The sequence below is a fragment of the Diospyros lotus genome, chromosome 7 (assembly GCF_014633365.1).
Source record: "Diospyros lotus cultivar Yz01 chromosome 7, ASM1463336v1, whole genome shotgun sequence".
NCBI lineage: Eukaryota > Viridiplantae > Streptophyta > Magnoliopsida > Ericales > Ebenaceae > Diospyros > Diospyros lotus.
The window spans coordinates 5,210,905-5,282,993 of NC_068344.1; the positions used below are offsets into that span (position 1 = coordinate 5,210,905).

At 37.8% G+C, this 72,089-nt stretch overlaps 2 protein-coding genes across 3 annotated transcripts; both read right to left on the reverse strand.

Annotated features, from left to right (window-relative positions):
- Positions 1–10,650: 10,650 nt before the first annotated feature.
- On the reverse strand, positions 10,651–13,755 carry LOC127806395 (uncharacterized). The gene is made up of 3 exons (XM_052343648.1): positions 12,427–13,755; positions 10,717–11,977; positions 10,651–10,675 (listed from the first exon to the last, which is right to left on the reverse strand). Exons 2-3 carry the CDS (start codon positions 11,970–11,972, stop codon positions 10,651–10,653), a joined length of 1,281 nt encoding a protein of 426 aa, XP_052199608.1. The 5' UTR covers positions 11,973–11,977; positions 12,427–13,755.
- An 11,631-nt stretch (positions 13,756–25,386) lies between these two features.
- Positions 25,387–49,931, reverse strand: LOC127806385 (ubiquitin receptor RAD23c-like). 2 transcript variants are annotated; one of them, XM_052343632.1, is made up of 12 exons: positions 49,706–49,931; positions 47,461–47,622; positions 31,936–31,989; positions 30,780–30,844; positions 30,623–30,691; positions 30,319–30,496; positions 29,985–30,128; positions 29,843–29,911; positions 29,659–29,706; positions 29,437–29,546; positions 29,272–29,350; positions 25,387–25,689 (listed from the first exon to the last, which is right to left on the reverse strand). In XM_052343632.1, exons 1-12 carry the CDS (start codon positions 49,769–49,771, stop codon positions 25,573–25,575), a joined length of 1,161 nt encoding a protein of 386 aa, XP_052199592.1. In that variant the 5' UTR covers positions 49,772–49,931; the 3' UTR covers positions 25,387–25,572. The 2 variants fall into 2 exon arrangements, with proteins under 2 accessions (XP_052199592.1, XP_052199593.1); XM_052343633.1 differs by having other exon boundaries at positions 30,623–30,670; positions 49,706–49,930.
- Between the last annotated feature and the right edge of the window lie 22,158 nt (positions 49,932–72,089).

A 72,089-nucleotide genomic window follows, 5' to 3' on the forward strand; every position in this document is an offset into this window, starting at 1 on the left:
TATTTATTTTCATTTCATTATATTATTACTACTATTGTCAATACCTACCATGCCACTTGGTACGTACCATATTGATCATATGTTAACAACCCCTAAGCAATTTTTTTCTCTAGGTAATCAAAATTTTTATTTTACTTTTCATAGTTTATCTCTAATTCACCTTAGGGGGCATTTGATACAAGAGAAATTTTAAAATTCTTGGGAATGTTAGGTTGAGAATTTATATTCCTATGTTTGGTACAATTTTTTCATAAAAAGAATCATCGGAAATAGGATTTTCGGGAATGATTTTTAAGTAACTTTTCTACAAAAAGATTTTCATGGGGGGTTTGAAAATCCAAGTTTCCTATAGACTTGAGAATGTTTTTAACAAAGAAAAAGACTAAAACACCCCTTACCCTTTTATAACCCCATACAAACATATTATATATATATTATATATATGTAATATATTTATATATTATATATTAAATATAAAAATATATATTATAATATATTTATATTATTTATACATGCATATATATATATACATAATGTGTAAAAAAATGACACTTGTTTGACTTTTTAAAGATGTTGTGGGTCTCAATATTTTATATAGTAGAAGTAATTTATTATTTTTAAAGAAAAAATTAAATAAGGGTCATTTTGAAAAAAGAACATGAATTCCCAAAAATGTTACATTTAAACCAAATATAGGAATGTAAAATTCTCAAAAAAGAATACTCAATATTCCTGATAATCACTACAAGAAAAATGTATTTTAGTGACGGAATTATTCCGTCGGTATTTAACGACGAAATTTTTGTCACTAATTTTTTAAAATATTTTTAAAATTTAGTGATGAAAACACATCACTAAATTTAGCGACAGAAATTTTGTGGCTAAAAAAAAATATTAAATAAAAAACATTAAAATTTAGCGACGGGACCAACCCTGTTGCTAAAAAATAAAAAATAAATAAAAAACTTAAATAAAATAATTCAAATTTAGCGACAAAGTTTTGCCAGTAGCTAAAACATAAAAAGTTAAATTAAAAAAATTAAAATTTAGCGACGGGACCAATCCTGTTGCTAAAAAATAAATAAATAAAATTTAGCGACGGGCAAAACCCAGTCGCTAAAAAATAAAAAAATAATAATTAATTAATTAAAATTTAGCGACGGGGTCAATCCCATTGCTAAAAAGTAAAACAATAAATAAAAAAAATTTAGCGACGAGCAAAGCCCCGTAGCTAAAAAATTAAAAAAATAAATTAATTAATTAAAATTTAGCGACGGGCAAAATCCCGTCACTAAAAAGCAAAAAATAAAAAAATTAATTAATTAAAATTTAGTGATGGGCAAAGCTTCGTCGCTAAAAAATTAAAAAAAAATTAATTAATTAAAATTTAGCGACTGGCAAAACTCCATCGCTAAAAAATAAAAAATTAATTAAAATTTAGTGACAATGTTAGCCCATCACTAAAAAATAAAAAAATAAATAAATTAATTAAAGTTTAGCGATGGGTTAATCCCGTAGCTAAAAAATAAAAAAATAAGAAAATACAAAAATAAATTAAAAAAATTAAAATTTAGCAAAGGCAAAGCCCAGTCGCTAAAAAATTAAAAAAATAAATAAGTTAATTAAAATTTAGCCACGAGCAAAATCCCGTCCCTAAAAAATAAAAAATAAATAAATTAATTAATTAAAATTTAACAAAAGGGCCAACCCGTCGCTAAAAAATAAAAATAAATAAATAATTAATTAAAATTTAGCGATGGGGTCAATCCCGTAGCTAAAAAATAAAAAAAACAAAAATTTAGCGACACGCAAAGTCTCGTAGCTAAAAAATTAAAAAAATAAATTAATTAATTAAAATTTAGCGACGGGCAAAATCCCGTCTCTAAAAAATAAAAAATAAAAAATAAAAAAATTAATTTATTAAAATTTAGCGACTCGATCAACCCGTTGCTAAAAAATAAAAAAAATTAATTAGTTAGTTAAAATTTAGCAACAGGATCAATCCCGTCGCTAAAAAATAAAAAAAATAAATAAAAAAAATTAAAATTTAGCGACGGGCAAAGCCCCATCGCTAAAAAATTAAAAAAATAAATTAATTAATTAAAATTTAGCGATAGACAAAACTCTGTCACTAAAAAATAAAAAATTAATTAATTAAAATTTTGCGACGGTGTCAGCCCGTCACTAAAAAGTAAAAAAATAAATTAATTAATTAAAATTTAGCGATGGGGTCAATCCCGTCGCTAAAAAATAAAAAAATAAATAAAAAAATTAAAATTTAGCGATGGGCAAAGCCTCGTCTCTAAAAAATTAAAAAATAAATAAGTTAATTAAAATTTAGCCACGGGAAAAATCTCGTAGCTAAAAAAAAAAATTAATTAATTAAAATTTAGCGACGGGTTGACCCGTCGCTAAAAAATAAATAAAATAAAAATATTAAAATTTAGCGACGGGACAACTTGTCGCTAAAAATAAAAAAAAATAAATTAAAAAGATTAAAATTTAGCGACAGGCGAGTCAACCCCGTCGCTAAAAAATAAATAATATTAAATAAAAAAATTGAAATTTAGTGACGGTTGGTTCTGTGGGTAAAAAATAAAAATAAATAAATAAATAAAATCAAAATATAGCGATGGGTCACCCGTCACTAAAAAAATAAAAAAATAAAATAAAAAATAAAAAATTGATGAAAAAATTTACATTTAAACATATCATAATAATTTTTACTAACATTAATATTAGTAAAAATTAAATTTATAATTTTTAAATATATTACAAATTAAAATTAAAATAAAAACATATTTTTTCACTGCTAATATAATAATTAATAACTTTTTATTTGAATTAATAATGAAATAAAATTAAAATTAATATTCATTTCCCTTTACTAACATTAATATTAAAATTAATATTTTTAAATAAGTTTAAGAAATTTTGGTGTATAAATATAATTCTAAAATATTTGAAAGAGAATACTATAAATATATTTTATGTATAATAATAAATAAGAAGGCTTCCAGATTGATGGTTCGCGCGCGAAACTTGGTTATGCGAGGTTGGGGGTTCGAATCCGGTAGAAAGCTTAAGAATAATAACTGGGGGAGTAATATCCCAGCGTTACCACGTGGTGCACATAGAGCTCATTAAATTTTGAAATTTGGAGTTGAATTATCGACGGGGACCTGTCACTAAAAATAAAAAAATTAAATTTAGTGACGGGCTCACACCCGTCGCTAAAAAATAAAAATAAAATTAAATAAAAAAATTTAAATTTAGTGACGGCCTCACACCCGTCGCTAAAAAATAGAAAAAATTAAATAAAAAATTAAAATTTAGCGATGGGATCAACCCGTCGCTAAAAAATAAAAATATTAAATAAAAAATTAAATTTAGCGATCGGCTCACACCCTTAGCTAAAAAATAAAAATAAATCAAACAAAAAAAATTTAAATTTAGCGACGGCCTCACACCTGTTGCTAAAAAATAAAAAAATTAAATTTTAGTGATGGGATCAACCCTGTCGCTAAAAAATAAAAAAATTAAATAAAAAAAATTTAAATTTAGCGACGGGCTCACACCGTCGCTAAAAAATAAAAAAATTAAATAAAAAAATTCAAATTTAGCTATAGGTCAACCCCGTCACTAATTCTATCACTAAAAAATACCCATCGTTAATTCCGTCTCTAAATTTCAACGACACCCTTTTTAGCGACGGAATTTGATGTTTTAGCGATAGAATTTTTCGTCGCTAAAACATTGATTTTTTGTAGTGAATGTTTAAATCTAACAAAATATAGAATTACATAAATTTTAAGAATCAAAGATTTCCAAGAGCATTCCCAATAATCATGAATCCCAAGAATTTAAAAATTTCTCCCGTATCAAACGTTCTTTTATAGTTAAGACAATACATAAAAACTCTAAACCCTTCATCAGTTGCAAAATTGTGCAAAAAATGAAAATATTACGTATATTATCTAGGAAAAATTGTTGGTTTGTTTAAATTATATATGTTTATGTTTATGAAATTTATAATATATAACTTAAAAAATAGAAAATTAAATTTTCTATTTTATAGTAAGAGTTTAATTATTTAACAAAAACTGTTTTCTACCGGTAAATAGCTCATAAATAGTTTATAAATGAAAATTTCATTTGAAATTGAAATATTGTTTTTTACTACTATTAATATTCCCACAATAAAACTCATTGCTCTTTGAAGCATTATTTAAGAGAGAATTAATTATGAAATACGAAATATTTTATTTTCTTTTGAAAAAATAAGTCTTGTTCAGTTTCATCATTCTCATTTTACTAGATCACTCGTGTCTATATCAATTAAAAAATGAAAGGGTATTTGTAACGGTCCACCTCCTGGAGCCTCCTCGTGCACAGAGAGAATCCGTGAGAGGGTCATTATTAAAATGATATCGAACAATGACGCACCTACAACACACACATAATCCTTTTAGAAATCATAATTTTTCTTTATTATAACATCTCATCATGATCCTTACAAACCATTCATCACTTTGGCCCACCTGGGCTTACATAACATACGACAAACTCCGAAAACATAAACATTAACCTTATCAAAGACACGATGACACCCAGGATCTAGTTTTGGGAAAGTTCTGCACTTGCTACCATGACTCGACAGCTTGGACCCAAACCCCGCGGAACGTACCTGGAATGATGTAAAACAACATGAGTCGCAAGACTTAGCAAGCTCATGAAAGAAATGTTACAGGTTTAGGATATGACTCTTCCCATGACACCCCATGCAACTCATGCCAATGCAACCACACCATGCCAATGCAACCACACCACGACCTCGCCCACGTCGTGCGTCCATGATACCTATACAACCAGAATTAATTAGAACGCATTTCGTAATAACAGACACGTCCTAACACTCTAACTCTACCTAACAGCCTTGGTGTACAGTTACTTGTCCCCCAAATAGACTTAATGACGCTCTGATACCAACATTGTAAGCACCCCCGCCCGGATATCCCAACCACCCGGTCTATCCGAACGAGTGCGCTCACAGAAGGGAAGAGGAATAGACAAAAGACAGAAATGCCCTGGCATGCATAAATAAGAAATTTAACAGCGGAAGCAAAACGGTAAACATGCATGCCCACAAGCACCCCGCTGATACAGCGGTCATGAAGTATATAAAAATACATACAGACCCTGTGCCAACAATAGGAGGTACACATGACAACCTGGCACAGTCAAAAATAAAAGACAGCGACTCTAGCAAAACATCATAGATGACGGGGGCAGCTAACTGTACACCTTACCAACGCGGCCGGCTGCTAAATGGAACGATCCTCGCCCTCGGCCTTTGCTTTACCCTTACCTGGAATGATGGAAAGCAAGGTGAGTCGCAAGACTCAGCAAGTTTATAAGAAATGAAAGGCTATAAATAAAAGAAGAGACCATCCCAAACACAGCCCCACAAGTACACACAAGTCATGAGACGCTACAACACAACAGTGCAGTATAGTGAAAGCACATACCGGTCCTTGGGGCCCACACAAGACACCTGGCACCCAAGTCCCATACCAACCTGCCGCTGCCCTGGAAGGCAACAATATCCTCAACAAACCTGTGCGCACTGTCCCGGGGCGGTACTCCCGTCACCCGTATCCACGTCGGTACTCCCGACAACCGAGCCATAGGCTCCCTCGGAACGGTACTCCCGTCCGAGAACTAAATACTATCAGTAGCCATGCAATGCACATAAAATGCAATGGCGTAGTGAGCATCAACGTGATACCAGGCGCCCATACATCCAAGCATCAGGCCATGCTCCGCCCATATAGTAAGCCACACACGATGCATATGCCCGTGCTGGATGCATCATAATCAAGCTAAAATGCCCGTGACCAAGCATAACCAAATCATGTTAATCCCAACATGCAGCCCGTACCCATGTGCACATCAAGCCATGCAACGAGAATAAAATATAAGCAGGCATGCTATAATCACATAACGGCTAAGCAAGTTAGCAGTGCTTGGCACCGGTCAACGGTTAGTGGGTAGGAGAGACTCGCCGGCGGCCTAAGGTAGTCCGTACGACAGTCACTCCGTCACCGAACCATCGATCCTAGCCCCCACTGCACAACCGCTCCAGCCAGAAAATAACCAAAAAATCCAATTAATACCCGAACCGCTAAGAACCTAGTCCTGGGTGAGTACGGCATCATTCCCAACAGGCAGGGGGGTGGCACAAACCCCCGTAGTCAACCAACAAATAAAACCCACGAGATCCATTTAATAAATTAAATCTTAAACTAACCGTTTAAAACTTCATATTTAATTAATAGCCGAAACAAACGAAGGAAGGCCCAATAAATCGCCAACGAAAGAAACGACGAGATAGGTAAGAAGAACTTGCCTTATCAGAGATATCCTTAGGCTCGTTGGGTCCAAAAGTAGTAAAAATTATACAAACTGCAATATCCCAATTATTTGCCAAAATTAATAAAATTGGACGCAAAACGAAATTCTGACCGTACAGAATATTAATTACTAGCTGCTCTACATACCTGGATAATTAAAATGCAAATTAAACCTGATTTAACCAAGTTTTCAGCCTTAAAATCGCCAAATTTCCCAGCTCTTGCTCGCGGAAATTCCCCAAGATTTGCTCACTGTTTGAGCAAAAGAAGTGCCTGAATTCGGGCTTTAAAAGAGGCAAAAAGCGACGGCTGAGGCGCGGCCACGTGGCAGCGCGCGGGTGGCTGCTGGAGGCCACCGCCATAGACGAAACGGCGTCGTTTTTGGACGCCTGGCTGAATTAAAATTGGCCGAATTTCACTGCCTCGCGCCTGCTCGCCCGCGGATTCGATCCCGCGCCTTGCCCACGGCTGCCCTCGCGCGCGACCGCTCGCGCCCGCGCCTGCCCTTACCCCTATAGTGCATTATGATATATTTAAGGTGATTTTGAGCCCTTTTCTGCAACACACGCCAGCACCCGAAACTTTCCGTTAATTGCACTAACGCCCACTTAATTAATTACATTAACTCCCGAAATTTCTGAAAATCCCATTATTGAATTTCTTTTAATTTTCCTATAATTCCAGAAATTCCTAAAACAAATTAATTAATTATTTTAATTTCTTATTTCCTTAAAATCACATAAGTAAATTTTATTAAATCACAACAAATTATTTTAATATTTCTTTTAATTTAAATTACCCCAAAATTAAATTAAATTGGCATTTACGGGGCGTTACAAATCCTCCCCCCCTTAAAAGAATTTCGTCCCCGAAATTCGTACCTGGCTAGGCAAACAACTGAGGATGAAGTCGCCTCATGTCCTCCTCTAGCTCCCAAGTAGCCTCCTCAGGGGTATGTCGCTGCCACTGGACCTTCACGTAGGGAATCGTACGGTTACGGAGCACTTTCTCTTTCTGATCCACAATGCTAGCAGGCAACTCGGTATATGACGCATCCTCTTGTACTACGAGCGGATGGTAATCGATAACATGTCCGGGATCTGCCACATACTTGCGAAGCATAGAAACATGAAAGACATCATGTACATGGGCTAACTGAGGGGGTAAAGCTAACCGGTATGCCAACGATCCGACTCGCTCCAATATCTCGAACGGTCCCACATAGCGAGGACTCAACTTGCCAGATACTCCGAAGCGTCGAACACCCCTCATCGGCATAACTCGAAGGAAAACATGATCACCCACATCAAACTCCAAATCTCGGCGTCGTCTATCAGCATAACTCTTCTGACGATCCTGAGCTGCCTTCATCCTAGCCCGAATCAACTGGATCTTTTCTGTCGTCTGCTCCACCAACTCCGGTCCAAGTAACGCTCGCTCCCCAGTCTCGGTCCAGCAAAGCGGTGACCTACACGGCCGCCCATATAATGCCTCAAATGGTGCCATCCCAATGCTGGCCTGGAAGCTATTATTGTAAGCAAACTCCACCAACGACAAATGGTCATCCCAGCTCCCATGAAAGTCCAGTACACAGGCGCGGAGCATATCCTCCAAAGTCCGAATGGTCCGCTCCGACTGCCCGTCAGTCTGAGGATGGAAGGCTGTACTGAAAGTCAGCTGGGTCCCCATAGCACTCTGCAACGCCTCCCAAAATCGTGAGGTAAACCGAGGATCCCTGTCTGACACAATACTAGCTGGGACTCCATGCAGTCTCACCACCTCATCAATGTATAGCTTGGCCAGTCGATGAATAGGATAGGTCTTCTTGACAGGTAAGAAGTGCGCTGATTTAGTCAACCGATCGATAATCACCCATATCGAATCATACCCCCGGCTGGATCGTGGCAATCCTGAGACAAAATCCATAGCTATGCGTTCCCACTTCCACTCCGGCACGGATAAAGGTCGTAACAATCCTGCAGGCCTCTGGTGCTCAGCCTTAACCTGCTGGCACACTAAACATCGCGATACAAATTCTGCTACGCTCCTCTTCATGCCGCTCCACCAATACTGACGTCGTAAGCCCTGGTACATCTTCGTCGCTCCAGGATGGATAGTATAGGGAGAACGATGAGCTTCCTCTAGGATCCTCTGCCTGATATCACTGTCACTCGGCACACAGATCCGTCCACGAAACAATAGCAAACCATCGTCCCTCTGACTGTACCCCAATGACCCAAATCTCTCCATATCAGCCATAATCTCGCCAAGCTCCACATCCTGTCGCTGTCGATCGCGAATCTGACCCTCCAGATCCGAATGGATACTCATGGCAGCGCAATAAAGTGTAGGATTGTCTGGTGCCACAGAAATAGTAAGATCGCTCATCTGCTCCAGTAAGAACCACTCCTACACCATCATAGCTGCAACTGATGCTCCACGACGACTCAACGCATCTGCAACTACATTGGCTTTACCTGGATGATAGAGGATCTCGCAATCATAATCTTTAAGCAGCTCTAACCAACGGCGTTGTCTCATATTGAGTTCCTTTTGCGAAAATAAATACTTGAGACTCTTGTGATCTGTATATATCTGGACTCTCTCACCATAAAGATAATGCCTCCAAATCTTCAAGGCAAACACGACAGCCGCCAACTCCAGATCATGTGTGGGATAATTCTCTTCGTGCCTCTTCAACTGTCTGGATGCATAAGCATTCACTCGGCCGTCCTGCATCAAAACACATCCCAACCCTGCATACGAGGCATCACTATATACAGTAAATAACTCACCACACCTGGGTATCGTCAGTACTGGCGCCGAAGTCAAACGCCGCTTTAACTCCTGGAATGATCTCTCGCAAGACTCATCCCAAATAAATCTGGTGCCCTTCCTTGTCAGCTTCGTCAGGGGAGATGCAAGCCGTGCAAAACCCTCTATGAACCGTCGATAATATCCGGCAAGGCCAAGAAAACTCCGAATCTCTGTCACTGTCATCGGTCTCGGCCAATCCATCACGGCTCTAGTCTTCTCTGGGTCTACTGAGATACCCTCTCCTGAGACCACGTGTCCCAAGAATACCACTCGGGTCTGCCAAAACTCACATTTCGAAAACTTGGCATATAACTGCTCATCTCTGAGCTTCTGCAGAACCACGCTCAGATGTGCCTCGTGTGTCTCAGGGCTCGGTGAGTAAATTAGGATGTCGTCAATGAAAACTATGACAAAAGAATCCAAATATTCCTTGAATACCCTATTCATCAGATCCATGAACACTGCAGGTGCATTGGTCAGCCCAAACGGCATGACCACAAACTCATAATGGCCGTAACGTGTACGAAATGCGGTCTTTGCAATATCCTCATCTCTGACTCGCACCTGATGATAACCTGACCGCAAATCTATCTTGGAAAACATCGATGCACCACGCAACTGATCCAGTAAATCATCCACACGGGGTAGGGGGTACTTGTTCTTGATTGTTACCTGATTAAGCTGTCGGTAATCTATACAAAGTCGCATAGACCCGTCCTTCTTGCGCACAAATAATACTGGGGCCCCCCATGGCGATGTGCTCGGCCGAATAAAACCTTTCTCCAAAAGATCTTGCAATTGCACCTTGAGTTCTTTCAGTTCATTGGCAGCCATACGGTAAGGAGTCTTGGAAATAGGCTGCGTACCTGGCATCAGATCGACTGCAAAATCAATCTCCCGGTGCGGTGGTAGTCCCGGCAACTCATCTGGGAACACATCTGGAAAGTCTCGCACCACAGGATAGGCAGCCAACTCCTTCTTCTCCCCCGCTATCACGGTCACGAACGCAAAGTAGGCTTCACACCCACGTCGAATAAGTCTCTCGGCGTGCATAACCGATATCATCGGCGTAGTCACCACTGGTTTCACACCCCGGTATGTAACAACTGGTCTCCCCGGATGCTCAAATGAAATTACCTTCCGACGACAATCAACCCGAGCATAGTGCCGAGAGAGCCAATCCATACCCAACAGTAAGTCAAAATCCTGGATCGCCAAAACAACAAGATCCCCCACAAATACCTGGTCGTAAATCCCTATCTCGCAATCCCTGACCATCTCACTCCCCAACAACACCGTCCCTCCCGGTGTCGAAATAGATAAATCATATGGTAAGGGGTTACACGGGACTGGGATCTTATGCAACAAATGGGGTGCTATGAAAGAGTGGGTGGAACCTGTATCAAATAGGGCACGTACGTCATGGCCATAGAGAGTAAGTATACCTTGCACTATATCACTGCTCTCAGCTGCCTCGGTCGCTGACACTGCAAATGCCTGTCCCTGCATCTGAACTCTCTCTGTAGGTCCCGGGCGCTGTGCTGCTGGAAGAGGTAATGGCGCTCTTGAACCCTGCGCCCTAGGTGCAGACTGTCTCTGAACTGGTCTGGGCCCCACACCTCCAGTCCGTGGCCCTCCACTCTGTGCTGGCTGGGTGCACCTGTTCGCTCGGTGGCCCCTCTGTCCACAGCGAAAACAAATAATCTCCTGCCCTGTGGCCGGTGTAGCTGGTGGGGCTGGTGTAGTCGGTCTAGGCGCCTGTGGACAGTCTCTCTTCAAATGCCCCGGCTGACCACAGCGATAACATACATCTCGACGTACCTCCCGACACTGCCCCTGGTGTCTCTGCCCGCACTGCCGGCACTGTGGAAACCCCGAACTCTGGCTGCCTGCATCCCACTTCCTCTTCTTACTGCTGCTCCCTGCACCCTTCAAGACTAACTGCTCTGCTCGGGCCTCCAATCGATCCCTCTCCACCGCGTGGGCTCGCTGAACAGCCGTAGGGAAGTCAGGGGCCTCAATACCAGCCATGGCATGACGGATCTCTGGTCGTAACCCCCTCTGAAACTTGCTAACTCGACGCGACTCAGGGGTCACTAACTCAGGAGCATAACGAGATAATGCCACGAACTCAGTCTCATACTGCGTAACTGTCTTACTGCCCTGTTGTAACTCAATGAACTCAAACACCTTCTGCTCTCTGATCCAAGCTGGTACATAGGTCTCATTGAACGCCTCGACGAACTGTGCCCATGTCGGACCTCCATCGCCATATCTCTGTCTGGTGGTCTCCCACCACCGCTCGGCGTCACCTCGTAACAAGAAAGTCCCCAGTCGAACTCTGTGGGCCTCTGCACAGTCTATGGATCTCAAATGCTTCTCCACCGCTAGTAACCAATCCTCAGCCACCGTCGCATCAGCGCCTCCACTAAACTCTGGTGGTCGCAGGGCCATAAAATCTCTAAGCACTGTAGCACCTGAACCGTCCCCTGTTCCCGACGTACCTGAATGCGACGCCTGGGCCGTAGCGGTCCTATCATCATGTCTGCGCTCCTGTCGCAACTGAGATGCTGCCAGTACATCTACGGCTCGTAAAATACCCGCTAATGTCTCCTGCATATCTGGTGGTCCTGGCTGTCTCTGCTCTCCCGCACCTGTAGCCTGAACCTCCGGAGTAGGGACAAGGTGTCCTCTACCTCGTGCCGACGGTCTACCACGACCTCGCCCACGTCGTGCGTCCATGATACCTATACAACCAGAATTAATTAGAACGCATTTCGTAATAACAGACACGTCCTAACACTCTAACTCTACCTAACAGCCTTGGTGTACAGTTACTTGTCCCCCAAATAGACTTAATGACGCTCTGATACCAACATTGTAAGCACCCCCGCCCGGATATCCCAACCACCCGGTCTATCCGAACGAGTGCGCTCACAGAAGGGAAGAGGAATAGACAAAAGACAGAAATGCCCTGGCATGCATAAATAAGAAATTTAACAGCGGAAGCAAAACGGTAAACATGCATGCCCACAAGCACCCCGCTGATACAGCGGTCATGAAGTATATAAAAATACATACAGACCCTGTGCCAACAATAGGAGGTACACATGACAACCTGGCACAGTCAAAAATAAAAGACAGCGACTCTAGCAAAACATCATAGATGACGGGGGCAGCTAACTGTACACCTTACCAACGCGGCCGGCTGCTAAATGGAACGATCCTCGCCCTCGGCCTTTGCTTTACCCTTACCTGGAATGATGGAAAGCAAGGTGAGTCGCAAGACTCAGCAAGTTTATAAGAAATGAAAGGCTATAAATAAAAGAAGAGACCATCCCAAACACAGCCCCACAAGTACACACAAGTCATGAGACGCTACAACACAACAGTGCAGTATAGTGAAAGCACATACCGGTCCTTGGGGCCCACACAAGACACCTGGCACCCAAGTCCCATACCAACCTGCCGCTGCCCTGGAAGGCAACAATATCCTCAACAAACCTGTGCGCACTGTCCCGGGGCGGTACTCCCGTCACCCGTATCCACGTCGGTACTCCCGACAACCGAGCCATAGGCTCCCTCGGAACGGTACTCCCGTCCGAGAACTAAATACTATCAGTAGCCATGCAATGCACATAAAATGCAATGGCGTAGTGAGCATCAACGTGATACCAGGCGCCCATACATCCAAGCATCAGGCCATGCTCCGCCCATATAGTAAGCCACACACGATGCATATGCCCGTGCTGGATGCATCATAATCAAGCTAAAATGCCCGTGACCAAGCATAACCAAATCATGTTAATCCCAACATGCAGCCCGTATCCATGTGCACATCAAGCCATGCAACGAGAATAAAATATAAGCAGGCATGCTATAATCACATAACGGCTAAGCAAGTTAGCAGTGCTTGGCACCGGTCAACGGTTAGTGGGTAGGAGAGACTCGCCGGCGGCCTAAGGTAGTCCGTACGACAGTCACTCCGTCACCGAACCATCGATCCTAGCCCCCACTGCACAACCGCTCCAGCCAGAAAATAACCAAAAAATCCAATTAATACCCGAACCGCTAAGAACCTAGTCCTGGGTGAGTACGGCATCATTCCCAACAGGCAGGGGGGTGGCACAAACCCCCGTAGTCAACCAACAAATAAAACCCACGAGATCCATTTAATAAATTAAATCTTAAACTAACCGTTTAAAACTTCATATTTAATTAATAGCCGAAACAAACGAAGGAAGGCCCAATAAATCGCCAACGAAAGAAACGACGAGATAGGTAAGAAGAACTTGCCTTATCAGAGATATCCTTAGGCTCGTTGGGTCCAAAAGTAGTAAAAATTATACAAACTGCAATATCCCAATTATTTGCCAAAATTAATAAAATTGGACGCAAAACGAAATTCTGACCGTACAGAATATTAATTACTAGCTGCTCTACATACCTGGATAATTAAAATGCAAATTAAACCTGATTTAACCAAGTTTTCAGCCTTAAAATCGCCAAATTTCCCAGCTCTTGCTCGCGGAAATTCCCCAAGATTTGCTCACTGTTTGAGCAAAAGAAGTGCCTGAATTCGGGCTTTAAAAGAGGCAAAAAGCGACGGCTGAGGCGCGGCCACGTGGCAGCGCGCGGGTGGCTGCTGGAGGCCACCGCCATAGACGAAACGGCGTCGTTTTTGGACGCCTGGCTGAATTAAAATTGGCCGAATTTCACTGCCTCGCGCCTGCTCGCCCGCGGATTCGATCCCGCGCCTTGCCCACGGCTGCCCTCGCGCGCGACCGCTCGCGCCCGCGCCTGCCCTTACCCCTATAGTGCATTATGATATATTTAAGGTGATTTTGAGCCCTTTTCTGCAACACACGCCAGCACCCGAAACTTTCCGTTAATTGCACTAACGCCCACTTAATTAATTACATTAACTCCCGAAATTTCTGAAAATCCCATTATTGAATTTCTTTTAATTTTCCTATAATTCCAGAAATTCCTAAAACAAATTAATTAATTATTTTAATTTCTTATTTCCTTAAAATCACATAAGTAAATTTTATTAAATCACAACAAATTATTTTAATATTTCTTTTAATTTAAATTACCCCAAAATTAAATTAAATTGGCATTTACGGGGCGTTACACTTGCTATGCCTCACATAGGAATACACACATGCAGCATGCTCTAAATGCATATGTTCACCTAGGATACCCAAATTGGCTCTTAGACCAACCGGGTCGTGCAAATGCTCATACATCCCATCACACACAAAGCATGTCCCCACGTGAATGCAACCCGGCCCCTTGTGGCACACACATCATGAAATGCACAAACCAAGGCGGGAATCTGGAGTACCAGCTCTTCTGGCCGTCTAGCGCTTATCGTAACAACCGATGACTGGCACCCATACATCCAGCCATCAACTGCCACGACCCACGGTCAACAGTCAGTGGCTTTGTACCCATACCCTTAGACACACTTATCGACACCATTAACTTTTATAGCCTATAAACTTAACATTACACAACATTTCTCCAAAACTCTTCATGTACATAACCACATAATATCATGATATCATTATCATTCTTCCTCATTCATAAAAACCATCTCAACATACATAATAGACTCTTTAGCACATTCTTCTAATTCTGACCATAACCAATTTCTCTAGGAACCTAACCCCAATGGGTTCGGCATCATTCCCAAGGGAGGTGGAGCGATACGAAGCTCTGTGACGGTCGATATAAAAGATGTCATGACATCTTTACTTAGCTTATCCCATTAACAATAAACTCATTAATAAAATAAAAGTCATAAAATTGTTACTACGCGGATTATTATTATTTGTGCGTAGAACCGAGTCATGGTGAGAGAGGGTTTAGAGTATAAGAAACCTCGAAGACTTTCGCGGGAAATAAATAACGCGAGAGGAGGGTTAGGAGCTTGCCTTCCAGTAATGGATTCCAACTTCCTTGCTCAACCGCTGCAAAATAATAACTTTTTACTAATACTTCAAAGCCACAGTCCAGATACTAAATTTATCTGTCTAAAAATTAAATCCACCGCACAGTGTCTAATATACTTATTTCCTACTTACCTGATTATACGAACGCTAATTAAAATCCAAACTTCTTCACCCCAAATTTCTCCACTTCTTCGCTGCTGCTTGTTGCTCTTCTTCTTCAATCTTCTCCTCCAATTTGCTCCCTTAATTTCTCTCTTTTAACTGGTTTGGCTTGCTGCCCACGTCGTGCGGCCTCCTCTATTACCTTCTCTCCTCTTAACATAAATATATTTATATACATGGATAGCGATTAGAAGACTTGACAAACGCGAGGGAGGAGCAGACAAATAGAATTGTAATTTTATTTGCACCACAAATTAATTTTTAGCAATATGGAGGTTAGATTTCCAATTAAAGTTCCGTAGGAGTATCATGACACCTGCGTGCTTCTATCCAATCCATTTGACCACATTTACAATTTTCCCACACCCAATATGGCTATCCCTTTTTCCAAGATCATCTTTTCCCATACTTGACAATAATTTGCCTTGACTTGCCTTACATTTAATTTTATTATAATATCCACTAATTCAAGTTATCACACACATCTTATATATATATATATATATGTAACTATAAAGCGAACTCGGCAGCCACTGCTTCACCATTTTATTTTCTTAATTTTTGACTTTTCTACAAACATATCCCTTCCTCAATTGCCATCATTATTCACAATTAATTTCTCTGATTTCTTCTTCTCCAACGCTAATCCAAGCTTTCACGTTTATGGCTGGAATTACATTAAAATTGGAGAATAATTGCTTGGCCCAAAATCACATTGAAATTGGTGAGAAGGTAAGACTATATTAACATATATATATATATATATGCATTATGCCATTGATATAATATATGATAAAATTATATATGTATATAATTTACTCATTCATTATGAGAACAAATCACGCACAGCAACATGCTCCAATTTACAATCTCTTTTTATTTTATTTTATTTAATTATTTAGTTATTTTATTTTATATATATACATATTAATTAATTTTTTTATAATATTTAATTTACTTTAAACACTTAATAATTTAAGTCCTAAAAATTCTACAAATTTCCGATCACTTCCTCATTTAGAAATACAATAAATTTAATATCCTCTCTTAAATTTTTTTAACTCACAAGTATTCTATATATCACCAATTGCTCTAAACGTTGGAATTAATAGTTAATATTTATTTTCAAAATTTTGGATGTTATAGTATTACAAAATTTTATTTAGACCTTTCAGCTTGATTATTGATATAGATGTGTTATTTCTTGAAATCTCACTTCTGATTCAAGATTGTTTTGAGATTTGGTAGATGAGATTTTTTTTTCTTTAAAACAAACAATACATCGTTTTCTTCCCAAATAAAGACAAGAGAGAAAAATATATTGGTTAATGATTATGAACCTCTAATTCTTCATTGGAATGGAATCCAAATGCCTATGCCCTTCAAAGATTTATAGACAGAGACATAGATTCGTGGAATAGATATATAGATCTAAAGAATCAAGAGAAAATGAAAGAATCAGACAAAAACATTTTTTAGTTTTTTAGGTTTAATTTCATAATTAAAAATATTCTAACATTTTATATTTCAAAATTTTGTATCATTAGAAAATTTAGAAAAAATTAAAAAAAATGATATTTTCTAATTCATAGTATAAAGTTAAAAAATTAAAATATAAGATTTAATTATTTAATAATTTTTTAAAATAAAAAACATTTTCTATACCTGAATAATCCTAAGAGATTATTAAGTTCCTTTTCCTACATATATAGAAAAAATGTAAATATTGATATATAATTCTGTATTTACCATGAGATATTGATCATCATAGGAAGAACTCTTAGAGACAATTCTTATTTATTTTCATTTCATTATACTATTACTATTATTGTCAATACCTGACCATGCCACTTGGTACGTACCATATTGATCATATGGTAGCAACCTCTAAGCAATTCTTTTCTCTAGGTGATCAAAATTTTTATTTTACTTTTCATTGTTTATCTCTAGTTCACCCTCAGTTAAGACAATATTTAAAAACTCTAAACCCTTCATCGGTTGCAAAATTGTGCAAAAAATGAAAATATTACATATATTATCTATTAGGCAAAATTGTTGGTTTGTTTAAATTATATATGTTTATGTTAGGAGGTTATGATATTTTTTGTTGAAAATTTTATTATATATTTTACAATTATTTATATATATATATATATGTGACATTAATTTATAGAAATTATTTAGGGGTATGAAATAATATATTTAATTTTCTTTTGGAATGTCCCGAAAGGAAAGAGGCGTTGAGTCATTGGAATGGGGGGTTAGGTGACGGGCGGCCTTTGGGGAAGGGCAGTGCAATTGCGTGATGGGATTGTTGACGAAAGGTTTGGGGGTTTGGGATATGACGAAATGGGTGGGGCAGTGATAAATGGATAATCATTCCAATTGCGTGAAGCCTTGGGTTAGGGATTGGGATGACCCAACTTTCTCAGTTCTGGTCTCCCCTCCACTTCACTTCACAAGTGAATCACTACTTTTGCATCATTGATATATTTTTGAGATGTTTGTCTTGCATAATATTTGATATTCGGGTTCTCGATTATGTTAGAAAAGATAAATCGCAGATTAAATTTTTAATTCTTACACAAAACAATGATCAAATTCGCAACTCATCAAATTAACACCGATATATTATTTATTTGATCGCTCTATTTATATCGTGAGAGTCCTTCATCCATTCATTCTTATTTCCTTGCTTTTTAAGGCTTCACTTAATAATAATTTCATGCCCCCCCTCTCTCTCTCTCTCTATATATATATAGCATGGGGGCGGAGCCAGCATAGGCCGAGTGCAGGCCATGGCCCTCACTGGGCCTTGGCCCGCCATTAATTTTTGGCCCGCACTGAGGCTGCCCAAAGTCTGCAAACCCTCCTATGCCCCACCTTCATTTTCTCTTTCACTCAAGCGCTAGCCCTCAGCCGCCGCCCACCCCCTGCACCCTACCCTTTGCTCTTGCCTCTGTCTGGCTCGGTGGCTCCGTCACTCACCGGCGCCTCCTCGGCCTCGTTCTCACCGCCTCGATTGTTCGTCCTCACCGGCTTTCCCTCAGACCTTGGTCTCTCGCAGTCTCGCTCATGTTCTCGCTTGCTGCTGCCTCTCTGAGCTCTCTCGCATTGTTACTCGCCGGCTCGCCCCTTCTCCGGGTTCCGACCCTTCGTCGCTCGCTGTCGCCTGCTTGACCGTCTCTTCGCATCATCGATGACGATTTCGAATAGGTTGGGTTTGGGTTGGTGTCGAATGAATCTGGGGGAGCAGAAGAGTCCAAAGGCGGTGGATATGAGGTAGAAGAGGAAGGGAATGGTGAGGAAGAAGGCATCGATGATGAGGCGTTTGTCGCGGTGGTAGGTAAAGGACGAGGGTTTGGGCAAGAGATGATGGTGGAGTGAACGAGGGTGGGGCGGAACCCTAGATTGGAGATTGGATAGGTCCATGGCTATAGTAATTATTACTTGTTATATTAAATTTAATTATCATTTGTTTTATGGAGAGATTTTTAAAATTAAAATCTTTGTTAGATTTTAATAAAAAAATAAATAAATTATATTAATTTTTAATATATTTATATTATTATTATTATTTTAATAAATTTCGCGCTCACTCAAAATATTTTCTGCTCCGCCCCTGAATTGCATGCGTCTGGTTTTGAAATCGAAATGAGATTCATTGATGGCCACAAAGTGGAAAGATGAAAGGGAGAGGACGGAGACAAGACATGAGATTTCTATCCTCTCCCCAGGTTCGGACTCTGTCCCTGTCCTTGTCCTCCTTACCATCCAATAATTGATCCACTTTTTCTCAAATACCCTTAATAACACCCCTTTCTACCTTTTAAGCCCCTTTGAATTCCCATACCACCCTACTTTGTTAATCAAAATTTAAATTAAAAAAAATAAATATAAAAATATTTTAATTTTTTTATTATATTTATTAAATTTATTTAATATTCCTTAAAGAAAAAGTCACGTCATTTTTTATTTGAATTTTTTAGATAAATTTATCTTTTATCTTCTTTAAATAAATTTATCTTGATCTTTACAGATAAAAAAAAAAATTATGCATGTGTTCTTCAGTACATCTCAAAAAATTTAACAAATAATTTGATAAAAATTTAAAAATACTTAACCTTATTTTGATCATTTTATATCTTGGTCAAAAAATATTCTAATATTATATTGATATAACATTATTTTAATTATTTTAACAAACGCTACCTTAGTAAAAATATCGAAGTGGTATTGTTTTTCCATTTTTGAAATGTTTTCTATCTTAAAATGTCAAGAAATATTCAAAAAATATTTTGCAAGTATTTTTTGTAATTTTAAAAACATTTCAGACCCATTTTGCATTATCGAAAAACTATTGGAAATGCTTTTCTATTTCGTGACCACGTTATAGATTAAATTTTTGTCTCTTTTGTCCTGACAATCACATTAGAGACAGAAAGTACTTGTGTCTATATTTACATAAATGAATGATAAAATTTATATTTATATTTAATTAAATAATTATTTTTATATTAAAATTATATTTACAAAAAATCCTTATATTTTTTATTTACATATTTTTTCATATTTTTTATTTTTTTTAAATATTATTTTTTATTTTTATTTCATATCGTTTTCGTCTTACCTTGCTATCACATTTTTTATGTGTATCACACTCAAGACCTTTATTTTATTCATTAATTAATACAATTATTAGTTTAGACAAAAGACCCCTTTCAACGTCATTGTCTCTTTATTTTCATCCCATTCCTGTCAACTAATTTATTTAATTATTTATTTCTACATTTTATGTAATATTTTAAGTACTCAAAGAATACATACTACTATATTGAGTATACGTAAAGAAGAAAATAATATTAATTGAATACTTTTTAAGTTAAATATGAATAAAAAACTCTCAGGTTAAGTGTGTTTGAGATAGGGTAGCTCAAGAATAGGTGACTCTTGAGAAATTTGTGTATACCCATTAAGATAAGTTGTTTCGATACTTCCTATCACGATACGAAATGTTACATTTTACCATTCATTATTAATTCATGTATTGTTAAAAATTTTAATATGACAAAAATATTTTTATATTTTATCTCATTATCACTTTCTTTTTCTCATATGAAAAACTATTTATAATTCAATTGTTTGACGATCTATTTTTCTTTGATTTGGTGATGATTTAATTATCGTCAAACCAAAAAGAGAGAAAAAGATTAAACTTTTGGATTCTAACTAATTTGCCAGATAGAGAGAGGGGCTAAGAGGAAAAGAGAGAAATAAGATGACATTTTCATTACATTAACTATTTTAACAATAATAAGAAAAAAAAATATATAGATAACCTTAAGGGGTGGGCCCACCCCATATCACTGTGGGCTTGATGTGATGGGCCTATAGGCCCACCGAGATCAATTTTCTCTCCTTCTCAACTTTTTTTTTTCTTTTTAAATTCGTTACATCATCTACACTTTATATTAAAAAGATTTAACAGCATTTGCAATAATTATTGAATATTTAACACATCCATCCTCTTCTGTTCGAGTTAAGGGTATGTTTGATATTGTTGTATTATAAAAATAATATTTAATAAATTAATAAAATGTCATATTTATTAATATCAGAATTAAATAATATGTATTTGATTAACATTTTATTTTTGGATTGTAGACACGTAAAATGACTAAAAGAGATATAAATATTTTGAATAAGCACTTTAAATAAACATTTAAGCTAAGACTCTATTTGTTTTTGATAGACTTTGAAAATATTTTACATCAAAATATATAAAGATTACATAAAAACATTTGTATTTTTATTTCATTTCATTTCTTTTGTAAATTTCGGGGAAGGGAAAAAATAAAAATTACTACATAATATGTTATTGTTTTTAAATAAAATAAATTAATAAAAAAGTGAATATGGAAAATTAAAAGTGAAATCTATATATATGTATATATTAAAATAATTTAATTTCTTTTTCTACAAGGAGGTGAACTTTAAAACAAATAATTTTTAACTAAACACTATTTCTCTAAAATTTTGAATAAAAAGTAATTTGTATTTAAAAAACACAACAATACCAAACATGTCCTAACACTATTTTTGATGAAGAGTTGTATTAATGCCTCTATATTAAAAGTATTAAAGACAATTGCTCGATTCAAAGATTATGTTCTAGCGATTGGACCTATCATCGGTTGGTGGAGAGAGAGAGAGAGAGAGATTCACGCTAGCCTCTATCTTTGCAACTCAATTTTCTGCAACAAGGCGTGTCTTTTATGGGGTAAAAGATACCCAAAATCACTAAACTTTGTACTTATTTCTAATTTAGTCACTAACTTTTATCACAAGCTTGGAGGTGACCCACATGTTGACCATGCAATGAAAGCGAATAGAAGGTCACCACTTGCCCTCAATTCGTTTTCTTATTTTCCTTTTGCAAATTAACCCTTGTCGTCATCTGGATTTCCTAGGAGAAGGCCTTATCATGGGCGATCACTAACCGGCTCATGTGGATTCTCTCCATGTCGACCTCTAAATCGATCCATTTCCGAGCGATCTTTAAGGTCTGGAGGGAGCTTATAGGCTTCCCGATGACTTTGACAACTTTTGTTCGAGGATGGCCGCCAGCCACTAGCCTTCGAACTCTCGGCAGTAGCAATGAGTGAAGACGTCAAAGCTGATGACGAAAGCCCCATGCATGCCAGTACTGATCAGAAATTGTCCTATGCGTTTGCCGATCTAGCGAGAGTTGTCATTCACTTTATCTGCTTCGCTAAGGGCTGTCCAACAACGGTTGGGAACCAACTAGACATGATTAAGAAGAAGGCACATGAGCGTCCGAATTTGTGAGTCGCGGAGGGAACCCAAAAATGGGCATAATCATGAATGATCCAATTCGATGGAGAGGACTCAATGAAGCAAATGAACTAAGGCTCGAGCAGGTCGAATGTGGCTTTCAGGTAGTGGGACTCGTCGAATCCAACATCGATGATGGCCTCAATGTTCTCGAGCGATTGGAAGAGATTGATAGAAAACAGGGAATCGAGAGCAGAAGGAAGAGAGAGAGAAAAGGAAGACTGATGTGGCAACAGGAGACCACGCAATATGTGTCGTACATTCATTAAATGATTTAACCCAGTTAGCAAGTGTGCGGGTAAATTACACTAAAGGTCACAAAACTTTGGTTTCCTTTTCAATTTGATCACTAAACTTTAATTCCTTTCAAAGTGATAACAAAACTTTAAAATATTTTGTAATGTGGTCACTAAAGTGATTTTTTAATAATTCTTAACCGAAATTGCTGACGTAGAGATGATGTGGGGCTGACGTGGCGATAATGTGGCCATTGCCACATCAGCAATTTTGGTAAGAAATTGTCAAAAAATCACTTTAGTAACCATATTGTTAAATATTTTAAAGGTTTGTAATCACTTTGCAAAGAATTGAAGTTTAGTGATCAAATTACAAAAGACACTAAAATTTTGCGATCTTTAATGTGATATACCCGCAAGTGTGCCAACAAAGCAATGCTAATGTGTACTAGCTCACTACCTCTGATGAGAAAATTGTCAGAAAATTTAAAATGTGATTATATTATAACAAAAATTAAAATTAAGTGATATATTATAACAAATTAAAGTTTGGTCACCAAAATAAAAGAAAGGTACGGTTGACCCTTTTGCAATCTCGCTCTCCATATCAGCGAGGCAAGGCACGTTTTCTACGTGTTTTTCATTGGATCGTCACAAGTGGCTCAACTTTGCAATAGACCTTCCTTGCAATAATGGTGGCTTGCTGGTGGAGTCTTTTGCTTTATTCAATGGCAGTTGACGTGGTGGATGACAAGGAGTCCTTTGCCTTTTTGAATGATGGTCGGTCGGCACTGGCAGCGATGAGTGAAGAAACAATTCTAAATCTAAAATTTAGCCCATGGAGTGTCTAATTTGGTGGCGATAAGTTTATGAGAAATTTTATTTGTACCTCTGAATTTTACTCTTCACAACTGCATTTTAGTATGACTAAAATAATATTAAACAAAAATCTATTTTTACCATCTGTTTGCAATCACGCCTCTTCTCCTCTCATCGTTGGTTCTCCCCATCCTCTTCTCCATTCATCATTGCCAGAGATGATAAGCGGCCACATTCCTCACGATCACCGACGCTCGTTTGCTATTGTCGTCTTCTTCTTGCCATGGCCATCATTTTCTCCACGTGAGTCGTTGGTGAAGAAGACTATCGGAGAAGACACACATATATATACACACACATAAACACACATAAATATACACAGACACACACACACACAATTGGAGAATTAGAGATTACCGGGAAACGATCAAAGAAGAGGATTAGCCATAATGACTATGCCAGATAGCAGGGTGTTCATAGCCAAACCCTCCTGTTTGGGGGCGTTGAAATGCCCCTAAACCCATGGACTTGGGGCTATTTAAAGTCCCTCAAATCCCTGGATTGGAGGGCATTGCTAATTGTGTGTTTGGTTGTGGTTTTGGATGGTAGATTGGATAGCAAAGTGCAGTTCCTTCTGGTGAACATTTTTTCGATTGTTTTTGCAAAGAATGAAGGTGACACTGCTAGACAACGTCACAACCGTCACTGGTGTGGTGGCAAAGATAAAAAGCACCGTTGGGCAGTGCTGTCGTCATTGCTAAAGATGGCAATGGTGGTTGAAGAGGGCGTTATTGGGTCGTCGCCATTGAAGGTGATATTGACTGTGAAGCACTCATAACCTATGACCACCTAAACCCTCGAATTCAAGGATGCCTTAGACACCCCCAAACCTCGAGGCTCAAGGTGGTCCAGTTGATAGGCAGTTGTCGACAACCTAGATAAATGCAGTCGCCCATCAATGATGGGTGGCCACACCGAATCAAGTCGCCATCATCCCCAACCACCTCGAACCCCATTCCGATGTGATAGGTGGTCACCTCGCCGCCTCGTCTTGCCATTTCTAGTGAGTCGATCGTCGCTACATCCCCGTCACCTTGTTGACCGTCGCACAGAAAGAAGATGCAACGACGGTTGACATGCAATGGTGAGGCATGAAGGGTAAAAATAAATTTTCATTTGAAGTTATTTTAATCATATTGAATGTTATCAGACATTGACTCTGAAGAGCAAAGCATGAGTATTGCAAATACAATTTTCCTAAATCTATGGACAGAACTCATCGTACCGTAGGCTAAGAAGCTATTTTTTATTTTATTTTATATTTTAGTTACTATAATTTTAATTTAAGTACCACCGCTCATGTAGATGTGTCTTTGTAAAAAAAAAAAAAAACTATTTCGAAACCACAAGAAACTTCTGTGCAAATAACTTAAACCATAAAGAATCTAAATGAGATTTACCCCCTAATCATCTCATCTGAAAATGCTGTGTTTGACCAGTGACTGAAAAACGTGCTTTCTTTAAAGAAAAAAATACCAAAAAAATATTTAAAAGTGTTTATTTAGTTAATAAACGTAACATTTCAAAAGTATTGATGGTGATTTTGTCTAAAAATAATTATACCGTTCGCTGCTGCTGCTGCTTTAGGCTTTAGCTTCAAAAAATAGAAACTCTGCTTCTGTTTGTCCTACAACATAAAAATAGTTTTTGCTGTCGCTAAAAACACATTCATAATTTTGTCATAAAAAGACATAAACCCTTTTCCACCTTCTCAGCCCCCCAGGCACAAACAGGCTCTGATGTCACAAACAAAGATATTCTGCTTCTCATGGTATCCTGAATCCAGTATTGTATCGAGTCTGAGGGAGCAATTCTTAACGTTCAACAGAGAGGACTAATGTTACCATTTGTGTAGAGCAATTTCAACTCCGAATCATGCTCTGAAATTCACCAAATAAGCTCAGCATGCATTCAATGCAACAATCAGATTATAACAGTATTGCATGACTTTTTTTTTTTTTTCTTTTTTTAATGGCCATATGCCTGAAAACTGTAACAAGTCTACGGCTATTCAAATATACTTTCACAAATGATGAGAGAAGAGAAGAGAAAAGAGAAGGAGCGGAAGCATGATAATAGTTGTATTGACATTATAAAACTTGAAAGCTAAAATGTTGGGGTTGAAAAGTATATGCATCCAGAGAAGAGGGGGCGATAACCAAAAGAAAAGCAAATACCACCAGGTCAGTAGAAAGTTCAACAAGCAGCTGGTTGAAGGTAGAAATTTGATCAAATTATTTCTCCACAATATCATTCTTCAAACTCGTGCATGTGATCTAAAAGGTAGTTGGCAGCCAGCTCCTCATTCTTGTTGCACGCAAAGAAAACCTCCAGTACAATTGCTCGATCGAAACCCATAGCTTCGAGCTGGGAGGAAAGGCAACAGAAATATGCTTTTGTCAACTAAAGATTCACAAATTTCCAATTTGATGCTGAGATGGAATGTGATCCATACTTCAATGTAAGGTAGATGCACCTCATTTTTTAATCCATCTCCACAAATCAAAGATGAAACAAAATCAATCATCTAAAGCATGTAGTTAGTAAGACAAAGATTCTAGTAATTCTATAGCAATTTAATCCGTGCCTACATAAAGGAATTTGCGGGGCCATCAGTTGCTGGCCATCCTAACTCACAACTCATTTTCAGCAGTTCTAATCTGAAAAATTATTGCTGCATCTGGACAAAATGCTTCTTTTCAAATAAAATCAACCAACTTCCCAGAAGGGAAAGCTGAAAACTCTTATCTGCCAATGAAATCTTGTGGAGGATAGACTTGGGCCAGAGGTGGGGGCGATGTTTGGGAAGAAATAGACAAAATGGAGGAGAATTCAAGTCCAGGATGTTTGAGAAGATGAAAGACTGTTCAGGCCAGTAAAGGGAACATGAATAGTACTAAAATGACATGGACCTCTGAGTAGATATAAGAAATTGAACCCCCCCAAAAAAAAAATTCTGCCTTGGATCTAAGTATTGCCCATGTGCTCCTGGTTTGCATTTTCTCACCATTTCAGTTGGTGAATCTGCCATGGTTCTGAACCTACAAAAAGATAGGTATACCGACAGAATTTGCAGGTAAAGTAATCAACAATTTCCCCTCAGTGGAGAGAGAGGGAGGGGGTATAAGAGAGATGGAAAGCAGTTCAGAGACCGGAGGGTGGGGGTGGGGGGGAAGAAGGAATCAACAATTTACCCTCAATGGAGACAAACAGAGATAGGTAAAGAGGGAGGAAGGGAAGAGAGAGAGAAGAAGAGCCTGAGATTGACGGAGGAGATATGAGAGAGGGGGAAAGCTGTTCAGAGACGTGGGGTATCTTTGGGAGGGATTTGGATACTAACAAAGACAAAATTCACGGAACTAAGCATCCTTTCTCTTTCTGCCAAAATCTAGACCTAACGGGTCAGACGAATTGGATCCAAGTACATGGATCAGGTCTCAATTACCAGGCCAACTTAATCAAGCTGGTCAAGGTCAGGTTCAGATTCACTGGGAGGCCTCAGGGAGAGGGGTGAAAGGAGGTTTAAGGAGACTGCCTCCACTCTATGTAGTACCTTTCTTTTTGAATTCATTTGTGCAGAATTGTGAGCTGTACCGAGGAAAGTGCAATCATTTTATATGGATTTCATTTTAGGCTAGACAGACGCTTAGTCATTAAGGGGCAGCTCAGGTGCTTAGGGTGCATTCCCAAATAAAGAGACTCGAGTTTGTTACGTATCTCAAAACCATACACACACAGACATACAAATTATAATAGTAGGTATACTGGTAAAGAGCTCTTCAGGACAGGCTTCTTAAAATGGATTTGCATTCCTCCATAATAAGCCCTATGCCACTCTCATGTGAACCATCAGAATGAAACTAGCTTTTGAGGAAGTGCAGAATGTGCCTTTCACACTTCCCCAGCAAATAAGGGGCACACGGAACCTGTGTTGCATGGAAACGGCTCAAAGGAGTTGTTTCCCTGTTTTCAAAATGTTTTCCGTTCCCGTTTCGGATCCTATTTATGCCTATTTTTTTAGAAGGATGTCCATTTCCGCGTTTCCATTTCGTATCATAAACGTTTCCCGTTTCTGTTTCCGTGCAACATAGCACGGAACACCTAAAACCTTGGTGTAGCTATTGGGTTCATTATTGTATTTTTTGATCTTGAACCAAAAACTTGTCATATTTATAGATTTTACCTGTTGGTGGATCCCGCTTCCCACCCAAGACAAGTATACAAATGAAAATAAGAATAAGAAAACACTCCATTAGATGTCCAAGGCCAACAGGTATCTCAGAGCACTTGATGAGTAATCACATTTGATATGTGTTGGACGCAGAACTAGCACCACAAATGAAGTGACCATGCTTCCTAGGGTAGGATAATCCCTCTATTGCTAACAGATGAGATGTAAGGACAAACAGCATAGCACGTGCTAAAAATGATGCAGCATTTTGCAGGCCTGCAGCCTATAGGGTCATATTCCTTCCCTAGGTGAGCAGGTGGTACTTTCTACAGGTTGCAAACTGTAACTCAATCATCACCATGTTTTTAAGGGAAACCATTTTCCACTCTAGTGAATCCCTTTCAATGATTGGATGATAGAACTCTCATTTAAGCTTCCATTGTACAAGTTCATCAAGTTTTTGAGCAAAAGGAAATCCTCCTAGGCTATGTCTATGATCCAGGTTTAGAGGCACAGTTGCTGAGGCAAATCAATGGTGCAGTGTTAACCAAAGGAATATTGGCATCCCGCAGAGAGATACTAAGGAGATTCTTGCTAAGGATAGTCACTAAGGAGATTGGCTCTAGAATTAGGATGAAGCACCAGTATGTGTTCTTAACCAAGTCAATCATCTTCATCACAATCCCTATTAAGGAGGGATTACGCAGTGTTCGAAAATTCGGCCTAGGCGGCCACATAGGCGTTAGCCACTGGCTGCGGCAAATAAGGGCTGGTCGGCACCCTAGGCGCCGGGTCCGATTAATCGGGCCACGACACCGCCTAGACGGCCGAGGCAGCACCTAACCGCTTGGGTCGCACGCGGCCTGGGCCGATCTATTTCCCCCTTCCCTTTCTCTATTTCCCCTTTCCCTTCCTTTCTCTGGTCGTTCATCGCGGGTCGTCTCTCTCTCTCTCTCTCTCTCGCCGCCGATCTCATCTCTTGGTCGTTCACCGCCGCCGTCGATCTCATCTCTTGGCCGGTATGCATCCATCTTCCTCCGCTATGCATGCTGCAGCTGCTCGCTGCTTGTTGCAGCTGCAAGCTTGCATTGCTGCTTGCGTTGGCAGCAAGCTTGCTGTTATCTATAATACATTAATACCAGTTCATTAGATAGTTCATTCGAAAAAAAAAAAAAACCATTTTTCCGAGTCGCTGCCTAAGCCCCGCCTAGGCGCTAGGCCCCAACCTGGTGCCCGACTAGCACCTAGCGCGTTTTTGAAAGCTAGGGATTAGAGAATTTCAGTGTCTTATGAATCACCTCTCAAGGCTTAGACAAATAACGAGAGACTTCACACCATAACATGGCAAAACATGTTTCATATTTGGAGAGGACTGTTAAGCCATGTGGAGCCCTTCGCGCTAGCCACATAACAACCACAGTATGTGCATGTGTACCCATAGTTCATGCATTGCTGCCTTAATCACATAACAAGGTTTTTGATAGTGCTTGTTAATCTGTTCAGCAACTCTGACTCTTATAAACTAACTCAAGTTTGAAGTTTATCTTTAGATCACCTAAGGTTGGTTCAAACTAGTCCAAGAATCAAATTTGCAAGTGGTCAAATGTTTCAGATTATTTCAAGTACTGATTGCCATCTTCACAGTTAACGGTGGTCAGCCAATGGAAAGGATCAACAACATTGTATCAACAAATACTCCTGCATCCTTAAAACTCCATAGAAGAGCACCAAACTGAGCACATCAAATTCAATAAAGGATAGAAAGAGGCAATGCTTACACGTTCTATGGCTTCACGCTCCTCAGGTGTAACTGTTACAGATTGTGGCATTGCTGCAGCAAGCTGCCCCAAGATGTTCCTGATAGCACATTCCAGTAAATTAGTAAAATGAGATGAACATATACAACAATGAATTTAAAATATATGGTTAACTAGAGAACATACCCCTCACCACCTTCAACAGGTTCATTTATCAGGCGAAGAAAATCAGCTTGGTGCTCCTGAATTAGCCTCATCAGATGGGGATTTTGCTTCCCTAGCTCCTGCAGCATGGGCTGTCAACAAGAAAACAAAAAAGAATCACATTTAGAAAGTGAAGAAGAAAATGTACTCATTTAAATATTATATGAATAAATAAGGTCTGGCCGTAGAGAGATGGTCCGAAACCTGCAAAATTTGAGGATTGGCCTGCACCATAGCTCTCAAAGCTTGGAACTGAAACAGAAAATAGAATGTTCCATAATGGGGGGACAAATAAACAAATAGGAATGTATATGCACATAGAAGTGCACTCGTGTTTGTGTGTACACAAGCAAACACAGAGGAAAAGAGTGTGAGCAGGGGCACATGCCTGCTGGCTGTTGCGAAGAAAATCCAGTGACCCTGCACCAGCAGTATTTGATCCCAAGTTTGGCAGGCCCTATTCACAGAAAAATACGTCATAACAGAAGTTTTCTGACAGATTTCATTAACAATGAACATGGGCCAACTACCTGGGGAAAGAGATCCAAAGGATTTGCATTGGGTCCGCTTGAAGGAACAGCCGCTGCTTGGGCTGGCTGAGCTGGGGAAATCACAGATGGACCACTTGCTGGGGCTCTGGCCACTGCTGGAACTTCAGTTTGCTCGGGGATACCCTGATATAAATAGAGAATGTCAAAAACTAGTCACAGACTAAAGGAAAAATCAATAAAATAAAACCCATAATCCAACTCTTAAGGACTTTGACAACACAGAAATATAAGAACAAAATAATAACAAGCTGGCAAGCCTAAAATAATTTCCCAGTTGGAAAATATCACAGAAAGATGAGGTAAAGAAACTAACAGAATATAAATATTCAACAGCTCTCTCTGGGTTGTTGTAAGCAGCTCGAAGAGCTCGGACAACAGTATCCCTGTCCCAGGTTCCTCCACCCATATCAAGAATTTGCTGGATTGTTCCCTCAAGGTTACTTCCGGCAACAAGATTTGATGCTGCTTGACCATAAACATCAGACTCTGACCTGGTTGAGCACACAATACTGAATTAGTAAAGAAAAGGAAACAGCACAAGGATTTTCAAAATTCAGTAAAAAGACAATATTTACATGACTAACAACCAGAATCAGAATAAGAACACATATACTCACGCAGCAGTAACTGAAGCAGGAGCAGCCTCGGGCAGTGCACGTGCAGGCCTGTGAAGTAGAGATGAGATGCTTGTAGGGAATACATTAGGTGAACATCAATTGAAAATGACAGAACTACTTAAAAGAATTATTTGAATTTATAGTGACTCAAACTCACAATTCTGTGGTTGCAGCAGGAGCTTGAGGGGTGGCAGTAGAGGGTGGGGCACTTGTCTGTGGTGCCTACATGTCATGGTACAATTATAGATATATCAACTTGTACATAAATTGAGCAATTTGAATGAATTCACACTTTTTTTCCGGCTCTTAAGGTCAGGTAAGGCCTCACCAGCTACATAATAGGGACACCAACAATAATTGTAACAAAGCAGTACATAACCTGCAGGTGCTTTTTAGGAGCGGTAGAACACATCTAAGAACTGTTTGTCTATCTGAGATGAAGCTCTCAATTAATTGTAATAGTTAAATATATTTGCAAGCAGTATCCCAAATTGAAACACCACTGCTTCTCATGAACCAAAACTGTATGAGGAAGTTCAGAAACAAATCAGAAAGCACATAGCAGAAGTTCTGAAATATGAAAGAAAAATTAATATAACAAAAGTATGAAAATTTAATTCCCAGTAGCAAAACAATAGTTAAGGGTAAATTGTCCTCATACTCCTTGTGGTTTGGACCATTTGCAAGAAGAAGATGGTGCTCTCGCTTGCTCTCTCTCTCTCGACAATGGATCCCAATGACTGGGAACCGAGGCAATCAGTTTTTTAACTTATTTATTTATTTTGATTTTTTTGGTTAAATTTAACTTAATTAGGGTTTAATTAATGTAGTTTTTAATAGAGTGGTCCGAGCAAAAAAGATAAACCACGGGGACCTATAGAGACATTTTTAAAACCACCAGGGGTCTTCAAGCAAAAGGCCGGAACCACAGGGGATCTGGGGGCAGTTTACCAATAAATTAATTATGGAAGGAGAAGGCTGAAGGGAAATATCTCAACCTCAAAAATGCTTTCAAAATCACTGATTTCCCCTCCTTAAATCAAGGCCAACTAAATCAAGCATGGAACAAGAAGGAGATAACTTTTGTACTATTTTCTAGTCAAACGAAAGTATTTAAGGTTCAACCAAAAAATAAGTGCCTTTTCATTAAATGAATGCAAATAACAACAGAAGTCATAACAATTAGTTCATGGTACTAAAGACTCTTTCCCAACAAACTGAAAACATCATCATTGGTGTTCAATTCTGATGCTTTATTATAAGCAGGAACCAGCATCATCATGACAAACAACACATGAATGATTTGTCCTTACCTTACTTACAGTCGGAGTTGAAGCAGTTGAACCTTCACCAGATGAGCCCTTATTCTGACAATGTCAATCACAGATAATATCAGTATTAACAAATAGTATGCCAGTTACTATTAGACTTGAAAATAAATTAAAATTTTAAAAATAGAATGATATCACTGGCTTGACAGTAAAGATGATGGAAAAGATCTATATATATATATAAGCTAAAGCAAGAGGGAAGTAAAGATTTGAGCAAAAGGCAATGTATAAACAATAAAAATCAAAGATTAAATTAGGGGCAGTCATTCAATATATAAAAGCAGGGAAAGAAGAAAAAATAATTCTCTAAGTTATTCAATGAAGGTGAAGAAACAACTGTTATGATGGGGACTCTTAGTAACCCTAAAAAAGATGGGAATTATATGTCTTTATGGACATATTTTTCCAAACAAAACAAAAACAAGTTATGACAAAATGATAAATAGTAGAACAGTTGGATAAAATAATATCCCAATAGAAGCATGAAAATGCATGGGAAAAAGGACATTTTTTGGTTAACAAAATTATTTAATGTGATTCCAAAATTAAAAGGGATGCCAAACAAGTGAAGAAAGAGCACTTTCGAGTTTATTTATAAGAATAAAAAAGATGTTCAAAGTTTTGAAAATTTTAGTGGGATCAAGCTAAATAGCCACACTATGGAACTTTTGGAGAGGAAAATTGAGTTAGGGTTAAGGAGAGAAAAAAAGGTCTCCGGAAATTAATTTGATTTTTTGCCTGGTAGATTTGCATATAGTATTATTTATAATCTAAAAAAGCATGAGAGTGTCTCTAGAAAAGTCTTGTGAAAGGTGTTAGAGAAGAAAGACGTTTGGACTGCTAATGTATATGTTATTAAGGACATATATCATAGTGTTAAGACTTGTGAAGAAGATACTAAGGTTTTTTCAATTATAATTAGATTACATCAAAGATTTACATTGATTTTATATCTCCACGCTCTTATGAAGGATGAATTCACAAAGCACATCTAAGAAGTGTTTTGGTGTATGCAATTTACAAATGATATTGTGCTGGTGGATGAAACAAAGTTTAAATGAATAATAAATTTGAATTATAGAGAAACACCTTAAGAATCCAAAGGTTTTAAGTTGAGCCGGTCAAAATGTTAAATTTAGAATGTCAGTTTAGTAAAAATAGAAGTGTTAATGATATCATTGTGGGACTTGGAGATCAATTTATCCCAAGAAAAGATCAATTTAGATATGTAAGACTAATTGTTCCAAAAGAATGGGGGATAGTGGAGGATATTACTCATAGAATCAACAAAGAAAACAAAAGAAAGGTGGAGAAGTGCATCCAGTATTTATGCAACCATAAAACCTTTAAATCTAAAAAAAAAAAAAGTTTTATGGGAGGGACAACTATAATGCCATCTTTGTTCTATGACTCAAAATATGAGGTAGTTAAATACCAATATGTGCAACTGTGATAAGAGTGTACAGTGAATACAAGGCCATAATAGAAATAAGATAATATGTAAATAGGGTTGGAGTGGTGCCTATTAAAGATAATAGGTGGGAGACGTGGTTAAAATGATTTGAACAGGGGAGAAGAAGACCAATAGATCCACTTGTGAGGTAAGGGAATGAAAAGGAAGAAGTTTATACCAAATACGGGAGAGGAAGACCAAAGAAACCTTGGTGGAAAATTCTAAATGTGACATAGGATATATAACCTTACAGACCATATGGCTATGGATAGAGATGACTGAAGGTCCAAAATTCATGTAAATAACCACTTAGTAAGACTAAGGCTTGTAATTGTTGTAAATAGAGTGGCGAGAAATGATTAAGAAACGAAATAAAAAGGAAAAGAAGAAGAATAAGAGGTTCAAACTTGGTTAATGAATCCAAGGGATAATGAAAATGTGAAGGAGTCTGCTTAGGGTACCTTGCTTCTCTATTAAATGAACAAATTCAAACTAATATGGCAGTGAAGTAAATTAAATAACCCCATTTAGTAAGACTAAGGCTTGTACTTGTTGTAAATAGAGTGGTGAGAAATGATTAAGAAACGAAATAAATAGGAAAAGAAGAAGAATAAGAGGTTCAAGATTGGTTAATGAATCCAAGGGATAATGAAAATGTGAAGGAGTCTGATTAGGGTACTACCTTGCTTCTCTATTAAAAGAACAAATTCAAAATAATATGGCAGTGAAGTCAAATTTTTTCTGTGAGACTGTCTTTATATAGTACTATAGAGACACCCATTAATATGACTCCTTTATTATAGGGTTGCTTTTTGAACACAATGAATTTACAGAAAATGGTTACTTTGTCATTAGTAGATGCAATTAACTTAAATCCTCTGAGCGCAACCCCCATTCATGCAAGGACAGATGATTGATGTCTAATACGAAGTTTCTTTTGACGTATATCAGTCTCTACCTAAGACAGGGCTTACTTTGAATTGAATTTTGATAACAAATTAGAATTATTAAGTTTAAAATTTTGATATTAAGATTTAATTTTTGTTTAAAATTTGGAATTTATATTTAATAGCTTTTTTTATTTGTTGGGATAATTGGAATTTAAAATTTTATCTTTTATGGTTCAGCTTTAGCCTATAAATAAGCTAGTGATGTAATCATGAGATTGTTAATTTGGAATAATATTATCGATTTCTTCCTCTCCTTGCTAAATTATCTTTCTCGGGTTGCTGCTCTTACTTCTTTCTCTTTTCGTCCCCAGGTTCCCCCCCCACCAATAGTGTGAAAGGGACAATCTGGAATGCCACTTGCTCAAAAATTGGGGGAAGTATTTGAAAATCATGTACTAAACTCACAGCATACTTGATACAAGTTAAAAACCTTGGCCCTTTTCTTGAGATGATTAGAACAAAGTTATTGCTTCTATATATAGCTGATGAAAAAGCACGTTCTACTGGACACAATGATGGCAATTCTCATTGGAGGAGGGAGCTCAGGCTGATGAGATTGGCCATGAAATCTTCCAGTAAGGAAACCTTGGATGGATTAACCAGAGAAAAAGTGAAAGAGACACTGCAGTAAATGATCATGCTGCCAACAGATCTTTTAAGGCTCTTATCAGTAATGGTGCTACAGAGTCTGGTCATGAAGACCCATTGGTAAACTTGAAGTCCACAAAGAAGCTAGGGCACTCTCACAAAACTGATCTATCAGTAGATACTAATGTTACAGGCAATGCTGAATGCGATGAGTCAGATGTCACGTTCATAGGACAGTAATTGTAATTTTCTTCTTTTTTCTGTTATAGATATTTGTCCTTACCTATAGGCAATTATACTTACCGTTTGTACTGCACGTGGCTGCATGTGGGAGGCTGTTAGACTATATATAAGCCACAGCTAGAGGATGGGAAGGCATGTTGTTGAATGAATTGAATTCTAATTTTACCTCTCAAATTCTCTCTAATTTCCCTCCCAATTCTCTGTTCCCCCTCTCGATCTCCTTCTATTCTTGCTGTCTCTCTCCATTTCTATCTAATTCTTCATACCCTTCTCAATTTTCCATCCAAACCCTAGGTTGTGACATTTGGTATCAGAACGAGGCCATCCTCAGAAACTGATTGCAAGCGAATTTAATGGAGGCGATCAATTTTAGGATCTGGCTGTGATTGTGGTTGCTTCTCAACTGATACCATAGCGGTCCGAGCGAAGCAACATCCGACTGATTCTCAGGAAGTTGCAATTGAGAGAGCGGATTCATAACAGTCGATTGTCGACCACTGCAGTGGACTTAGGCAAGAGAGTTTAACAGGAAGTTACGTGATTCAAGAAGCGAAGCTTGAGGCGATTATCAATTCCAACCGTATAGAGTCACAAAGCAAATCCAAGCAAATTTTGGTTGTTGTTCCCTAGCGGCTGGATCTAAGTCACTGCATGTGAAAAGGGTGAGTCAGCGAAATTGAAAATAGGCAATTCACAGAAGTTGCAACGACAGCCAATCGAACTCTCGAGACAATAATACTTCTGACACAGTGAATTCCAAAATCAACAGCAAACCAACTAATTTCAGCGCACTTCGGTGATGATTTCGCACTCCTCAACTATTAATTTCCGACAGTACTCGGTCATTGCTTCCCAACACTTTTGGGCAATTAATTTCTGATCGATCCTCAATTGTGAGTCATGCTATCACAACCCCGCTGGATGGTAGTTGTGTTTACCACAATTCCGAGAGAATTGCGAAGGAGATAGCAAGGAATTAGAGAGAGAAATAGACGACAGAGACAAAGGAAGAAAGAGAGAGAGAGAGTAGTTGGAAGAGAATATTCTAGATTGTTTTTGCATGCCTTTACATTGCACGGAAGGGTCCTATATAAGGACGTTTGGGGAATTATTCCCTGACAGATGGGCCCTCTTCCTTAACCGTGTAACAGCTTGATTCTAACCAACCTATTGCTCCCACTAGCGCCTAAGGCTACAGCTGGAAGGAACTTACAATTAGAAGCAAAAATTAAAAATTTCTCTTGGTAAACTGCCTGCGTGACACTGCTCCCCTCTTGAATGCTTTCTTGTCCTCAAGGAAGATTGATTAGGCTCACCGCGCGAGGAAATTTCTAAAGCAGTTCAGGGAGATATTCCCATGTGTTTCCTTCCTTCAGAGTATACCCCTCCACCTCTTCTTGCCTCACCGTCAGTTTCTCCAACAAGGCCGTGATTCTTTGGTCGTTCCCATAGCTGTTGATCACTTCCTCGTACCACTGTGAAGTCACTACTATGACTGCTGCAATGCTTCCCTCTTCATGGCATCGGGAAAGGGCATTCGCAACTATGTTTTCTTTACCTTTTCTGTACTGTATCATGTAATCTAATCCCATGAGCTTAGCCATTCCCTTGCGCTGCAGCTGCGTTTGAAGTCTTTGCTGCAAAAGGTATTTCAGGTTTTCGTGATATGTTTTGATGATGAATCACCCCCCTTCCAAGTAATGCCTCCATCTATCCACGACCATTAGGATTGCCAAAAATTCATTCTCATAGATGCTTAACCCAGAATGTCTAGGGCCTAGCACTTGGCTTAGGAAGGCAATTGGCCTTCCTTCCTGTGCCAGCACTGCCCCAATGCCAGTGCCACATGCATCGATTTCCAAGGTAAAAGGCTTCTCAAAATCTGGAAGCTTCAACTTAGGCACCCTGCTCATGGCATCCTTCACCTTGTTGAATGCCTTTTCTGCCTTGGGGCCCCAATGAAACTCTCCCTTTCTCAGCAACTTAGTCAGTGGTCGGCTGATGACTCCATAATTCTTCACAAACTACTGATAATAGCCTGTTAACCCAAGAAATCCCCTTAGGGCCCTCACAGTTGTGGGCCTCGGCCAGGACACCATAGCTTCGATCTTCCTAGGATCAGTGCTCACCTTTCCCTTAGAGATTATGTGCCCCAAATACTCCACCTTCCCCTAACCAAACTCACATTTGGATTTCTTGATGAATAATTGGTGGGACCGAGGATGTCTAGAGTGGTTTGCAAGTGCAATAAGTGTTGTTCGAAGGTGGAGCTATCGATAAGGATGTCATCAAAGAAAACTAAGATGAATTTCCGCAAGTGGGGCTCAAAGATGCAGTTCATGAGTGATTGAAAGGTGGCTGGGGCGTTGGTAAGCCCAAATGGCATTACCAGAAATTCAAAGTGGCCATGGTGGGTCTTGAATGCAGTTTTAGGAGTATCCTCGGGTTTCATCCTAATTTGATGATAACCCGAGCGTAAATCAAGCTTGGAAAAGAACTTGGCATTGTGGAGTTTGTCTAAAAGATCTTCCACCAAGGGTATGGGAAATTTATCCTTGATTGTGATGGAATTCAAGTGGCGGTAGTCTACACAAAACCTGCCATGTTCCATCATTCTTTTTCACTAACAAAACGGGTGAAGCAAACGGGCTTTGGCTTGGTTTGATAATGGATTGTTGGAGCATATCCCTAACCATCCTCTCAATCTCATTCTTTTGGATAGGTGGGTATCGATAGGCTCTAATATTAATTGGTTCTATATTTGGCTTGAGGTTAATAGAATGGTTAAACAGTCGGTTAGGGGGTAGGAATCTTGGTTCTGCAAAGAGGTCCTCATATTTCACCAATAATTCATCAAGTAAAGCTAAATGTGTTACCTGATCAGGGAGCTCCTCCCGGTTGCTGACTGTTAGATAATACTGCCCCAGCTCTTTTTGTTCCTTGGGTGCGTCTTCTGTGGTCACTATTGAAAAGAGTTGTGCCCATTGAACCCACTTCCCCTTCATGACTCTCCTCAGAACTTTCCCAGACATCAGCTTGCACACCCCAGCTTCTTTTCCGCTCTTGATGGTCATTTTTTTGCCCTCCTTCTCGAAGGATACTTCCATGCGGTTAAAATCAAAACTAATAGGGCTTACTCCTTTCATCCAATCCACCCCCAAGACCATATCACAACCTCCCAATTGTAGCAGCCTTAAATCGGTTACAAATTTCTCCCCATGCATTTCTCACGAAAACCCATTGCAGGCCGAAGTACTAAACACCTTCTAGCCATTGGCCACTGTCACGCTTAAGGGTGGCGTCCCTGTTAGATAACAATTTACCCTCCTTGCCGTGTGCTCATCAATAAAACTGTGGGTACTCCCACTATCGATCAGAATCATCAAAGTACTCCCCTTGGCCTGTCCTCCTACCTTAATAATTTTGTTATTGGCCAGCCCCTTCAAGGCATGAATGGATATTTCTCCATTGTCTTCCATGCCCCCGTCATCCCCATCTATCTCTTCCTCCACCTCCTGGTCACTTCCTTCATTCCCTTCTAACAGCAGAATCTGCCTCTTGCAAGGCTGCCCCAGGTGGTACTTGACTCCACACCAGAAGCATAGTCCTGCTAATCTTCTTTGCTCCCTCAATGGATCTCCTGAGGGTGTTGTGCTTTGACCCACAACTCCTCTTACCCCAGTGGTACCCTTGCTTGCTTCCTGATTAAAATACATCCCTACCCCATTTTGGGTCCCTGCCACCATTCCCCTTGTCTGTTGCCTTTGCCTCTTTAACAAGGCTTCTACTGCTAGCTCATGTAACCGAGCATCTTCCGATGCTTGAGCTACTGTCAGGCTCGGATCTGACAAAAGAATTCCTCCCGAATTGAGGAGGAAACACAGGCGGGAAAACGATTGAGAAGGGAAAAATAGGGAGAGCGAGTTCTAGAATCAGAGAGAGAAACGAGAACAAACTAGAGAAAGGGAGGGAAAGGAAATTGTGGAATAATCCTCACATGATTTCCCCATCCTCGACCAGCTCTTATTTAAGCAAGATACAAGTGGGCGCGGCAGTAACTAACTGCCCAGCGCGCGCCTACTTGAGGAATTTAAATTATTCCTCTACCTACAGTTACAATACTGCCCCCCAAGCTATTCTAATGTCTCATATACCCTCGGCCTATGACAATTGCCCCCCCCTTAAAGTATTTCTTGACCTCAAGAAATTAGAGGAGGCTGGAACTTCTTGGAAATCGTTGTAGGAGGTCGGGAAGATACTCCCATGTCGTGTTGTCCGGGTGGAGGTGTGACCACTGGACTAGAACTTGAGTCACTGGAGCAGTATCAGTGTATATGACACGTTTGTCCAACACTGCCAAGGGTTCTCCAGTGTCTTCTATGGTCTCCAGCGGGGCGGGTAGTGTGTGGTTGGTGATCTCCGTAGGTCTGATTGATTTTTTTAAGAGCGAGACGTGGAAGACGGGGTGCAATCCCACTTCGTCCGGCAACTGCAGGCGATAAGCCACCGGTCCCACCTTAGCTAGAATTTTGAATGGTCCGTAGAACTTGGGGTTGAGTTTAGATGTTGGTCCTTTGCAAAACAAGTGCTGTTGGAATCTTCTGACCTTGAGATAAACCTCTTCTCCTTCTTCAAACTGCCTTTCCGTTCTGTGCTTATCGGCCAGCTGTTTCATGCGCTGGCTAGCTAGGGTCAATTCTTGCTTGATTGTGTGGAGAGCTTCTTGCCTTTCCTTCAGGTAGAGGTCGGCCGCGGTTTCGATGGGGGAGTACTGCATTACTGCCGGAATAATAGGAGGTAAATACCCGAACAAAGCTTCAAATGGGGTTCGTTTGTGTGTTGTATGGTAATTGGTGTTATACCACCACTGTGCCAAGGCTACCCAACGACTCCAGCTGCAAGGTTTGGAGATACAAAGACATCGTAGATAGGTTTCCAAACACTGGTTAACTCTTTCGGTCTGTCCATCTGTTTTAGGATGGTAAGCCGAAGATAGGTGTAGTTTGATGCCCAACCCCTGAACTAAAGTCTTCCAGAATTGGCTGGTGAAGACCTTGTCACGATCAGACACCACCGCCTTGGGTAAACCATGAATCTTAAAGACCGTATCCATCAATTTCCTAGCTACTTCAGCTGCTGTGAACGGATGGGCCAAGGTAAGGAAGTGGCTGAATTTGGTTAGTTTGTCTACTACCACTAATAGAGTGTCTGCACCCTCAGATTTTGGTAACCCTTCCACAAAGTCCATCGAAATCAATTCCCAAGCTTGTGAAGGAATTTCCAGCGGTTGAAGGAGGCCCAGGTAGGTATTTGTTCATGTTTGCACCTCTGACATGTACTGCATGTCATCACAAACCTATTCACGTCTCGTTTTAGCCCCTTCCAGTAGAAGAGTTGTCTGACCCGCTGGTAGGTGACGTTGAGCCCGGAGTGACCCCCAATGGGCGAGTCATGCAAGCTTTGTAGGATCTTTTGTTTCAACTGAGTGTCATCCCCAATAATTACTCTGTTTTGAAATCTCAGAAGTCCCCCTTTTAACTGATAGTTTGGATCAGACGTGGTACTGACTGCCAGCTTGGTGAGTAAATCCTGGATCCACGAAGTCTGGTCGTAGCTGTGGGCAATTTCCTGCACCCAATCCGGAACTAACGCTGAAATGGCACAGCAAGAGGCTGAGCCCTCCCTTCTAGACAGAGCATCAGCTGCTCTGTTCTCTTTCCTTTGCCGGTAAAGGATGACGAAGTCAAAGCCCATGAGTTTTGTAATTCCTTTCCGCTATAACTGATTATGTACTCGTTGGTGAGATAGGAATTTGAGGCTCTCGTGGTCAGTTTTAATGGTGAATCTCTTACCCTCCAAGTAATACCTCCATTTTTCCACCGCCATTAGAACGGCCAGTAGCTCTTTGTCATAGATGCTGAGACCCAAGTGACGTGGAGACAATGATTGACTTAGGTAAGCCACAGGTCGTCCTTCTTGGCTAAGCACAGCCCCTACTCCAGTATCACATGCATCCGTTTCTAGGATAAATTCTTAGAAAAATCCGGTAGGGCTAATGTTGGAGCCTGAGTCATGGCTGCCTTGAGAGATTCAAAAGATTCCTCTGCTTCCGGGCCCCAATGGAAACTGTTCTTCAAGAGAGATTAGTCAGTGCCTTGCTTATCACCCCATAACCTCTTATAAATCTTCTGTAATATCCAGTTAGGCCTAGGAAACCCCTAAGCTCCTTTAATGTCTTTGGTCTTGGCCAATTCTTCATCGCTTCAATTTTGTGTGGATCGATGCTCACCCCCTGTCCTGAAATAATATGGCCCAAGTACTCCACCTTTTCTTCTGCAAATGAGCATTTAGTCCTCTTCACATATAGTTTATGAAATCTAAGGATCTGAAATGCCAGTTTTAGGTGGGTGAGGTGTTGTGCTAGGGTGGAGCTATATATGAGGATATCATCAAAGAATACCAAGACAAATTTGCGCAAATATGGAGCAAAAATGTGGTTCATCAATGCTTGGAATGTGGCTGGAACATTGGTTAAGCCAAAGGGCATTACCAAGAATTCGTAATGCCCTTGATGGTTCTAAAAGCAGTCTTAGGATAGTCTAGGGGATTCATGCGGATTTGATGGTAACCGGAGGTTAAGTCTAGTTTAGAAAATATGGATGCTCCAGTTAATTCATCCAGCAGGTCTTCAATGATGGGAATAGGGAATTGGTTCTTGATTGTTAGGGAGTTAAGCTGCCTATAATCCACACAAAACCTCCATGATCCATCCTTTTTCTTTACTAAGAGGACTGGTGAAGCATAGGGGCTTTGGCTAGGTTGTACAAGGTTTTTGGTTAGCATTTCGTGTATCAGTTTCTCTATTTTTGCCTTTTGTATGGGGGAGTATCGATAGGCCTTCAAGTTAACCGATTCACTATTGGGTTTAAGGTGAATGGAGTGGTCAAGTATTCGATGGGGTGGAAGGGACTGGGGAGTGGCAAACAGATCCTCAAATTCCGTTAATAAATCGTGAATAGGACTAAGAGTATGTACTGGCCATTCAAGTTTATCAGCAACTTGTCACTGTGAGGAACATGTGGTGGACTTCCTGCTAGCGTTTTCCCGACTTCCACAGCTTAGATGGAGTGTAGTTGTCCCACGGTGGTACTCCCTTGATCCAACAATTTTTGAATTCTCTTCCCAGACACCACCTTACATTCTCCCACTTCCTGACTACCGTGAAGGGTTACTTGTTGTCCTTCCCAGTTAAATGTGACCTTCAAAGTGTTGAAATCAAACACCAACGGACTCACGGTTTTCATCCAATCAACCCCCAACATCACATGACACCCTCCCAGTTTGAGTATCCGCAGATCAGCCGAGAACTCTTGCCCACTCATTACCCATTTGAATCCCCTGCACCTTAATTGACTGACCATTTTAGTTCCGTTGGCTATTAGTACTGAGAGGGGGTGTTTCCTGAAGATTGCACTGCAAGCTGTAGGCCGTGGTTTCATCAAGGAAACTATGAGTGCTGCCACTGTCAATCAACACCACTAGGCTTCTTTTGCTGACCATTCCCTTCACCTTAATGACTCTACCAGCTGCCTGTCCTTGGAGAGCATGCATGGAGATTTCACCTCCTTCATTCCCTTCCAACTTATCCTCCTCCTCCTCCTCTGTTCCTGCTTCCTCGTTTTCTCCTTCTTCCTGTCCCTCCATGGTGAGGAGAAGTTTCTTGCACTAATGACCCGGCCCATACTTCTCTCCACAGCGGAAACATAAACCTAATTGTCTCTTCTGGTCTACCGATAAATTCTTGGGCAGTATGGTAGGCTGACTGGTCCTTCCCAAGGATCCCCCTCTCTGTCCATAGAATGTGTTACCCCTAGTATACGTTCCCACGTTGTGATCCTCTCGATTGGTTTTGGATGACAGCCTATGCCTCCTGGCAAAGGCCTCCATCGACAGCTCATGCAAGCGAGCTTGTTCAGCTGCTTGGGCCACTGTGGTAGGGAACAACATCTTAACCGTAGGCCTAATTAGCTCCTCCAAACCGCTGATAAAGCTCAAGACAAAATACTCTTCATCCAAATATGGATGAGACAATGATAGTAAGGTCCTCAATTCCTCAAATTTGGTTTGATAGTCCTCCATCGTGCCTTTTTGTTTCAATTTATTGAACTCCTCAATGACATCCGACCGATTTTTTTCCCCAAACCTTCGACACAACTGACTAACAAACTCCAGCCAACTCAAATCCCCTCTTCCATGGCTCCACGTTTGGAACCACGCATCCGCTACATCGTCTAAGTAGGCAGCAGCCAAACATACCTTATCCCCTTCAGCTACGCGATACTAGTAGAATACCCATTCACACTTGCGTACCCACCATCTCGGCCTTTCACAATCGAAAACAGGAATCTCCATTCGTGGACTAGGATGGGATGGATTGGTTCCCCCCTGGACCCGGTAATTCATACCTTCGCCGAATTCAGCTGGATCTCCACCACCTCTTGGATCTGGTTGTCTTGGATGGAACGTCGGGGAAGTCAGGATTGGTGCGGAAGGCGGTCTGGGAGGAAAATCCGTTGACAAGCTGACGTTCAGTTGCCTTGCAAACATGTTCAAGGCGGCCGTGAGCTGCTGGCTAAGTCCCGCGAATTCTTCCCGGATGCCAATCACCGCGCAATCCAGCGATTCCATGTATTCCAATCTACTCCTGTGGATCTCCTCCTGCGCGTGCCTTATTCCCAATTCCATCGTCTCCAGCCTCTCGTCCACCTGCTCCTGATGGTGACGCAATCCAATTTCGATTGCATCCAACCGGCTCTCCAATTGTTTAGCGCGCGTTCCATCTGCCATTACCTCTCCAGGTCTTAGCTCTGATACCAAATGTCAAGCTCGGATCTGACAAAAGTATTCCTCCCGAATTGAGGAGGAAACGCAGGCGGGAAAACGATTGAGAAGGGAAAAATAGGGAGAGCAAGTTCTAGAATCAGAGAGAGAGAAACGAGAACAAACTAGAGAAATGAAGGGAAAGGAAATTGTGGAATAATCCTCACATGATTTCCCCATCCTCGACCAGCTCTTATTTAAACAAGATACAAGTGGGCGCGGCAGTAACTAACTGCCCAGCGCGCGCCTACTTGAGGAATTTGAATTATTCCTCTACCTACAGTTACAATACTGCCCCCCTAAGCTATTCTAATGTCTCATATACCCTCGGCCTATGACAGCTACAGTTTGAGGTCTAAGCACCTTAACCATTGGCCTTAATTCGTCATTGAGGCCACTCAAGTAACTTGATACAAAATAGGCTTCGGTGAGGTAGGGGTTGTATTGGATCATGTAAGACCTCAGCTCCTCGAAGTGTTTCTGGTACATCTCTACACTTCCTGACTGTTTAAGCTTGTTGAACTCTTCCACAATGTCGGCCATACTTTTTTCTCTAAACCTTCCACATAGAGCCTCTGTGAACTCTCCCCACGTCAATTTCTCCTTAGCCGTATGACTCCTTGATACCAAGCATCGACCTCCTCATTGAAGTAGGTTGCTACCAGCGGAAACTTCTACGGCTTTAGAATGTTATGCCATTCGAACAGCCTTTCGCATTTCCTTATCCACCATCATGGGTTAATCCCTTCGAACACTGGAATTTCCATCTTAGGGAGAGGGAACCCTTGTGGATGATGGTTCATCGGGCCTGCTGGCCCTCTTCCCAGTATTCCTTCTTCTTTGTCACCCTGGTTAAGCTCCTCCTCATGTATTTCTAGCTCCCGACCAGCTCTATCCCTTTGAAGGATAGGGTCTATCCCTTCTCTCGAAGGGAAGTCAGGTGCTAGCCTTATCAGTTGTTGTCGGCCTAACATGGCCATGTACTGCTACATTTGTGCAGCTAGTTCCTCCTGTACCCATGTAATGGACTCGTCTAACCTCCTTTCCATTCCACCCATGGCGCTCTCCACCCGACGATCCAGTGCAAGGATCGCCTCCTGATTTTCGAGTCGTACCTAGCTCCAATTGCTCCATCTTACTTTGACATTCCGCCACGAACACCCCAGTTTGCTGCAACAGTGTTTCAAAGTTCTTCATACACGCCCCCTCAGCCATTGATAATCCTTCTCACCCACTGACCAGAACAGTGCTTTGATACCAATGTGTTACAACCCCGCTGGACGGTAGTTGTGTTTACCACAATTTCGAGAGAATTGCGAAGGAGATAGCAAGGAATTAGAGAGAGAGATAGATGACAGAGACAGAGGAAGAAAGAGAGAGAGGGTAGCTGGAAGAGAATATTCTTGATTGTTTTTGCATGCCTTTACACTACACGAAAGGGTCCTATATAAGGACGTTTGGGGAATTATTCCCTGACAGATGGGCCCTCTTCCTTAACCATGTAACAGCTTGATTCTAACCAACCTACTACTCCCACTAGCGCCTAAGGCTACAGCTGGAAGGAACTTACAATTAGAAGCAAAAATTAAAAATTTATCTTGGTAAACTGTCTGCGTGACACATGCGATCTGCAGGCAACCTTCAAGCTTATGATAGATTCAAGTGGAGACAAGTTACCATTGAGAAGAATGGGCCGCAATCAAAAAAGGACTTGAGGAAGAACACACTACAACAAGAAAAGAATCCAAGAAGGACGCAATTAACTCGTTGACCTCAAACACAAGCTGGATGACTTACTGATTCTACTTTCACAGAAGTTTCAGGTTAGTATTCTAGCTGAATGTTTTTCCAAGGAACATTCTGAATCCTTAAAAAGAAAAGTTTCAGAAGGCAATTTGTTTGTTTGGAATTCTTCTACTGTAGTTGAAGAAAAACCTGAATTGGAGTAGACAATCTAGGATGACAAAGAAGGAATGGCAGCTACCGAAGACATTATTTGGGCTTTACTAGGAAAGAAATTTGTTGAAATGAATTCAGTTACAGTTATCAATAGACCAAAAGAAGAGCGGATAAAGCAAGATGTGCCTATTAACAGAATGTTCAGTTGTCAACCTGTCAATGGACCGACAGAGGAAGCAAAGTCCATTGAAGGTGCCTATTTGAAGAATCAACTATAGTCCAAGAATGGAACCTTGAGGGGCTTGGTCCTCAGAATGAAGGTTTTAGGCAAATTGCTCCTTGGGTCTTGGATTTGGTTAAATCAGACGTCAAGATGATGACGAAAATTCCAGTAGGAAATTATCTCTGTTGTTATGAATATGTTTAATTCTGAATAATATGATAGTCTTGCTGTCATTCCAACTGAAGCAGATGACCAGTCTTTGGTGCTGGTTCTAGTAGAGGAAGAGCAAGAGAATAGGAACATAAAACAAAAGAGGAAAAAGCTTAAAAGGAGAAAGAAAGAAAGAAAAATAAAACAAATAGAGAAAGCTGGGATTGGATGAATAACAATGGCTCAATGGTAATAAGTGTCTTGGGGACAAGAAACATTTCAAGGGGGGGAAATTTGTCACGTTCCTAGGGAAATAATTGTAATTTTCTTTCCTTTTCTGTTATAGATATTTATCCTTAGCTATAGACAGTTATGCTTACCGTTTGTACTGCACATGGGTGCATGTGAGAGGCTGTTAGCTATATAAGAGCCACAGCTACAGGATGGGAAGGCATGTTGTTGAATGAATTGAATTCTAATTTCCCTCCCAATTCTCTGTTCCCCCTCTCGATCTCCTCTGTTCTCCTTCTATTCTTGTTGTCTCCCTCCATTTCTGTCTAATTCTTCTCCATACTCTTCTCGAGTCGCAAGATAGTAAAATTAGAATCTAGATCAGAGCAAATATTGATCCACTATATCAGTACTACAATCCTTCCCCAGCCCAAGAAACTTCAGCAGCAATCCACTTGGATGCAACTTGATTTCCTATTATTTTTTCTCCAAATTTGTGCAAATCCTTCCTATCTGCATCAAATTTACTACAGAATTTCTAATTACTAAAATAGCCGCTTTACAAAACCATTCTGCATGGAACCTCATCAGTTCACTACTACAGGTCCTAGTTGATTGCTCCAATAACTACATGAACTACCATCAAGAGACTAATGTAGCCTACCTAGGAAACCCATCTAATCAAGGCAATGATGTCCCACCTCTTTTTATAAGTACATGGACAGGAATTCTTTTTTAAACAATAATAACAATCACAAACCTTAATCTCACCACGTACATATAAAAGTAAATAAAACACATACAGAATTATATGTAGCTCAATTCATTCCCCAGGAAACTATAAAAGGGAAACAGTTCTTACGCACTTCAAATGACAGCAAAAATATTACCTTTGTCAACATGATGACAACAAAACTATTTTCAGCAACCTTGTTCTCTTCCAATGTTGTTCCATCTTTAAGAACCTTTCCTTGGTGGATAAGCATCTGTTGCACAGCTGGATATACATCTGCCCCTTGTATGGCTTCTATATTTTTCTTAACATCAGCAACCTGCAGAAGATGTTGACAGTTTCAACTACAAATAGAGTTTCGGAAGCATTTTAAAAGAAAGATTTAGAAATGCTGCACCATGAAACAAAGCAACTCAAGCCATGATAAAGAGAGAATAAAACATAGAGCAAAAGGAGAGTAGAGACACTGAGAATAGACAGAAGAATAAACAGGAGAAGTAATTAGAGATAGGAATAGAGAGCAGAGACTGATGGAAGAAAGAGAATTTCAAAACCACTGAAAAAAAACAAGGATTTAGAGCTGCTGCACCACAAAAACAATGAGCTTGAAACAAAAAAAACTCAAGCCAGCAAAACCATCTTCCGGCCACAAATTAAAAAGGCGAAAATCAAACAGAGAGAACAAAGAGAAGGGATAGGGAAATCTGAAGAGAAGAAAAGATAAGAATAAATAGGAGAAAGAAAGCAGAAATGAGCATTGGGAGAAGTGAAAAAAGAAGAGTAGAATCAATAAAATAAACATCAATTACTCGATTCAATCATCCAAGTCTGCATAATTCTTCACAAGCAAGTCCTATTTCTTTACAAGTAGGCATAGTTCCTACCTCCAAATCTTAACGAAAATAAAGTTATAATCATATATGTAAATCCTATAATGGAATCATAATCTTCATCAGTAGCACTGTGAATAATTTACAAGAACATCAACATAATTAGGATGGAACTGATGATTAAAAAATGTACAAATGAGTATGGCGTGAAGCAATGCAGATTTCCCCCAAATTTCAATACCAAACCATTCAACTGCTCCATATTCCAAAATAAGCTAGTCACAGTTCTCCCTAAGCCATGTGTGATTGGGACATGCAAGATGCAATCCAGCAGGTCATCAAAATAACTGAACTAAACACTATCAGAGGCCCTAAGGGCAGGCGCTATCCATTTGATAACCACCAGGTAATGTGCTAATGGCCCAAGTATAGACAGGATTGGACCAATAAAAGGGTTATTACACTTCTGCTGAACCAAATATATTACAGTAGAGGATTTGATCAAGACAGTCCTAGATTCCCAATGCCTAACTTTTTGCCAAGTTAGCTAAAAAAAAAACTTTTTGCCAAGCCACTAAATGCACCAATCCTTACTAAGTGGCAACATCACTGCCAAAGGAAAGCAATGCCACATGCACATAAGCAAAAGCTTCAGTGTCTGCAAAAACACAGCCATGAGGAGATGGTCTAGCAGTTGAGAATAAATACAGGGGTGGACCATGTATGAGAACAAACAAAATGACAGATTAATACCACAATAATGTGGTGTCTGCAAATTTCTCAATTACACGAAGTGGTACTAGAGGAATGAATCAAAGAGGGCAGAAAACCCACTATGTTACGATCATACCAGAAATTCCAATAGAACACGGTGCAATATTGCATAAAAAGAAGATTTAATGTAAGGATTTACAAATAAAGAAGTAAATCTCCTGCATTATCAGGTACTACTACAACCAATGCAGGTGCAAAGAACTATAACTACCATGTTACTTCAGTTCATAAACTCAATTACGCCTCCTCCAAAGAAACATACCCTAAAAAAAATAGTTGGAAGAAAACAAACCACAAAATTTGAACATGATCGTACCAACGAAAGACGAATGTCTACTAGTAGCTACACGTCATCTGAACTAATCTTCATTTTTAAGCAATGGGCCATCAGAATTCAGAACAAGATAGTAATTGGTTCAGTCATAACTTCAAAGCTCAAATTTCATGAGTCTAAGTTTCAATTGTACAACAAGTAGCTACATATCATCGGAACAAATCCTCCATTCTCGCGCAGAGAGCCGATAGAAATCAGAGCGAGACAGTAATTGCTTCACTGGAAACTTGAAAGCCCAAATTTCATGAATCTATGTTGCAAAACAATCACATCCCCAATTCATTCGAAGCACGAAATCTCAAGTCTTTTCCTCGATTCCAGAACAAAGCATATCAAGCGTTTAATAAAATCCCTAATTCACCATCAAAAATCATAACCGCAGCACAATTAATTGATTATGGAGAGATACCGATATGTATATCTACAGAGAGAGAAAGAGAGAGGGGGGGGGGGGGGAGGCGAACCGTGTCTTCAGGTTTCACTTCGATTTCGAAGTGAGTGCCCTTGAGAGTTTTGACAAAAATCTTCATTTTAGAGTTGTGTACGGTCGTCTTCTTCTCCGGCGAGAGGAGACTTCTCCGATCGATCGGCTCTATAGAGAGACAGAGAGAGAGAGTAGAAAAGGATTGAGAAAAATCCAAATGCGCAAGTAAAGAATGAGAGGAGAGAGGAGAGAGAGAGAGCGCACTGGACTCCCTCCTGTTGAAATATATGGATGTCCCCCTCCAATGTCCAGCTACCATACCACTGCTACTCGCTTCTGTTTTCGTGTTTAACACGAACTTTCCTACATGAAAAAAGCCTAGTTTTAGTCAACTTCTCAAGCAAATGTTCAATAAATCAGTTCCGAGTATAAAATAAAATAAAGTTCAATTCCGTCTCCAACTATTTCAATTAGGTTAATTAAGCTCAAAATTAAGATTGTATTCTGTTTATTGTTTTTAAATTATTTTTAATTCTTACTTTTTTAAAATAATAAAAATGCAGTTATTATATTATTTTCAAAAATATAGTTTCAAAAATAAAAAAAAATTATAAGAGAAACCCAAAACAACTATTTTATTGTTTTCAACTAAAACAATTTCTAAGTTTAAAACACAACAAATACAATCCATTTTTCGTATTTTGGCTCTCTGTCTTCCTTCTCCCCTTTTTCCCTTCCCTCTTCTCTCCCTTCAAGGCCATCACCATCGTCATTGCCATCACTACCACGACCATCATTGACTGCCATTTCCCAGATTCGTCACTTCCAACCAAGCAAACAATCTCCTAGATCTGCCTGCCTCATTTTCCTTCTCCCTTCAAGGCCATCACCATCGCGACCATCTTTGACCTCCGTTGAATGACCATTGTCAACCACCATCACTACCTACTACCATCATCGCCACGACCATCATTCTCTTCCTTGTCATTTCAATCCATGATATATACGTACGTATGCGCGATTTGTATCTGGATAGAGGTTTAAACTTGCGTCTATGGAGATTCAGTCATTAGATGCTGCTAGTTTTTCATTATGTTGGTTGATAGGAGTAAGAGTGTTGGGTGATTACCTCTGATCATTGGAAACCACCGACCACGGTGGCCGGTGGCGATTGCCAACGTATTTTTTAATTTTGACCTAAAATTAAAAATCAGATATATAAAAATTCAGCCATTAAATCTAGCCCATTTTTGTGCATGTTAACCCCCTTGGCTTGACATTTCTAATGGTAACCTCTGATCATGTGAATCTCTGGCTTGCAATGGTTATCGGTGACGAAGAAGATGTAGGGCACCAAAGAGAATAAAAGAGAAAAAAGAAAAGAATTATTCTTACGTTTTGAAAATAAAATTATATATTTATTTAAAATTTAAAAAATATAGTATATCTATATTATAATTAAAAATATAGAATAACATATACTATATTATTAAGTATATTACATATATTATGTATAATAATATTTAATATAAATTATCACTCAGATGTCATCAATTCGTTAATCAAATTTATTATTTTATTTTAATAGTAGAATTTCATTAAAAATAGTTAATTTTATCATTTAATAATCAAATTTATTGAATAAAATATCATAAAATATTTTTTCTCAAAATTTCAAAAATAAACATATTTTTTAAGAAACAATTTTTTAAAATGACAAAAATAACACGTTTTTAGTTTTCTGAAAATAGACTATCAAAACAGAAAATTAAAAATAAATTTTTAAACTCAAAGCTGAAAATTAAAAATGTAAAAAGAACACAGCATAAGTGTTTGGCCAATAATTCCAAACCTTTTTATTTATGGAACAAATAAATTTAATTTTTACTTGGCCCCCATACGTGACTTACACACACTACTAACCTTAGGGAAAAAAATGAAAAAAAAAAAAAAGGCCCTAACTTCTCTCATCTTTTACCTAAAATCAAATATCACAGAATTGATGGACTCACTAGTGAGATCAGCTTCAAGTGTTTCCACTACATCACAATGACGTCAGAATAGTAATCGGCTTGACTTCAACTATGAAAGGCGTGCTAGGTATTGTCAGTGTGGTATGAATGCATTAAGATGGGTATCTTGGAGTATCAGGCAATCTAGGTAAAAAATTCTACTCTTGTAAGATATTGTATGCAAAAAAAATTATTGTTTTTCTTTTATTTTATAAAAGAGTTTAATAAAAAGCTTGTATGAATGAAACTACTTGATTTTATTTTTGATTTTTCTTTTTTCTAATAATGAACTGTTGATTTTTTGAGTGGTATGATCTTGAGTTACAATTGTAAGGGTCCACTCTCGAATATTCCAGCTAGCACGGGATATTCGAAATGAGTTCATCACATAAATGATATAGAACAAACCATAAATAAACAGACAACTCATTTCATTACTAGTAGAGGAAACTAAATTAAAGTTCAGTTACACTTCTAATATCTCATGAGTTTGGGCTCGACGGCCTATACAAAATAGATAAGAGACTCTAATGTTAACTAACAAAATAAAATCAATTCATCTCAAGTCTCACCAAAATACAAATCAGGATCTTCAAGTTAGGACGTATTTTCGTACACCACTTTCCCTAGGCCTTAGTCCCACTAGACTCACCCCCAATGAAGGTATTTTCCTTTACGTAGAATGACAAAAAAGATCAAGTGAGCCACAAGGCTCAGCAAGTTTGAGGAACAAGAAACAATGCACAAGATCCAAGAAACATAGTGACACCAAAAAAAGAGTAATCAAGTACTCAACAGTTATAAATAAGATTCGTAACTTATGACTTGATCAACTCCAAGTTAAATGCATCATGCCACCATATATCACCATGCAATTGTGCATATAAATTAATGTTAGTATCAAATCTCATAGGCTCGTAAGCCATCAATCAACACATGCCAAAGTGCATCATGTAAATAAAAACTCACAAATAAATATGAAGCCAATCTGTCGGGTTTTGGTCACCTCGTCCTGTGCCAACTGCTCTAAGTTACCTTTTTCCCTCCGCGCAAAATTTAATAATAATGGTATATATATCATATTTTGACATGACATTTATGAAATCACACAAGGTTACCAACCTTGATGCCATGCTCTTAAATGCATAAATAAGTATCCACATAGTTTAATATCATATATTGATGACAAGGACATTTTCACAAAAAGTCTCAAATTTATGATTAGAGTTCCCATGCAACTAAAAGGACCACATCAAGCACATTAGCTCTATCTATCTTTACTCACAGTGGCATTTAATTTACTGGCCATATTCTAATGACTATTTAGAAGAAAATGCAGAGAAAATTTTGATATGAATTCTCATAAATTCGGACATATTTGAAAATCGTTTAAATAGATAAATTATACCCATGACAATATACAACGGGTGTGTGTGTGCTAAACATATGTATACATATATATATTTATTATTTATTTGGGTAAGGGTGAGGTGTACTCGGGTAAGGCAGGGGCGTTTAAAGGTTTGAGTATATATATATATATTGTTGTGCCATGAAAAAATGAGGGGATAAAAATTAAAAAAAATAGAATAATAATAAAAAGAAAAGCTGGCGGCAAGTTGCCGCCAGCCTCGGGGCAGCCTGCCGCGAGGATGGGCCTCGCGGCATGGGCTAGCCGCGAGGCCAGCCTTGCGACTGCTTGTGAGCGGCAGCCTCACGGCTGTATGCCGCGAGCATGCTTGCGGCTAATTACCGCAAGCGGCCTCTTGGCATGTTGTCGTGGGGGCCGCGGCCCCCGCAGTGGCTGGCCGCAAGGCTCAAGCCTTACGACCCCACTTTGGCTGGCCGCAAAGATCAAGCCTTGAGGCCTCAAAATTGCTGGCCGCAAGGCTGAGCCTTGCGGCCACTTGGTGGTTGCCTTGCAGCCTTGCGGCCATTTGTTGGCTAGTCGCAAGGACCAGCCTCGCGGCACCCTGCCATAAGTTGCCTCGTTACAGGTTCGTGGTGATCCCCCTTCTTTGTTGAAGTTGTCCCCATTTAGCAAACGCCACGTGTCGACACCAGCCACCCTTGAGAATCGTGCCCTATAAATACTCAGCTACAGGACATTAATGAGGACTTCCAACTTCGATAAATCTTGTCACTTTGAATACACTTTTACTATTTTGGTGAATAGTCATTGGGATCTGAGATTGACTTTGGCATCGGAGGGTCTTCACGGGGGAAGATTCTCGCAAGCCCTCTAACCCATTTTTTGAGCATTAACAGGGTCAAATCTTTGTGGCAAACCTAACGACGAAGGCAAAGTCTTGCGGTAAACCTAGCGGCGAAGGCAAAATCTTGCGGCGAACCTAGCGGTGGAGGTAAAGTCTTATGGCAAACCTAGCGGTGAAAACAAAGTCTTGCGGTGAACTTAGCAGCGAAGGCTAGTGGCAAAACTAGTGGCGAAACTTGTGGTAAAGGCTAGTGGCGAAGTCTTACGGCAAACCTAGCGACGAAGGCTAGTGGCGAAGCTTGTGGTAAAGGCTAGTGGTGAAGCTAGTGGCGAAGCTAGTGACAAAAGCTTGAGGCGAAGCTAGTGGCAAAAACTTGTGGCAAAAGCTTATGGCGAAACTAGTGGCGAATCCTTACGGCGAGCATCCCAGCGGCAAACTCCCTTGAGGCGACATCTTTTACGGCAACCTAACCTCACCCGACAACAAGCTCGAGTGGACCCCACATCACAAATTTTAATTATTGTATTTTGGAAACAACATATATAAAAGTGGGTTTAGTTGGAACAAAGCATCCATGTCTTGAATAAGTATATATATATAAGTGGGTATGCATTGGAACAAAGCATCCATGGCTTGAATGTGTGTGTATATATATATATATATATAAGTAAATGTAAATAGGTTTGCTTGGAGCAGGGCATCTAGTGGCTTGGACGTATATATATATATATATATATATATAAATGTGGGTTGCTTGGAACCAAGGCATCTGCACGATACTGCAAATGTATCTATATATATGTATGATTCAAAAAGGCATGGGGGAATATATAAATGGAGCAGGCTAAGTCTTATATTCGGATGGGTTCAACGGTTATGGCATCGGATGACTAGCTTATATAAATACGAAAATGAGCGAATCCTTGTATCTTCATCTACCCGGAAAAAAAAAATGCCATTCACAGAAGAAAAACTTAGGGTGAAACGAGACCCCATTGGAGACCACAACGAGACCCAAAACCAACCAAAATTTCGTAGCACAATGTTTCAGAATTTATAATCCACAGACCAATATTCACTGCGTACGCAATATATATATTTATATATATATATATATATATCTACATAAGGACATTCATGGTTGAATAAAAACTCCATAATGATGAGAAATGTTACAGGTATGAATAAACATATTGATACGTATATATATATATATAGCGAGTTTGGAACAGAAATAAACGATGGAGGTTAACAACTTGGAAAAATAGTGTAAGAAGACTTGTTAAATGTTAAAGAGGTTGCGTAAGAACTTGCAGCAACAACATTAGCAGAGACATCAATAACTCAAACAGTATTATTATGAACAAAGAAACTTGCTTGAGGAGTAACTCTAAGACAATACCGTAGGTTGAGCTCTTTCCTTCACTGAGCTTCAACGATAGAGAGAGATATATGCAGATGGCACAATAACAAGAAGAAGACGACTCTGTAATAGCTAGAGAAGAAGAATGAAAGCGATGGAAATAAAATCAGGGGAGTAAATCGCTATAAAAAGGGAATAGAATAAGAGGATAGGTGATAAGAGGGAAAGTGGTTGCAGGGTTTGTATGCCTATTCTCGTGATAAGACCAATTCACCCTTGCTCATGCGACAGACAACACTCTGGCTACCCATTTCAAATTTTTCTTTTCTTACTACACTTATTTCTTTTCCAAATTGCAATTACCTCTACTACCCATATGGGCTCAAGCCCACATCGCGACTCGTTACATTATTTCCCAATTTCTTAAAAAATAGGCTCATACACTTATTTTCACGATCACTTGAATCATAAAATGAAAGTATTCAATCTAAAATTATTTCTATGCCATCAAAGAAATTTATCATTAAATATTAAAATACCTAGACCCACGTTTAAACAAATGCCATTAAACTGACGTCAAGTATTGAAATACCTAGACCCACTTTAGGGTTGTTACAACAATGAGGACTGTGAAAGTGATAAATGAGCTAAGGTTTGATATAGAGACTTTAAAGGATGCAAATGAAGAAAATGAAGGGATGTCCTTGTTGGCTTTTCATAGGTGTAAGTGTGAATGTAACTGAAGATGTGCACGTGTGGGGGGGTTAGAGAAGTGCAAAATCCCACGTTGGAAAAGTGAAGAAAATTGCAAGCGTTCATATACCTCTCACTTGCTCTATGGGTTTGGGCCCCATAGAGCACTCAAATTTTGTGAATGGGTAAGCTCCTACCCTTCATGGGTTTGGGCCTAAGCACGCACGCACGTTGCCATTGTCGACCTGTCAGTTCAGCTCAAGGAGAAAATACATATATTTTTTCTTTTTATGTCTGACGGCTTTAATTATTGGAAGTTACAAAATTAATTGTTAAAATTAATTTGTAGCTATTGAAACCAATTTATAATTAAATTAACAGATTCATTTAATTTTGATTTATAATTTAATTTTCAATTTTATATTTATTATTTTGGTTTCAATTTTTATAATTAAAACTGAACGTTTTAATAATTATCGGATTGAATATTTTTCTTGTCAGTTTCATGTTTGTCAGCTATATATAGCTGAACATTCTTCATTTGTTGAAAATCCAGAATTTGAGCAATTGAATTCTCTCTTCTTTACATTCTTAGTTCTTGTGTTACTAAGAGCAAGTGTCCAACGAGTTCTATTAGATCCAATTTGTTCGTGGTTGTAGTTTAACTAAAATCAATCGTTATATCTTGCTGAGACAGTTGTCACAGTCTGCTTGTAATCTATGCAAGGCAAATTCTATCTTCAAAACAGCGCTTCCAGCATGCTTCGTTCGTTGTTGTTCCAGTTCCTATGTTGCTAGTGTTCAATTTATTGTCTTTCTGCCAAGTTGTTGGGTTTACTGTCAACGTTTATTGCAAGTTATACATATTTAGTGTCATAGTTTTGTGGCCATCTTCCGTTGTATTACTCGGTTTGTGGTTATTATATACATATTCCTGTCATATTTCTAACAGTTTTTCAGGTCAAGAACGAAGGTGACAGTGGAGAAGATTTGAAGATTTTGAAGTAGAAGAGAAAAGTGAGTGATGAAAGAGATCAATGTAGAAAATATATGTGGAGGGTTTATGTATTGATTTTCTGTTTATTGTGTTCATGAATTATATTTGTGATTGTTAATTTTGCTTGAAATGGGGTAAAAGCTATGGTAGCATAGGATCTAATAAACTGAAGTTGGTTGCGGTGGTATTAACAATAGTTGGGAAGTGTGTTTTATAATGAAATGACTGACTAATCTTTTGAATGCAATGAAATATGTTGTTGATAAACTTATAATTTTATATTTTTATTCTTCTAATGTTTAGTCTATTTAACATGTTTTATATCTTATAATGCTCATTTGTGAGATCTTTTATGTGTAAGATATTAGTGACAAAATTTAATAAGTTATGTTAAAAAAATTATGTCCTTATTGTTGTATATATTTTTATCTAATTTTCATTGTACTATGTTTTTTACTTAAAATATGTATTTATATGGATTTTATATATTAAATATCTTTTGGTAGGAAAGGCAAAGAAAATTAATTGGCCATTTGGAAGTTGTAATTGCAAAATAAAATTTGAACCCTAAAGGAGGCGGCCTACTTAATATTAAAATGAAAGTGGAGAATGGAAATTGGAGGCCCACGTGATATGGGAGAGTTAGGGCGACCACCACGTGATGTTTATATATACTAATAATATATTAGAAGATTGGAGACAGTAAGAGAATGAGAGACGCACAGCAACAAGCAGCGCAATTGGATGGAACAAAAGAAAAGCGACAGCAGCAGTAGGATACAGACAAAAGCGGATTGACGAAACAGAAGGCAGTGGTTGGACGGAACAGAGGAAAAGGGAAGATAGTATGTTAGATTTGTGTGCTTTTTGTTCCATTATGTTTAGCTAAGATTTTTAGTCGATTCAAGGAATTTAAAAATGATTAGTAAAATTATGAGATCTTGTTCTTAACCTTATTTATTTTTCTATTCAAATATTTGTGCTTCTTTGTATTTTATGATTAATGATTGCATGATTTAATTAATTAAAAAGGCCTATTAGTTGATTGAAATGTGAAATCTATAGATAAACTAAATCCATAATCTGTAATTGTTATGATATTCAGTTGAAGTAGCAATTAAGTAAAACAATTATGATTCGAGTTTTTGTTGCTTGCTTAAAAGAAACATAGAATGAATTAAATAATCTGATGCTTGTTAATTATTATTTATCTTTAACTCATTCTTAGTGTACAATATACTATTAATAAATTCATGAGGATTGCTTAATACTAATTGGTTTATTAATAAGAACTAATTTAGGTCCTGGGCCTAAATTAATGAAATTAGAGAAGGTAAAACTTGTCTTACTTTTTGACAATCTTTAGTTAAATATTTAACTATAGAAAAATATATCTATTAGAGATCAATGATCAATTTATAATCATGAGTAATTTTCATTGAATCAATATTGTCTTTAATTGAATTTTTGTTACTCAATTATATTTGTTTTGAAGTATTCTTCTATCAATTAATTTACAGCATTAAAATCATCATTTTTTCTTTTATTTTTATTAATTAATTGTGATATTAAATTTGATTGACTAGTCTCTGTGAATTGACCTTTACTTGCCATTACAATAAATTGTAAAGTAGAGTAATTTTATTTTTTGGTGAATTCGGCATGCATCAATTGTCAAATACAATTCTTGTCAAATTATCTCTATCTTTACTATGGTTGTGTAAATTGCAAATTATTTCATGAGAATGCAAAAAAAAGTAAAATTCACAATAATTTGTTAGGTTTGTGTAGATTAATAGCCTAATTAACAATTTTACAGAAACTGGTCGACTTTTTTGGAAATAGTCGATAGTTTCATCCAGGTAGCTAACAATTTTCACTAATTTGGCTAACAGTTTACCTCCATTGTATATTCTCGTGTGGTTTCAAGGCTCAATCCCAACGACCACATCCAGGGCTCCTTCTTACGCACACTCAGGGCTATTTTTTCCTTCCTTCTTACACACTACATTTAGAGTATGTAAGTCATGCATGGGAGCTAGGCAAAAATTGGGTTTATTTAGAGTGTAAATAAAAGGTTTGGTAACCGAAAACTTAATTTTATGCTCAATTAACCTAATTGAAATAGTTAGAGGGCCGATTTGAACCTTTAAAAAAAGAAAAGAAAAGAGGTTTAAATTAAACATGCTCAACTAGATCCGACTAGATATGCCTTGTATGCAAATGAATTAATCCTAGACTAAATTAGATTGAGATTAAAAAGTAAGAAATTAATAAATTAAAGCTTGAATGGATTAAAGCAAGATTAAATTGGACCAAACCAAGATTAGATATGAAAGGAGTTTTAGGAATAACTTTATTGGGTATTTGATTCAGAATATACAAGATTGGTTTAAGAACTTATCCCTAAAGAAATTAAGTAAATTGGCTCAACTCATCATAATCCTAATCATATCTTTTAGAGTGTGATTTCATATCTTAGGCACACCATTTTGTTCAACAACCCCTAACATTATATATTGGACAACTATACATCAACTTTGTAAGTACTCAACAAACAACCCTTTAGATTGACTAACATTTATATGTTTGTCATCGTACTCATCGTTACAATAAGTCTTACCATCTTTAATTAATTGACCTAATTTTCTTTCAACTTTAATTTTATAAATCTTAAAATTTTCAAGAGTTTAAGATTTATTATTGTTGGAACGGGTAGAAAGAATGCTTGAGATTAGTGGATAAGGTTGTTGTTAAGAGATAAAGAAGTTTCCAAGATTAAAGAGATGAGGCAACTTGTTGGAAAAAAAAATAATTCAGACAATTTAAATATCAATTGATTTGTTTTATCTTCTAAGCCTAATTCAAATTTGTTCCTAATTTTTAAGAGATAGTTTAGGTGGTTTGTCATCTATATATATCCCATACTCGAATTTAATAAGAGATCAAGTAAGCTTTCCTAAAATTCAGCTTATTCATGGTACCAAAGCCAAAGTTTTAGTAGTCTAGATCGTAAGCATCGACCTCTTCAACCAGTGAAGCATGGTTGAAAAACAAACCAACCCCAATAGTAACTGATGCCTTAGCCACTAGTTCTCTATAGATTTTTCTTCTAACCCTCATCTATAGTCGAATTTTTCTACAACCCCCCATTGACAATCATTCTCTATATATTACTCAACATAAATTGAATCAGAGTAATTTTCAGAGAATGATTTCAATTAGTTTTGTTAGTGATCAAATGGAAAGGAAGAGTCAAATATTTGACAAGAACTATTCCTAACCCACCAAATAGAACAGTAAATTATGGCACCTGAGAAGTAGAAAATTCAATTATTATGGTATGGCTTATCAACTCAAAGGAGTTGAGAATTGGTAGAATCTATCTCCTCTAGACAAAAGTGTTTTCCGTTGTATTTGTTAAATTTACCTAACAATTCTTAAAAAATAAGTCACGTGACTTCTTATCTGAGATTATCTAGATACATTTATCTCATCTTCCCCTCCTTCAAATAAATTTATCTTGGACCTTATATATAAAAGAAAATGACCCATATGCCTTCCAATGCATTCCAAATAATTTAACAAACAGTTTGATAAAAATTTTGGTATGCTTCTCATCCTTATCTTGATTATTCTATATCTTGGTCTGAAAGGCATTCAAATTTTATCTTGATACAATCTTATCTTACTCATTTTAACAAACGCTACATTAGAAAATACCTCTCAATGCTTTGAAATCAGGCTAGCCATTCATACAACTCATGAACTCAACAAGGTAACATTAATGTTACTGAATACTATAATATTTTAACAAAATTATGGCATGAGATGGACTATTTTACAATATTAGTTGGGATTGTCCAACTTATAATATAAAATATAGTAAAATGTTAGAGAAAGATCATGTTTTTTATTTTCTCCATGGTTTTATCTTGGATTTGGATGAAATTTGTGGAAGATTGTTAGGTGCTAAACTTTTGCCTACACTTAGAGAACTATTTATTGAAGAAGAGAGGAAAGCAAGAGAAAAATTCTACTCTTGCTACAATCAAAAGAAAAGGCATTATATCCAAGGATCAAGGAAAGGATAAGCAATTGTGTGACCACTATAATAAACCATATCACATAAGAGAAATGTGTTAGAAGATTTATGGTAAGCCAGCAAATTGGAAGCCATAAAATAAACGAGAAACAACTCGTTCATCCTATGTTAGAAGTTCCTACTAAAACCCTATCAGCTAAGTAGATTGAAGTCTTTTACAAATTACTAAATCAAACCACATGTACAAAACTCTCATGTCCTACAACTTATAAGCCAACACCCTCAATTTCTCAATAAGGTATTTTTTGGTACTCATTAATATCTTGAAAGTTTCTTGAACATGTTTAGATAATGGATACAAGTGCATCCGATCATATGATAAGTTTGATTAATTCTATATCAAATTATACAACTTGTAGTATTACCATTAATAATTTTATAGCTGGTGGCACTACATCTCCTACTTTGGGATATGAAACAGTTAGTTTATTGAAACTAAAGTTGAAAACTATTCTACATGTACCTAGATTGAAATGTAATTTCTGTTAGGTTTGAAATGTTATGGCACACACCAAGAGACGGGTGAATTAGTATATAAAAAATTCATTTTCCTTAAAAATTCTTTTGATAAAAAGGAGATGTCGTTTATGAAAACCACGATTTCATTAAACCTCAAGATCTTGAAATGGCACGATGAGGTATCAACCGTATAAAGACAATCTCGTCTTGATAATGGAGAACACAAGATTGAAAAATATGAAATCTTTTTCAATGAAATGTTAAATATATGAATCAAGTGAGGAATATAGAGATGCTTGAAAATATAAATAAACAAATAACACAAGCACAAGAGAACACAAATGATTTATAGTGGTTTGGTTTAAGTCAAGCCTAATCCACTACCTTAGCTCCTCACTAAGGATTTTTCAACCAATCCACTAAATACCTCCTATCTCTCTGGATAGGCCATCTAACAACAAGTTAGGAATTTTCAACATCTTGCTTAATCAAGCAAGCCTTTTAGCAACAAGCTAGGTATCACAACCTCTTGCTTAAACAAGCAAACCCTCTAGTAACAAGCTAGGAAAATCATGAATAATAAAAGGAAATGATTTAAGAGTAGACACTCTTAGTTACAAGATCTCTCAATATAAATACAAAACTTGAACAAGATGATACAAATAATAATCAAAGCCTTTAGAGGAAAAATAAAGAACAAATGAAATAATGAAACACTTGAAGAATAAACATTTGTAAGCTTGTAATGATCTCTCTTACTTAATTTGAATCACCTACTTAACTTGTATTTATAGTGCCTTGAGAGCCCATTCACGAATCTTGCCATTGGTAGTGGAAAAACCACTTTGGGTGAGTGGAAAAACTAGCCATTGGAGATTTCTGTGACACAAACGGTAAACAAATGTAAGGCATTGGTCGACAGATGAGTAAAAATTCAAAATTCGATCGACAGATCATTTGAGACTGTCAATAGTTCCTTGTGCAAACATTCTATCGGTCGATAGATGGCTTGCACACTATTAAAGCACCAAGAAATGACATTTTGTCGGTCGACAAATGCAAGAGTATCGGTCGACAAATTCACAAAAAATATATAAAGCCGGTTAACAGATGATGAGGTATTTGTTGACAGATGAAGCCATCCTTCAGGACATGCATACATTATAACATATTTACTTTAATACATAAATGTCCACATTTTTTTTATTTATATTTTACCTTCCATTTACTTTAATACATAAATGTAAATAAAAAAGTATCCTCCATTTGAATTCAATAAAAATATTAAAAAAAATCAAAATCCATAACAATAAGAAAATAGAATTTTGGTTTTAGTACAAATTCGAGATTTAACAATTTTACCACTCCCAAAATACATATCTTCTATTTCTTAAAAAATTCATTAAAAGTCATTTTAAAACAATGAATATTTGCTATCAAAATACCGGGATATAGTTTTTTAAAATAAAAATATTTTCTTATAATGTATTAATATTCTAGACTTAGAGAAAATTATGGATCATTTGATTTTCATTTTTATAAAGGTACTTAAAATTGATTTTTGTTCAAAACCGTAAACTTGACTCATGACTTAGGGATCAAAACCAAATGTTATTTTTCATCATCAAAACTAAACATAAGAGTAAAACATCAATTTCCTCTCAGTTAGCAAACTAACAAGAGACATGAATTGTAATGTAACATTTTTCCCTTCCTATTGTGTTTTCCAGGACCAATCGTTGGGATGATGATTGGTAGTGTGAAGAGAAAAGACAGCCTCTACTATTTTTCAAGAGATGGTGTAGCCATTTCAAATCCCCCCACCAATAAAATAGTTCTTGTTGAAACTTCTAATGTTAATGCACTAATACGACATAAATGCCTAGGACACCTTAGTTTTGCATACTAATTCTCGTATCCTTATATTTTCATTAATAAAGAGTAACCTTTTATTAAGTGTGAGCAATGTATTCCTGTTAAATGGCCTCACTTTCATTATCTTATACAGTCCTACAAACTTTCTAAACCTTTTCATTTGATTCATAGTGATATTTGTGGTCCTGCCCGACATTCAAATGTCTCAGGCACTCATTGGCTTATAACCTTTATTGATTATCATAATAAGGTTTGTTGGGTTTATCTCATGAGAGAAAAGTTTGAGGTTAGCAGCATTTTCAAACAGTTTCACAAACTTATCTTAAATATATTTCAATCTTCCATTCATGTCCTTCAAATCAACAATGGGCTTGAATATTTATCTCAAATTTCACTTAATATCTCTCTAAACATAGCATATTCCATCAAAGTTTATGTCTATATACCCCTCAACAAAATAGGGTGGCTAAAAGAAGAAATAGGCATCTTCTAGAGGTTGCCCGAGCCATGATGTTCACTAGTTATATTCCTAATTCCTGTTAGAGAAGCTATTCTCATAGTTTCTTACCTCATCAATCACATTCCCACCAAAGAACTTTAATTTCAAACCCCCTAGCACTCTTCATGATATTTTTCCTCATGTTCGTCTCCTTACTTCTCTTTCCCCCTAAAGTTTTTGGTTTCACCATGTATGTTCACAACCACAATCCCTTCTGGACAAAATTTGAGCCTAAATTACTTATGTGTATTTTTGTTGGGTATTCTCCTTCTCAACAAGGCTATAAATGTTATTGTCCTTTTTATTATAACTTTTTGTGTCTTCTAATGTAACCTTATATGAGGATAAACCATTTTATCCTAATACATCTCTTTTGGGGGAGACTGCAAGTGTAAGTAGGCATTGGGATCCCACCATCTCTCTTCTAATGTCTGACCTTATTAAATCCCAACCGTCAATGTATTCTCAAGGGGGAGCATTAGCATTAAGTCTTGAAAACCTACTACTAGTTGCTTTTGAAAATCACTCAAACCATTTATAACTCTTGAAAACTCATTTACAACCCTTGAAACCTCCCTTGCAATTCTTGAAAATCCATTTCTAGTTTATTCTCAAAGGCCTAAAAGCCCTCAACACAGCCAAGCATTGGATCTAGAGCCTAGTTCATTAGAGGATAACACTACCATGGTTGATGATCTAATTGTTCCTATAGCACTTCGAAAGGAGGTCAGGTCTTATGCTAACTACCCTATTTCTAATCATTTTGCTTAAAGTTGTCTCTACAATTCAGGGCATTTACTATAAGTATAGACAATATTGAAGTTCCTAAGACCATCCAATGTGCTTTGAAGGATCTAAAGTGGAAAGTTTCTATTTTAGAGGAGATGAAATCATTAATTGGAAACAATACTTTGGACATAGTAGAGACCCTTGAACAAAAAGATGGTGTCATGACCCGTTCCCAGATTTTCCTACTAGCATAGGAAGTTTGAGAGAAGGTCCATTCAAAATTGATATAGATACAAAAATCACTCAAAATTTTTTAAAAATTTCATTTCATTTCCATATTTGCTCACTATCAATAGGAGACAAAATAAATATTACAACGTTCTTTACATTATCACCTCAGGCTTACCACCCATACATTTTCAAAATAAAAGGGCACTAACTTTAGATACATAATGAAGTGCTCTACTCATGCCCTCAAAACTATACCCATGGATCTTGAGACCGGGACATCTCTGTACACATCTAACCGGGACTCGCCCCAAATAACTATCTTTCTCTTTTCTAGAATGACAAAAGAAACAAGGGTGAGCCACAAGGCTCAACAAGTATATAGCAAAAGGAAACATCAATAGATCAATATATGAGGCATGAACAACTTAGAGTCAAAGGAAAATCACTACCCAACATCTAGAAATCAATTGGGTTCATGCCTTCTACACTTGACAATAACATCCTCAAAGAAATACAATTTCGTATATTTTATTAAAACACATTTTCAAGGTGAGCCATAAGGCTCAACAAGTGTATAGGAACAACAAAAAATGGATACAACCGAACTTTCCTTGAACATCATACATATTAATTATGCCATATATGGAAACACACGCTAGTCTCATATACATAAATGACACACAATTCATGCCATGTGGTTATTTAACACGATACCTAGCCATAACATAAATGCATAGACGCACACATGGGGTCCTTGGGGCCCACATAAAATGAAGACATTGGCACCCAAGAACCGGTATACAAACTTGTCAGCAACCAAGAGTAGGCTACCAAGTCAAGCACATGAGCCTAAGGCTCTCATACCACATCCATAAATACCATATCCATCACCATCGTCATCATATGCCACAACACTCATAATCTCATCAAGGTTACAAGCTATTGCAGGTCTCAAACCCCCCAGGCTTACACATCACAAGATCCTAGGGGTGTGTATTCGGTTATAACCGAACTGAACCGTCCAAAAATTATGAATCGAACCGAACTGAACCAAATACAATAACTGAACCAAATCGACCAACCAACCCCAATAAACCGAACTAACTGAAACCGATCTAAAACTACAAGAAAATTAAGTTTTAGTGACGGAATTATTCTAGCGACAGATTCGCGACGGAATTAGCGACGGGTGACCCGTCACTAAATTTAGCGACTGGCTAACCCATGGCTAAAAAAGAAAAATTAAATAAAATTTAAAATTTAAATTTTAGTGATGGAAATACTGTCATTAAAAAGAAAAAAAATTAAAATTAAAATTTAAAATTTTAGCAACGGGCAGACCCATCGCTAAAAAAAAAAAAGAAAATTTTAAATTCAAATTTTAGCAACAGGCAAACCTGTCGCTAAAAAAAATAAATAAAATTTTAATTTTAAATTTTAGCGATGGGACGAATCCATCGCTAAAAAGAAAAAAAATTAAAATTTAAAATTTTAGCGACGGGCAGACTCGTCGCTAAAAAAAATAAATTAAATTTTAATTTTAAATTTTAGCGACGGGATGAACCCGTCGCTAAAAAGAAAAAAAATTAAAATTAAAATTTAAAATTTTAGCAACGAGCAGACTCGTCGGTAAAAAAAATAAATAAATTTTAAATTCAAATTTTAGCGACGGGAAGATCAGTCGCTAAAAAAAATAAATAAAATTTTAATTTTAATTTTTAGGGACGAGTCTGAAAGAAAAAATTTTAATTTTAAAATTTTAGCCGCTAAAAAGAAAAAAAAATTAAACTTAAATTGTATTTATCTTTAATTTTTAATTTTTTTTTATTAAATTTATCTTTGATTATATCAAAGTAAATGGGTTAAATTGATTAAAAATAAAGATATATAAATTAAATTAACTTAAAACTACAAATAAAGAAGTGTAATTAAATAATAAAAAATTGAAGTGACTTTACAAAAAAAAAACATATAAGTACGTAATTGAATAATATGTTGTCCTTTAGTGGATACCCATCTTTTTAATTTATCTCTTCTTTTTATTTTAAATTTATCAATTAACTCATTTAATTTAATTGAATTTAAATAATTTATTTTTTAATTAATTCAATTAATTAGTTTAAAAAATTTTAAACTATGAGCTTCCCCACATAGTTTTCATAGTTGAATGTAAAATTTATAAAAATTCCAATTAATTTCAAAATAAGAACAAATTTTTTTGTTGGTAACATAATAATTTATAAATTTCTGTTTGAATTAGTAATGAAATAAAATTAATATTAATTAAATAAGTTTAGAAAATTTTGGAATGTAAATGTGATATTGAAAAGTTGGAAGAAATACAATAAATATATTTTATGCAAATTAATAATCAATGAGTCTTCCAGGTGGGTTAGTTCACGTGCAAGACTTCTTCCCAAGTGGTTAGGGTATCGATTCAAGGGGTAGGCTGCTAAAGAATTATTGCTGGGAAATAATACTAGTGCGGCCACGTGGCGAGCAGAAGAGAGAGTTGGTGCACGTGCGGGGGCTGACCATTTTGCTGCCAGGGCTTAATTCAGCGACAAAAACCAAACCCGTTGCTGATCAACAATGAGGGCTGTCCGTCGTTGATCAGTGACGGGATCAGCAATGAACAGCCCCGTCACCAGCGACGGACAGCCCCCGTCACTGATTCCGTTGCTAATCAGCGACGAGGCTGTCCGTCGCTGATTCAGTCGCAATAAATCGTCCGTCGCTAAATTTTAGCAACACCAAGTTTAGCGATGGATTTTTAAGGTTTAGTGACGGAAAAGTGATCTAATTTTCCATCACTAAACGCAGGATTTTTTGTAGTGTAAGCGAAACCTAAACCGTTCTAACCAAACTGAAACCAAAAACCGAACTGGAGACAAACTAACCAAGAGACCGGCTTTGTTGTTTCTACCGGCCACCTAGTCGGCTGGCGATTCTAATGATCTAAATCGATCATCGGATTCCCCTAACCACGGTGACCCACATACCCAAAAACTAAAAGCATCTAATGGTTGAATTTTAGTAGATCTAGGTTTCAAATTTTCAATGTAAAAGAGAAATAGAGTGCAAACTTACTGAAAACCATCGGCGTAGTCTTCGTCTCCAGCCTTCGTCTTCTTCTTCGGCATTGGCAACGGTGACAGATGGTGGAGGGAGAGAGAACAAATGAAGAGATGAAGTTGAAGAGCCTTCGGCCAGTGCTTAATCTACAAAGCATCGAAGAGCCTTCGTCTTTGCCATCACCATCGAAGAGCCTTCATCTTCGCCTTTGCCTTTGCCTTCGTCTTCGTATTCGCCATCACCAAATCTGTGAACTCGAACTCGAATCGAAGAAAAGATGAAATGGCGAGACGCAAGAGAGAGATAGAGAGAGAGAAGAACGAAGAACAGAGAAGATGAAATGCCGCGCCTGCGTGACTCGTGAGGGGGGTAGTTTGGTTCGCGCGGGGGGGTTGTGGCCAGTTCGGTTCAACAAAGGCTATTTGCTACAAGTTCGATTCGGTTCAGTTTTTTGATTATTTTTTATCAAAATAACCAAACCGAACCGAATAACCGATTTTTAAATAAAAATATAACCGAACCGAACCGTTGTTTTTGAAAAACCGAACCGAACCAACCGAACTTTTCGGTTTGGTTCGGTTAGTTCGGTTTAACTGAACTTTTTCTCACCCCTACAAGATCCAGCTGTTGTGGGCCTCCATCCACAGTCTTATGCATCATAGGATCTACCTATTGTGGGCCTTTACCCACAATCTTACGCATCACAATCACAAGCCAATTTTCACCACCATTACCACCATGCAATGCAACATATAAGGAATGTAATGGCTCTTGCAACATTAACATGATGGCAAGGCCCCCATAAACCAAGTATCAGGCCATGCTACGCCCACGTAGGAATTCACACACAAATGCTCTATTTGCATATGCGCACCTAACATACATAAGTTAGCACTCACAAGCCAACCGTGTCATGTCAATGCTCATGCTCCCAACACATACAAAGCATGACCCCCCAATGAATGCAACCCATGACCCAATGTCATAATGTGAAGCAATATAGTAACACAATGCAATGCAACGCAGCCACAAGGAAAGTTATAACAAGTAATATTCACACACCCTCAATTTTTTTCCCATTAAAATGTTTTGGCTATTTCACACAATTCAACTTTTAAATAGGTTCCACCACATCAATTAAGTGCAATTATTTGATAATATTGATAACCGAGTCAAAGTAGAAGTATTCGATTCTAGAATTTAAGATTGAACGAATTTTAAAGAAGGAGAAAGCTACGAATTAAGCATACATTTCAAAGAAATACCATAGGCTCAATAGTTGTTCAAATGGTTCAAATCCTATACCAATTCGAAGCTTATCGAGTTAGGGTTAGAAAAAAAAAATGGATCTTAATTTTGATATCGATAAAAAAAGTTATGGTCTAAAGAGTACAAGGTGCACAGTTTGAAATGAAAAGTCAACTTTTGGAATTAGAAAGTCAACTTTTGGAATTGGAAAGTCGACTTCTACATCAACTTAGTTGACCCAGCCAAGAGTTTAATATACAGAGTCAACTTTTACACAAAACAGTCGACTTCTACCCTTACGAAGTTGACTTTGAAAAACCAAAACTGTGAAATACGAGCAACAACACACAAAAAACTTCCATGGATGATCTCCTAACCCTCAAGTTGCCATTCCTTGAAGAAAATATGGGATGAACGAGCCCCACGAGACCAACAACAAGACTTGACAAGAACTTTAGACAAGTCACAAGATTTAAGGGGAAAATGAAGATAATCACATAACCAATACAAAAATAATTTTAACAATAAGGATATGAAGAACAAGGATATATTTTGACATTCCAACTGAAAGAAGGGGAAAAATTGCATAATATACTTTGATTATACTTGGAAGAAGGAGAATAAACCTCTTCAAAGCTGCAAATCCCCACACCTTTGAAGCTCCAATTCAACCAAGAATAATAAAAAAAGAAGAAGATGGAAGAAGAATGAGCAAGGGCAATAAACCAATGGGAGAGGGGAGAGAGAGTAAGAAGAAGAAGAGAAAAAAAGAAAGGGATAGGGAAGGAGTGGGTTGCATGCCCTCTTCCACCATTTTTTCCCTTTCCTTTATGCACACATATCACATATGAGCAAAGCCCATTTTATGCCATTTTGCATTTTCCATTTCTACTTTATTCAAATCACTTATCATCATAATTTACATATACATATTGCATTCGGTAGCCCCAACCCAATTAAGCCCACACATTTTGACTTTTTAACATTTCTAGATCTTTGACTTTTCAACCCCCTTCACTTCCATTGTCTTGACTTTTTCCACTATACTTAATCTCCCATTGACTTTTCAACTTTATTTTTCTTTAACCTTTCTACATAATTTTCATCAACTTGGACTTTTCTCAACACATTGCACATTTCGATGAATTAATATTTCCATTAATTTGCCTATTTATAAACACATAGAATATTTTGACCCATTTAATTTGGACAATCCCAAAATGCATCACACATAATAAAATCATATTTCTTATAAAATTCTAGACCCATGAACGGGTCATTACAGATGGCCAGGTGTAAATGGGTATTCACAGTGAAATATCATGTAAATGAGAGTATTGGTAGATATAAGGCTAAATTAGTGGCCTAAGGTTTCACCCAAACCTATGGAATTGACAATGAAAAGGCTTTTGCTCCCATGGCTAAATTAAGTTCTATTAAAGTATTATTACTCTCTCTTGCTATCAATTTAAAATATACTTTACATCAATTATATATTAAAAATGCCTTTCTTAATGAAGAACCGAATGAGGAAATCTATATGAGGGTTTATTTTGGATTTGAGCGAGAGGTGGAAGCCGGAAAAGTATGTAAACTTAAGAAGTTTTTATATGGGTTGAAACAGTCACTAAGAGCATGGTTCAAGAAGTTCAGTATGACTTTTAATCGGTTAGGATATTAATAGGGGCAGACAGACCATACATTGTTTACAAAACATGCAGCAAATGAAAAGAATGCTATCTTGATTGTATATGTGGATGATATTATTGCAACATGGGATGATACACAAGAAATATAAAATCTAAATAAGTAGTTGAGAGATGAATTTGAAGTTAAATATTTAGGAATAATGAGATATTTCCTAAGAATGGAAGTGACTTAGAGAAAAGCAAGTAACTTCATTTCACAAAGAAAATACACACTAGATCTTTTGAAAGAAACAAGTATGCTAGGATGTAGACCTATTGGAACACCCCTAAAGAAGAACTGAAAACATGGAGAAATCAAGGATGATGCACCAATAGAAAAAGAAAGATATCAATTATTGGTGAGAAAATAATTTATTTATCTCTTATACAACCTATAAATATAGCCTATGCAGTGAAATGTAATAAGCTATTATATGCATTTTCCTACCCAAAGACATATGAATGCTACTATTCATGTCTAAAGATATATATATATATATATACATATAACACTGAGAAATGGACTTTTGTCAATGTAGATTGGGCCAGGTCTATTAAAGATGGCCAATCAACTTCAAGTTATTACACTAAGTTATGCGAAAATTTGGTTACATGGAGAAGTAAGAAATAGAAAGTTGTCGCCCATAGTAGTGCAGAGGCAGAGTTCTAGGCCATAGCTAAAAGGATTTGCGAAGTAATTTGGTTAGAAAGATTGATAAAAGATTTATATATTCCTTTGTCACAGCAAACAAAAGTGTACAATGATAGTAAATCAACAATTAGTATTGTCAACAATTCAATACAACATGTGAGAATTGATCAAAATTTTATAAAACAAGAAATTAGATGATTTTTTTTGTTCTATATTCATACAAAAAGTCAAATTGCTCATGTGCTTACCAAAACTATGGCAAGACCAGGTTTTGAATCATGTATTAGTAAGTTGGGAATGATGAATATTTATTCATCAACTTGAGAGAAATTGTTATGATAGGTAGAAAGAATGCTCGAGATTAGTGGATAAGGTTGTTGTTAGAAGATAAAGAGAAGTTTCTAAGATTAAATGAATGAGGTAGCTTGCTAAAGATAAAAAAAAATATAACTCCAAAAATTTAAATTTTAGTTAATTTGTTTTATCTTCTAAGTCTAATTCAAATCTATTCCTAATTTTTAAGAAATAATTTAGATGGTTTTTCATATATATAAATATATATATATATATCTTATACTCAAA

Excerpts from the sequence above, each read along its gene's own strand:
- LOC127806395 (XM_052343648.1), bottom strand. The coding sequence starts at position 11,972 with ATGGACGCACGACGTGGGCGAGGTCGTGGTAGACCGTCGGCACGAGGT. Across the intron at positions 10,676-10,716 it reads CAGGGACAGGCATTTGCAGT|GTATACTTACTCTCTATGGC; the intron begins GTCAGCGACCGA and ends ATATAGTGCAAG.
- LOC127806385 (XM_052343632.1), bottom strand. The coding sequence starts at position 49,771 with ATGAAGATTTTTGTCAAAACTCTCAAGGGCACTCACTTCGAAATCGAA. Across the intron at positions 30,845-31,935 it reads CAACTCCGACTGTAAGTAAG|GCACCACAGACAAGTGCCCC; the intron begins GTAAGGACAAAT and ends CATGACATGTAG. Across the intron at positions 30,129-30,318 it reads CTGTTGAATATTTATATTCT|GGTATCCCCGAGCAAACTGA; the intron begins GTTAGTTTCTTT and ends TATTTATATCAG.